The 72,089-nt window shown below is 40.0% G+C and overlaps 2 protein-coding genes and 7 non-coding genes across 16 annotated transcripts; 1 reads left to right on the forward strand and 8 right to left on the reverse strand.

Moving 5' to 3' along the window:
* Positions 1-2,021: 2,021 nt before the first annotated feature.
* LOC120569701 lies at positions 2,022-2,235 on the reverse strand. The gene has a single exon (XR_005640949.1). It is a non-coding gene; the product is annotated as a small nucleolar RNA U3 (small nucleolar RNA).
* Positions 2,236-3,071: 836 nt separating this feature from the next.
* LOC120569716 lies at positions 3,072-3,285 on the reverse strand. The gene has a single exon (XR_005640952.1). It is a non-coding gene; the product is annotated as a small nucleolar RNA U3 (small nucleolar RNA).
* Positions 3,286-8,525: 5,240 nt separating this feature from the next.
* LOC120569749 lies at positions 8,526-8,741 on the reverse strand. The gene has a single exon (XR_005640962.1). It is a non-coding gene; the product is annotated as a small nucleolar RNA U3 (small nucleolar RNA).
* Positions 8,742-9,546: 805 nt separating this feature from the next.
* On the reverse strand, positions 9,547-9,762 carry LOC120569696. Its single transcript, XR_005640948.1, has one exon. It is a non-coding gene; the product is annotated as a small nucleolar RNA U3 (small nucleolar RNA).
* Positions 9,763-10,565: 803 nt separating this feature from the next.
* LOC120569645 lies at positions 10,566-10,781 on the reverse strand. The gene has a single exon (XR_005640932.1). It is a non-coding gene; the product is annotated as a small nucleolar RNA U3 (small nucleolar RNA).
* An 822-nt stretch (positions 10,782-11,603) lies between these two features.
* Positions 11,604-11,819, reverse strand: LOC120569647. The gene has a single exon (XR_005640934.1). It is a non-coding gene; the product is annotated as a small nucleolar RNA U3 (small nucleolar RNA).
* A 784-nt stretch (positions 11,820-12,603) lies between these two features.
* Positions 12,604-12,819, reverse strand: LOC120569510. The gene has a single exon (XR_005640880.1). It is a non-coding gene; the product is annotated as a small nucleolar RNA U3 (small nucleolar RNA).
* Positions 12,820-14,099: 1,280 nt separating this feature from the next.
* micu3a (mitochondrial calcium uptake family, member 3a) lies at positions 14,100-44,038 on the reverse strand. Of its 8 annotated transcripts, XM_039805291.1 has the most exons (17): positions 43,713-44,038; positions 39,526-39,673; positions 37,874-37,905; positions 36,942-37,020; positions 34,057-34,104; positions 32,585-32,667; positions 30,989-31,060; positions 29,791-29,832; positions 26,702-26,797; positions 22,675-22,689; positions 21,078-21,172; positions 20,757-20,928; positions 19,536-19,541; positions 18,695-18,803; positions 18,394-18,551; positions 16,478-16,542; positions 14,100-15,658 (listed from the first exon to the last, which is right to left on the reverse strand). In XM_039805291.1, exons 1-17 carry the CDS (start codon positions 43,974-43,976, stop codon positions 15,652-15,654), a joined length of 1,491 nt encoding a protein of 496 aa, XP_039661225.1. In that variant the 5' UTR covers positions 43,977-44,038; the 3' UTR covers positions 14,100-15,651. The 8 variants fall into 8 exon arrangements, with proteins under 8 accessions (XP_039661225.1, XP_039661257.1, XP_039661239.1 ...); XM_039805323.1 differs by lacking the exon at positions 29,791-29,832; XM_039805305.1 differs by lacking the exon at positions 22,675-22,689.
* A 5,719-nt stretch (positions 44,039-49,757) lies between these two features.
* On the forward strand, positions 49,758-53,844 carry LOC120574736 (fibroblast growth factor 20-like). The gene is made up of 3 exons (XM_039825191.1): positions 49,758-51,413; positions 52,340-52,443; positions 52,615-53,844. The coding sequence occupies exons 1-3, from the start codon at positions 51,080-51,082 to the stop codon at positions 52,858-52,860; spliced, it is 684 nt and encodes a 227-aa protein (XP_039681125.1). The 5' UTR covers positions 49,758-51,079; the 3' UTR covers positions 52,861-53,844.
* Positions 53,845-72,089: the final 18,245 nt, after the last annotated feature.

Below are 72,089 nucleotides of genomic sequence, written 5' to 3' on the forward strand. Positions count from 1 at the left end.
GCCTGGACAGCATCCTCCTCTCAGCCACGGTCATCAGTGTGTCCAGCTCCTCCCCCACGACATCACCAGCCCTCCTAATCAGTTTGTTCAGTCTGTTGGTGTCTGCGACCTTCATCCCACTGCCCCAGCATGTGACAGCGAAGAAAATAGCACTGGTCACAACAGACTGATAGAACATCCTCAGCATTGTCCGGCAGATGTTAAAGGACCTCAGCCTCCTCAGGAAAAAGAGTCGACTTGGCCCTTTTTGTAGACAGCCTCGGCGTGTCTAGTCCAGTCCAGTTTATTGTTTAAGTACACCCCCAGGTACTTGTACTCCTCAACAGTGTCCACAGGGACCCCCTGTATGGAAACAGGGGTCCCAGATGATTTTGCCCTCCTCAGATCCACTACAAGCTCCTTTGTTTTTGTCACATTGAGCTGCAGATGGTTAAGCTCACTCCAAGTGACAAAGTTGCCCACAACAGTCCTGTATTCATTCTCATCACCCTTTTCTATGCAGCCAACTATTGCTGAGTCATCAGAAAACTTCTGAAGGTGGCAGGACTCAGTGCAATAGTTGAAGTCCGAGGTGAAGAAGGTGAAGAGGAAGGGAGAGAGGACAGTCCCCTGTGGAGCCCCAGTGTTGCTGACCACCCTGTCAGACACACAGTTCTTTAGGCGTACGTACTGTGGTCTGCCCGTCAGGTAATCAACAATCCAGGACACGATGGGGGCCTCCACCTGCATCGCAGTCATCTTCTCACCCAGTAGAGCCGGACGGATGGTGTTGAAAGCACTGGAGAAGTCAAAGAACATGACTCTCACAGTGCTCGCAGGCTTGTCCAGATGAGTGTAGACTCTGTTCAGCAGGTAGATGATGCTGTCCTCAACTCCCAGGCTGGGCTGGTAGGCAAACTGCAGTGGATCAGTGAAGGGCCTGACCATAGGCCTTAGCTGCTCCAGGACGAGTCTCTCGAAGGTCTTCATGATGTGCGACGTCAGAGCCGCCGGTCTGTAGTCCTGAGGGCCGCTGGGACGCGGCGTCTTTGGCACAGGAACGAGGCAGGACGTCTTCCACAGCACGGGGACCCTCTGTAGGTGCAGTCTAAGGCTGAAGACTAGACTTAGTACTCCACACAGCTGGAGGGCACAGGCTTTAAGCACCCTGGGAAATACACCGTCAGGGCCAGCAGCTTTTCCATTACTGTATTAACAGAATTGTGATGAACAGTACTAGTAAATAAATAGAAGCAGAACTGCAGCAAACTATGTTGCACACTAAATATTAAAACAGAGAATATTGCACAGAATGTGAAGTATTGCACTACACGATGATGAGCCAGCACAGCTCAGCCAATCAGCATGACTCTTACAGCACAGCTGTTATGGTGGGAGTGCACAGACGGGGTGGAGAGGCAGTACTGGGGTAAAGAAAACGCTTGTATGAAAGGTATTTAGTAAGAAATAAGTAAGTAAGTTAGTAAGTAGAAAAAGTAATTAAGTTAGTAAAAAAAGTTACAAAAGTTACACTGACAAAATTTTGTCAAAGTTGTAAATACTGGCAACACAAAAGGCTAATTTCTCTCACTGACTGAAAGAAGTCAGACAAGCTGCATTACATGTAAAGTCCCAGTTTACATTTAAGACACTGTAAACTAAGAAGGAAGATATTTATTGTAATTACAGAACATGTCATACATGAAAGGGAACTAAATGGAGATTAGTGGAGACAGGTCCTGGTGCAGGTAATAAACACACAATTAAACACAATTAAAAATATGACAGTAGAGAAATAAATAAAAAATATATACATAGGCTGTATGCGGCCAAGTGGGCACAAAGTGCAGTACTGCCCTGAGTAATAACAAAAACGAAATTCATATTCAGCAGCAGTTGGTTTAGTTGATAGTAGTAGAAGTGACAATGTAGCATATGGTTTGATAACCATTTTATAACAAATATTGTTATTCTCCATAAGAAAATAATTACAGCATATTGTTCTTAACTAGATGTTGTTTTGCTTAACAGAGATTATGACTTCCACTCTGATCATATCCCCTTCCTCAATGCTCCATGAAGAAGCAAAGGACGATCATCAATGACAGAGAGCATATGAACTGAATCATTTCTCTGTCAGCTTCACGCTCAGAAAAGAATATCACGAGTCAACATCGTAGCTAGCGAAACCAAACACTTTAGAAACACATTTCTCAAGTCAAGTAATATAGAAATAATCCCTGAAAGTATAGTCTTAATAAATGTAAGGGTGAAAAAAAAGGCCATTCACAGGACGATTATTCTCACTCATGGTTCCTCCCTGCCATCACCAAGCTCCTCCACTTGCTGCGTCTCGTCCAGTCATGTGTCATTATGTAAATGAGCCAGCACAGCTCAGCCAATCAGCATGACTCTTACAGCACAGCTGTTATGCTGGGAGTGCACAGACAGGGTAGAGAGGCAGTACTGGGGTAAAGAAAACGCTTGTATAAAAGGTATTTAGTAAGTAATAAGTAAGTAAGTTAATAAGTAGAAAAAGTAATTAAGTTAGTAGTTAAAAGTTACAAAAGTTACACTGACAAAATGTTGTCAAAGTTGTAAATACTGGCAACACAAAAGGCTAATTTCTCTCACTGACTGAAAGAAGTCAGACAGGCTGCATTACATGTAAAGTCCCAATTTACATTTAAGACACTGTAAACTAAGAAGGAAGATATTTATTGTAATTACAGAACATGTCATACATGAAAGGGAACTAAATGGAGATTAGTGGAGACAGGTCCTGGTGCAGATAATAAACACACACAATTAAACACAATTAAAAATATGACAGTAGAGAAATAAAAAAAAATATATACACATACATTTAAAAGGCTGTAAGTGGCCAAGTGGGCACAAAGTGCAGCACTGCCCTGAGTAATATCAAAAACGAAATTCATATTTAGCAGCAGCTGGTTCAGCTGATATCAGTACAAGTGATAATGTAGCCTATGGTTTGATAACCATTTATAAACAAATACGATTATTCTCTAAAAGAATATAATTAAATGTCTTTAACTAGATATTGTTTTTTCCTAACAGAAATTATGACTACCACTCCAATCATACTCCCTTTATCAATGCTCCAGAAAGAAAAAAAGCATGATCATCAATGACAGAAAGCATATGAATTGAATCATTACTCTCAATCAGCTTCCCACTCAGAAAGGAATATCACTTCTTCATCATGGACAGCAAGACTGAACACTTTAGAAAAACATTTCTCAAGCCAAGAACTATAGAAATGATCCCTAAAATCAAAGTCTTAAGAGTTCTATGGCTGGAAAAAATCAAGTCATTCACAGGACGATCATTCTCACTCATGGTTCGTCTTTGCCACCACACAGGACCAAAACGACCGGCTATTGAGTAGTAAACAAAGTATATCCGTAACAAAACCATGTCAACAAAACTTAAGTCTAAACTGTTAAACTTAATTTAATGTTAACTAGTGAGCTGAACTGAACATTAAGACGTGTTTCAGTTTAGTGAGTGGGACTTGGACTACTACAGTCCGATTTCCGATTAAACTCTGAATGATTCAAGACTGTATGGCTGCAGCCTGGAGCGTCCCGTCTCATGCCGTCCCGCCTGGTGCCATCCCCGAGCTTCTACTTTCAAAATAAAAGCTGGCGTCTGGAATAAAATACTTTAAAATACTTTACTACTTTAATACTTTATATTTTTAAAGACACTGATGTGTACCTTAAGGAAAATCACAGAAAGAAACCATCAGTCTGCAACCATAAATTGCTCTAGGTAACATTATAAAATTCGTTAATGTATGGCTAAAATTGTTACTTTAACAGTTTAAACGTTTTTCAATTGATTGCAACAAACCTACCCATAGGCTCAATTTTCGGTGGGGACAGTGGGTACGCGTACCTACCAGATTTCGTCATGAGTCATTTTGTACCCACCACTTTTTTTGAAAACCTCAAGCTCAATTTAGTTTTAAAAAAAAAGTCCATAACACATATAATTCTTCAGCGACAGATGCCAAAAAATCCACAACAATCTCTATCCCCACGTATAGGGCAGGCACAGACACAGCCGCTCTGCTGCTGCGTAGGCTGCACGCTTCTCTGTTCACAACAATGCCTGTTAACGTGAAAAAGCTTAACGTGGTTTAATGTACCTAAACAACGATCAATGATCACCAAATTTCTCATGGCCATATTTGTAATGAACACTTAAGCCTGTCAAAAGAACTAAACCAAAATCCAACGATTATGAGTTAGGCTATCTCACATACATTTTCTTCTTCATTGGCGCCTATGGCGAGGAAAAAGCTTGTACCCTTTCACGTTATGACTTAAAGCCTATGAGAACCGTGGGGAGTCAATCCACAGCCGCTCCGCTGCCCTGCTGAAAATGTGAAGCAGAAACGCCTCAGACGTCATTTAACGTCCATAATAATTGGACTTTGGGTTCGATTTTTGGACAGTTTTCAGTGGTTATGAGGAGCAATATGAGAGAGAAATTTGGTAATCATTGATCATTGTTTACGTAGCCTACATTAAACCACGTTTTTATTCATTAGTAAGCTACAGGACAGCGTCTTTCAAACATGACCTGCGCGAAAGAGAGAGAAAAAAAATTAATGCGTCATTGTACCCACTACCCAGCACTTCTGGAAATGTACTTCCAAATTTGCGTCTCTGTCCCCAACACATTTCAAACCAAACTGACGCCCATAAACTTACCCGTATCTCCATCTGGAAAATTATTCAATTTTGTATTTTTGACCCTCTGAACTTACTGTTGGACAGGCCTCAGGTAACTCATCTTTACGTACCTGTAAACTCAGAAGGGCTGAAAAAGGTGACACATCATCTTTCAGCCGTGCATGCCCATGTCATTACACTGCCTCCACCATGTTTTATAGATGATGTGGTGTGCTTCGAATCAAGAGCCATCCCAAGCCTTCTCCATACGTTTCTCTTCCCATCATTCTGGTACAGGTTTATCTTAGTTTCATCAGTCCAAAGAATGCTGTTCCAGAACTGGGCTGGCTTTTTTAGATGTCTTCTGGCAAAGACTAATCTGGCTTTTCTATTCTTGAGGCTTATGAATGGTTTGCACCTTGTGGTGAACCCTCTGTATTTGCTCTCGTGAAGTCTTTATGGTAGACTTGAATAATGATATGCCTACTTCCTGGAGAGTCTTCTTCACTTCACTAGATGTTGTGAAGGGGTTCTTCTTTACCATGGAAAGGATCCTGTGATCATTAACCACTGCTGTCTTCCGTGGACGTCCGGGCCTTTTTGTATTGCTGAACTCAGCGGTGTGTTCCTTTTTTCTTAGAATGTACCAAACTGTTGATTTGGCCACTCCTAAAGTTTCTGCCATCTCTCTGATAGATTTTTTCTTTTTCTAAGGATGGCCTGCTTTACTTGCACTGAGAGCTCCTTTGACCGCATGTTCTGGATTCGCAGCAACAGCTTCCAAATGAAAATTTGTGTTGTTTCAAGCTAGAGACGCATTCGATTAGCATGAAAACAGATCCCAGAGAACGTTATTAACCAGTAGGTTCATTTTGCGCCGGAATTGTCCTTTTAGACTTGTGGCGTGAACATAGCCTCTGATACAGTGTATCACATACACTCACCTAAAGGATTATTAGGAACACCTATTACATTTTTCATTAATGCAATTATCAAATCAACCAATCACATTACAGCTGCTTCATTGCATTTAGGAGTGTAGTCCAGAGACCTGTACTACAAAGCAAGATCAACATGCCCTGGATCTCTTTCAGTTATCCGGCTTCACCTAACCTAACAACCGCGGTACCACATAAACTGTATCACGACGCTGGTTATCAACTAGTTAAGTCAACTCAGGGTTTCCCAATCCAGCGGGACGCGCGTTCACATAAAAGAGGCGGTGTTTGCACAGCACGACCAATCGCAAATATCTACCAGAGCCGCATATTTTAAACAAGAAGAGCAAACTATAATTCTACATAAATATGAAGAACACAAACACGGTTTTACAGGCAAAATGCAGGAAGGAAAGCTGGCAAAAAAAGCAGACACTGTTTTACGTAAATCACAACGCTTATCCTATCAATATCACTTCCAGTGGTGTAGTCTACGTGATAGTAAGCTCCAGGATTTCTATATAGGCTAACCACTTAAAAATGCCCAATGACACGTAACAACATAGGCTACTTTCCATTATATTTTTGATACATTTTGAATTGTCATCCGTGCTTTTTTCTTAACATCTATAGGCTGATTAAAGGTATTTTTTACCGTATATTGGTGCATTAAAGTGTATCGGAATGCAGACAATGAAGTCGTTGAGCTTCCCTCGGGGAGGACACCCAGGCCCCCCCACTACGATATGCCCCCCTTCTCCCCCAAAGGCAGATTCTGGCCAATATACAGTACAGTACACCCACTATAATATCCTACATTAGACTACACTGGTCACTTCCCCATCAGTCAGGCACAAGATCTGACCATAATTACACTTTTGCTTTCCATGAACTGTCGTTGCTTTAGCTATTTATTTCAGTTGAAAACCTGGCAGTGGTAAGCGATCATGAGAGAAAATTAAAAAAATATCAAAACATAATTCTAACCGATGTGCGTATTGGCAACACACGGCTGAAGAAGCCGACAAATAGCCTATGTAATTCACTCCTCTTAAAATCTATATCTTTCATAAAGATACCGATCAGTGAATGTTAACGGGGTTGTCGGTCTCTAAATGTTTTAACTTTTATGAGCGCACCTCTCTCTCTCTTTCTCTCTCTCTCTCTCTCTCTCTCTGCACCGAGCTCCGCCTGATCTTCTAAGAACGGTGACGCCGTTATCAATCGAGTATTGATTGGTCAGTAGGCGGTGCTTTAACACCGGTTGAGTCTCGATTTCTGTTGAGACATTCAGATGGTAGAGTCAGAATTTGGCGTAAACAGAATGAGAGCATGGATCCATCATGCCTTGTTACCACTGAGCAGGCTGGTGGTGGTGGGGGTGTAATGGTGTGGGGGATCCCTTTCGCCCTCAGAACTGCCTTAATTCTTTGTGTCATTGATTCAACAAGGTGCTGGAAGCATTCTTTAGAAATGTTGGCCCATATTGATAGGATAGGGTCAAACACAGTATTAGTATGGTGTTCCTAATAATCCTTTAGGTGAATGCATGTGTTACGTTGCACATTATGGCAAAGGGCCGGGGACATAGGCTACAGCTTGACATACGTTTCCCCAATATGTGCCAATAAAAGAAAATAGAAATACATGAACACATTCAGATTTAAAAAGCAATAATTGCATGAAAACAGGTTGTTGATGAGTCTCGAAGCTCGAGTCTGAAGTCTTTTGGGACGAGTCGCAAGTCAAGTCTGAAGTCTTTTAGGCCGAGTCCGAGTCAAGTCTGAAGTCAGCTGTTTGTGCGACTTAATTGTGACTCAAGTCCACGTCTCAGACTCGAGTCCCCATCTCTGGCTAGTGCACACACTTAATAGGCTCTGTAAAGTTCAGCTAACGCATACTAGCATTAGAGCTTGGTGGGCTGTAAACACAGAGTATAAACACAGTCTAATGGTCGGCATTTAACTAGTGATGGTCAAATGAAGCTTCGCGAACCACTGTCTTTACTTTCTGAGCTCACTAGATGGCGCTCTCTGTTCAACAAAGGGTTGAAAACACACTGAATTGCCATTGCTTTAACCTTTTTACTTGAACAGAGAGCGCCATCTAGTGAGCTCAGAAAGTAAAGACAGTGGTTCGCAAAGCTAGTGTAGTGTGTTAAGTATTCCATCTGTAATCAAGTGTCCTGCATATTGTCCAATCTGTACCAATGTATCCCGGTGGTACACAAGTGTGGTAGTTTGAATGCACATAATTTTTGTAAACGTTTTCTGCTGAGAAGCCAGTTTAGCATAGCTTCAAGATGGCTGACCCTCGTTTTGCTTCGGCAATTTTCGTGTATAGACGACAGTCCAACCCCCTATGGGCGGGTTGAAAACATGCGGAAGTAGCTCCTACTACTGGCTGTAGTCCATTGCCTCTGGGCAAGAATGCCTCTGATGACAGAAAACAATGATTTTTGCATCATCAGAGGCTTTTTTCCAGACCCACAATACAGAGATCTCTCGTCTCAGGGTGACATTGAGGGAGGGAAGCACGGTCATTCGAAAATACTACAGGGTTTCTACTGATACAAAGCTTAATGCTAAATCTGTGAATTATCCCTTTAAGTTTAATTACTAATGTTAACTATAATTTCAGTTAGCAATAATTAGCCTGTGCCTTACATATACCTTTCGCTCGATTCGGAATGATTGAGATTTCTCTTGGCACAGCTACCAGAAGACATACAACTTTTGGTTGCTCACGTCTGCAAGCCTAATTGGAAGTTGCACAGTAATGCTCAGCTCTCACAGTAAAAGTGCTTCTGCTATACTTCACTGGTCTCAGTCCAGAGCAATGAGATATTTTGTTCTACTCTTCCAACTGTCTATGGGTTAAACTTACTTTTAACATACAAGCAACCACTCTGATCATATTCCCTTCCTCAATGCTCCATGAAGAAGCAAAGAACGATCATCAATGACAAACAGTATATGAACTGAATCATTACTCTCTGTCAGCTTCACGCTCAGAAAGGAAAATCACGACTCATCATCGTAGGTAGCGAGACCAAACACTTTAGAAACACATTTCTCAAGTCAAGAACTATAGAAATGATCCCTGAAAGTATAGTCTTAATAAATGTAGGGGTGAAAAAAAGAGGCCATTCACAGGACGATTATTCTCACTCATGGTTCCTCCCTGCCATCAACAAGCTCCTCCACTTGCTGCGTCTCGTCCAGTCATGTGTCAGTATGTAAATGAGCCAGCACAGCTCAGCCAATCAGCATGACTCTTACAGCACAGCTGTTATGCTGGGAGTGCACAGACGGGGTAGAGAGGCAGTCCTGGGGTAGAGAAAACACTTGTATGAAAGGTATTTAGTAAGTAATAAGTAAGTAAGTTAGTAAGTAGAAAAAGTAATTAAGTTAGTAGTTAAAAGTTACACTGACAAAATTTTGTCAAAGTTGTAAATACTGGCAACACAAAAGGCTAATTTCTCTCACTGACTGAAAGAAGTCAGACAAGCTGCATTACATGTAAAGTCCCAGTTTACATTTAAGACAATGTAAACTAAGAAGGAAGATATTTATTGTAATTACAGAACATGTCATACATGAAAGGGAACTAAATGGAGATTAGTGTAGACAGGTGCTGGTGCAGGTAATAAACACACAATTAAAAATATGACAGTAGACAAATAAATAAAAAATATATACATAGGCTGTATGCGGCCAAGTGGGCACAAAGTGCAGTACTGCCCTGAGTAATAACAAAAACGAAATTCATATTCAGCAGCAGTTGGTTTAGTTGATAGTAGTAGAAGTGACAATGTGGCATATGGTTTGATAACCAATTTCTAACAAATATTATTCTCCAAAAGAAAATAATTACAGTATAATGCTTTTAACTAGGTGTTCTTCTTAACAGAGATTATGACTACCACTCTGATCATATCCCCTTCCTCCATGCTCCATGAAGAAGCAAAGAACGATCATCAATGACAGAGAGCATATGAACTGAATCATTTCTCTCTGTCAGCTTCACGCTCAGAAAAGAATATCACGACTCATCATCGTAGTAAGCGAGACCAAACACTTTAGAAACACATTTCTCAAGTCAAGAACTATAGAAATGATCCCTGAAAGTATAGTCTTAACGAATGTAAGGGTGAAAAAAAGAGGCCATTCACAGGACGATTATTCTCACTCATGGTTCCTCCCTGCCATCAACAAGCTCCACTTGCTGCGTCTCGTCCAGTCATGTGTCATTATGTAAATGAGCCAGCACAGCTCAGCCAATCAGCATGACTCTTACAGCACAGCTGTTAAGCCGGAGAGTGCACAGACAGGGTAGAGAGGCAGTACTGGGGTAAAGAAAACGCTTGTATAAAAGGTCTTTAGTAAGTAATAAGTAAGTAAGTTAATAAGTAGAAAAAGTAACAGAAGTTACACTGACTAAATTTTGTCAAAGTTCTAAATACTCGCAACACAAAAGGCTAATGTCTCTCACTGACTGAAAGAAGTCAGACAAGCTGCATTACATGTAAAGTCCCAGTTTACATTTAAGACACTGTAAACTAAGAAGGAAGATATTTATTGTAATTACAGAACATGTCATACATGAAAGGGAACTAAATGGAGATTAGTGGAGACAGGTCCTGGTGCAGGTAATAAACACACAATTAAACTCAAATACAAATATGACAGTAGAGAAATAAATAAAAAATATATACATAGGCTGTATGCGGCCAAGTGGGCACAAAGTGCAGTACTGCCCTGAGTAATAACAAAAACGAAATTCATATTCAGCAGCAGTTGGTTTAGTTGATAGTAGTAGAAGTGACAATGTAGCATATGGTTTGATAACCAATTTCTAACAAATATTATTCTCCAAAAGAAAATAATTACAGAGTAATGCTCTTAACTAGATGTTGTTTTGCTTAACAGAGATTATGACTACCACTCTGATCATATCCCCTTCCTCAATGCTCCATGAAGAAGCAAAGAACGATCATCAATGACAGAGAGCATATGAACTGAATCATTACTCTCTGTCAGCTTCACGCTCAGAAAAGAATATCACGACTCATCATCGTAGTTAGCGAGACCAAACACTTTAGAAACACATTTCTCAAGTCAAGAACTATAGAAATGATCCCTGAAAGTATAGTCTTAATAAATGTAGGGGTGAAAAAAAGAGGCCATTCACAGGACGATTATTCTCACTCATGGTTCCTCCCTGCCATCAACAAGCTCCTCCACTTGCTGCGTCTCGTCCAGTCATGTGTCAGTATGTAAATGAGCCAGCACAGCTCAGCCAATCAGCATGACTCTTACAGCACAGCTGTTATGCTGGGAGTGCACAGACGGGGTAGAGAGGCAGTACTGGGGTAGAGAAAACACTTGTATGAAAGGTATTTAGTAAGTAATAAGTAAGTAAGTAAGTTAGTAAGTAGAAAAAGTAATTAAGTTAGTAGTTAAAAGTTACACTGACAAAATTTTGTCAAAGTTGTAAATACTGGCAACACAAAAGGCTAATTTCTCTCACTGACTGAAAGAAGTCAGACAAGCTGCATTACATGTAAAGTCCCAGTTTACATTTAAGACAATGTAAACTAAGAAGGAAGATATTTATTGTAATTACAGAACATGTCATACATGAAAGGGAACTAAATGGAGATTAGTGGAGACAGGTCCTGGTGCAGGTAATAAACACACAATTAAACTCAAATACAAATATGACAGTAGATAAATAAATAAAAAATATATACATAGGCTGTATGCGGCCAAGTGGGCACAAAGTGCAGTACTGCCCTGAGTAATAACAAAAACGAAATTCATATTCAGCAGCAGTTGGTTTAGTTGATAGTAGTAGAAGTGACAATGTAGCATATGGTTTGATAACCAATTTCTAACAAATATTATTCTCCAAAAGAAAATAATTACAGAGTAATGCTCTTAACTAGATGTTGTTTTGCTTAACAGAGATTATGACTACCACTCTGATCATATCCCCTTCCTCAATGCTCCTTGAAGAAGCAAAGAACGAACATCAATGACAGAGAGCATATGAACTGAATCATTACTCTCTGTCAGCTTCACGCTCAGAAAAGAATATCACGACTCATCATTGTAGTAAGCGAGACCAAACACTTTGGAAACACATTTCTCAAGTCAAGAACTATAGAAATGATCCCTGAAAGTATAGTCTTAATAAATGTAGGGGTGAAAAAAAGAGCCCATTCACTGGACGATTATTCTCACTCATGGTTCCTCCCTGCCATCAACAAGCTCCTCCACTTGCTGCGTCTCGTCCAGTCATGTGTCATTATGTAAATGAGCCAGCACAGCTCAGCCAATCAGCATGACTCTTACAGCACAGCTGTTATGCTGGGAGTGCACAGACGGGGTAGAGAGGCAGTACTGGGGTAAAGAAAACGCTTGTATAAAAGGTCTTTAGTAAGTAATAAGTAAGTAAGTTAATAAGTAGAAAAAGTAACAGAAGTTACACTGACTAATTTTGTCAAAGTTCTAAATACTCGCAACACAACAGGCTAATTTCTCTCACTGACTGAAAGAAGTCAGACAGGCTGCATTACATGTAAAGTCCCAGTTTACATTTAAGACACTGTAAAATAAGGATAAGGATATTTATTGTAATTACAGAACATGTCATACATGAAAGGGAACTAAATGGAGAACACAGGTCCTGGTGCAGGTAATAAACCCATCCAATTAAACTAAAACTTAAATTAAAAATATGACAGTAGAGAAATACAATATACACACACATTTAAAAGGCTGCAAGTGGCCAAGTGGGTGCAGTACTGCCTTGAGTAATACAAAAATATCACATTTAGTAGTAGTTGGTTCAGTTGATAGCAGTAGAAGTGATAATGTAGTCCTCAGGTGGACAATCATTTAGTAACAAATTCTCTGCAAAACATAACTGAAAGTTAAACCTAAACACTTAATTTTGTAACATAGCTTACGACTACCACTCTGATCATACTCCCTTCCTCAATGCTCCACGAAGAAGCAAAGAACGATCATCAATGACAGAGAGCATATGAACTGAATCATTACTCTCTGTCAGCTTCACGCTCAGAAAGGAATATCACGACTCATCATCGTGGGTAGCGAGACCAAACACTTTAGAAACACATTTCTCAAGTCAAGAACTATAGAAATGATCCCTGAAAGTATAGTCTTAACAATTCTGCGGCTGAAAAAATCAAGTCATTCACAGGACGATCATTCTCACTCATGGTTCGTCTTTGCCGTCACACAGGACCAAAACGACCGGCTGTTGAGTAGTAAACAAAGTATAACCGTAAAAAAAACCATGTCAATAAAATGTAACTGTTAATAAAGCTGTTGATTTAATGGTAAAGTCCAATTCAATAAAACCCACAATGCTTTGCGAATTGAGTCACAGACGTCCGTGCATTTTCTATAATTGTTGATTTATTAAAGAAATGTACGAGGTAAAAACTTTACAACTGACCGGGCTGTTTGGAGAATAAACAACGGGACGACAGAGACGACGCGTAACGTATTAAAAGTAGTGAAGTTTGGGTTTACACGAGATAGTCGACAAGCAAAACGGTGCGTTGTTTGTAATGTTCCTGACAGAAACCTGGCAAAGAAATAGAGTTCCGCTTACAACCGCTACGCCAGATCATTTTTACCGTTCTTGTAACATACCGCTCCCGCTTTTTTTCTGTTTAACCAGCAGTTGCTTTCCTGCGGCATATAAGGGCAGCATTTCATTAGGTAACGTAATAACTTCATGTACCCAAAACTGTTAGAAACATTGGAAAATACCATAGACTGCATAAGGAAAATACACTATCACCAAGATGGACAGGACGTTATTAAGTTGTAAAGGTTATAAATTATGACAACTAACAACACATTTCGAACTTTCTAGAAAAGCTGATTATTTACTTACACGTTAAGTTAACGTTACCACAGGTCTCAACCTAAATACCGAGGCCAGGTGAGATTACGTTAATTTCTTTTGCTTCTGTAGCTAGTTCGATAAACTACAAATAAGATTAAGCAAACACAAATAAAATGGGAAGAAGGCAACATAGTCACGTTAGTAAACGACTGACAGCCCTACCTATTTACAGTAATGTCTGTACCATAGACTATTAATATTAATACGGTCTGGTCTGTAGCCTACATAATGCATTAACCGCCAACGTTAGCCAACTTAGTTAGCATGTTCACCCTCAGTGCTTCAAATGTCCCACAACCTCCTCGATCTCTGTCAACTAACCTTTTCTTGACGCCTCATTAGTGGCATTGTAACATCCAACTTACGATATAGTTCGCAACTGTGGGGCTGCAGCATACATGTTTTATCTCCCATGAATGTTTCAGTTTTAACGCAAAAATCAGGGGTAGCATGTCCGTTTTCTTCAATTAAAAAGTGGTTGCGTTTCGTTGCGCATGCTCAGTGAATACCACGGATTTCGCATACATGTATTCTTAAAATAGTTTATTCATGCATGAACATTAATCCACCAGGTCCACTGAGGTGACAAATACATTAATTATTGCAACATGATGAGAATAATTTACATTATGAGGAATAACTTTACATTTTCTTCATGTCTAGAGTTCCTTAATTTCGATATATTCAAAATATATTCCATATACCACACCAAGACATTCAAAAATCGTATTAAATGATTTATAATATATTACAACATTAGATATTGGGTGATGAATCACAGATAGTAGGCTATGCCTACATATAGTGCAATCAATGCACATGTTTTGCAGTTCGGTTACTGTTAAAAGCTCCATAGTGCTAAATTATTTGCTGAATATGTGACATTTTTCGGATGACAAAGGGAATGGAAAGAAGGCACCTATGTGGACATCTATGTCATATATAGACATATATATTGCCATCATACATGCAACTAAGACACTAAACAGGTTCAAGACATGTCAAATATTGAAATTACAATACAATTACTAGATTACAAAATCCCATCCAATGTCAAATCTAGGTCAAATAAATCGGTGCTGTAGTTATATTAGGATAATATAGTGTCCTTACTGTAGCAATAGTGTTTATATAAGTGCAAAGCATCACATCAACTAGCTAGATGAGATCAAACAAAATGTAAGTAAAAAAAGACAGATAATTAAACAGAGGTGAAGACAATACATACTAACAACACGTTCATTCATTCCCACGATTTCAGTCTTAGGCTATATATTAACTAACATTACTGTTATTCATTGTACATGGATAACGTTATCATTATCAAACATTTTTTTGTTTTTTAAATACTGTTGTGCTCTTTAAGTTGTTACAGTTTGTAGTGCAGCAGTTCAGCTAATTATTCTTACCTAAAAAGGAATATATACTGTGTGTGTATATATATAGTTTTAATTAGTAATGGAAAAAATGTCGTTCATTAAGTGAAAATATAATTTGGTTGGTCGAACTTTAAACATGCTGTAACTTGCTTAGTTATAGCTATATACTATTGTTATAAAATGTTTTTTTATAGCTTTTAAAAAAGGTAGATTTATCCAAAATAGAAATAATCATTAGTTGCAGTTCCACTGACTGTTGAGGAGGTGCCATGCTTGGAGATTAAAGTCATAGTCTAATCTTCTTTATGTACACTGTAAATCGCAATGTACTTTGGCATCAGATCAAGACGACTGGGAAAACAGGACCAAAACAGGAGATGTGTTGCTCATTATCATCATACAGTGATACAGAGTGTCAGTAAGCTGTGTGCAGGCATGCTTGTAGTTATTGTAGTTGCTTTGGAAGTTGAATGGAGATCTGCCCTTAAAAACACAATGTTAACCCACGCCACTGGCTATAAAAGTCAGAGCTCAAGTTTTACTTTATGCCGTCATCACACTTTTTCCTTCATGTTTGTTTTCTGCCTTCTTTCTCCCTCCTCCTCTACGGCTTCTCTGTGTACCTCTTCCAGAGCTGGTGCACTTGTCTTCTGGCCCCAGAGCGAACACAGGCGGAGAAGGAGGTGTGGTGTCGGCCCTTCACCTGGTAAACACAGAGCAAAGGGAGGCACAGTCATGCTGGTAGCCAGAAGTCAGTTCTTTTAACTGTGAGTTATACTACAACTACAGTGAAAAGAAAATATTCCAGTCACAAGGAGATAGAAATTCAGGGGTCTATATTTGTATCTCATCCTATTTGATGGACTAAAAGTGCTGAAGTGATGGGAAAACGTTTTCAAAAGCCCAACGATACTTTGCATCATTTTGAGCTGTCCGGACATGATGGATTCTCCAATATGAAGACATTGAGGAACCCACTGTTGCAACTCTGTACACATAGTGGCACACCTTGAACATTTTCCAGTTTACAGGAAGTACAAGTAATGTTTACCGTGAATGTACAATGTGATGAACAAATCTAGACATGGCATGTATTTTTTAACAAAGTGTAGGTAATTATTGAGAAATTTAGCTAGCAAAGTGAAAAATCCATTTTGCATGTAACAGGTCATTTTACTGTTAAGAAGTGGTTACCACCTGACCTAACTCAACTGTACCCATGCTTTAATGCAGTAGGACCAGGCACTGAGTCAAGATTAAGGTTTGCTTGGTGGGTGAGAGATATTAGTGAAGTTTATAGTCATATTGGTAATATTGCTATTGATACATATAATTACAGAACCATATCATATCCCATATCAAGGTCAAATGGTTGAAAGTCAGAGAGGAAAAGTGAGGAGTTTTATTGTGGTTGATGCTATTGTTACTTCCTGTAAATGACAGCTCAAGATATGAAATATAAAAAAATAAAATGATGAAAACAATGAACATCATGAACCAACGTTCTGTTGTTGGTGGTACTTATCTGCCTGCCAGCTCCCTCTTCAGACAGGATTTAAAAGACGTGGCGCGCTCCAGAGATTTATAGCCCTGAGAGGTCAGTGGATAGACATCATGAAAAAGAGGAAAGGAAAAAGAAGGGAAATCACAGGGAGGAAAGGAAGAAATAAAGAGGGGGGGGGGTCATTACAGAGAGGTTGGAATGATGGGCGCACAGATGAGTGTGGCAGAAAGAGAGGAGATTAAGGATGCAAGCAAAGCAAAGAGAGAGGGAGATAAAGACAGAACACTGTTAATAAGCCAAGACTGTGAGTCAGAGATAGCATCCAAAGAAGCCCATAAGGTCATACACATGTAAGGTGTAAGGTATCACTGATGTGCAATGTTAGTGATGTTTGTGGCATATTAGGCAAACTGTAAGCTTGTAACAACCTGACATCTCATTTACAGTATGTGTTTCACTTCTATTGTAAATGAGGCTCTGGACGGTAGTATGATACACAATGCACCACTAGAGGGGAGTGTCTCTCCGTGGGAACAACACTATATAGTTGCTCAAGGTAATTTCCAGTTCAGTTGGAGTTTTTCATCATTTCAAGTAAATTCATTGATGTTGTTACCAGCTTCTTCCTAGAAGCTGTCACCCTACATGGCCAAGATTTAACCCTCACAACCATGTCAATATTACTGTAAGATGTCTCTGAATACCTGTTTAATTGAAATGTTACGTCTTTTATCAGCCTATGTTTAATGAATGCTCATAACCTTCATGTATTGTATGGATCTTATTCTATGCAGTTTAATATTTGCAGATGCCAGTGTACGTGTTACCTATGGTATTTTCAAATTCCTTTTTTCTTGTGACTCCATTTTGGCCACATTATTCATTTCCTGTAATTACTTGAGTTCGTTTGCAAAGGCAGAAGGGCGATAATAGCCTTTGTTGTTTTAAAACCCCTTTACAATGAATGGAAACAACCTTTTCAACAGCAGGCGGTCCAGTTTTTATAGAGACTATTCTTCAACGGGAACACCTGGGTTCGCACCAACAAAGCCCCTTTTTACAAAAACAACTGTAAGATTGCTGCATTCATGCTGTGGTTTCCCCTGTTCAAATTATTCACTCCTGTCCAAATAATGTTTGGAAAAGACTCAGTTGTTATTTGTTTGCTCCTTGCTCTTCTGTTCCAAACAAATTCCTCAGAATAAAATACGCCACTGTCCGCTGTAACAGGAGTGCTCACTGCATGTAGTATTGTGACCTATCAGTTAATATCAGTTTAAGTGTACGCTATATTTTCACCGCTTTACCCTTTCCTTTTCAACCCAGCCGCACTATATCCCTCTGAAGTTCTTGTTATATAGCCTTTACTCTGGCTCACAAAAGGTATCCTTTTGTCTCCACAGTGATCAGCATTTCGTTTGCGTTTTTTTTTCTTTTCTTGTATTTGTTGTCTCTTCCATAACCCGCTGAAAGTCTGACCCAAACCGCTGATCTGCGGCGTCTATGGTAATACAATGCATTGTACAGTTGCGCTTCTGGGTAGGGATATGGAAGTTTTACAGTTAAGAAAATGTAGTGTCAAAGGAGAGACCTGTCTGACAGCAAGGTAAAGCAGTGAAATATTCTAAATACAGCATACTCAAACAGATATTGTTTGTTTCAGCATTTTGACAGCTTACTCTAAGTTAATACAGTAAATCTCAATCATCTCCATGTATGACTGCTCTAGCAGACCTTGACCCCTAGCCTCTGTGCGGGGATCAAAAAAGTCTCACTCGTCTTCATGTCCTTCTTGCCGTGACTGGCTGTCATTTTATCTCCTCTTAGTCTCTTTAAAGTGGAGTCGTGTTATTTGAACCACAGATAGCCTGATGAGATAAAGCCTGAGAGCATTTTTTCCTCAACTCTTTCTGTTCCTTTCACACAGAGTTCCTCACCCTGCCTCCCCTGTGCAGACGATCCTTCATTATTCCAATGAACTCCTTGTAGGAGAGCTGGTCATCATGATCCACGTCAAAGATCTTGAAGATGGTGTGTACAAGGTGACGTGTCAGCTTCAGCCCAGTGGCCACATACACCGCTCGTGCGAACTCATCTGGAAGGAGAGAGAGTAAAAAACAATTCTGATCATTTTGGTCACTTTTTGTACACTAAGCTAGAAGAAAAAAAACACACCACCTGTGTGTGTTAGCAGAGACCCTGGTGCCTTAGCCACAGCTGCCACTGTGCTCTTCCTACCTTGTCCAATGGAGCGAGAAGCAAAATTGTACATCTGCATGGCAATGGCAAAGTCCTCGAGGTTGTTGAGAAACTGGAAGAATGATCTGAACTCATCAAAGGTGATTCCCTGAAATACCAGAAAAAAAAAGAAACATGTGAACCAGCCCGGAAAATGATTTCAGGGAGAAGTATTGACGAAATATTGATGAAAATGTCATTTTCTGGAGAAAAAAAAAAGAAGCTTGAAAATGAGAGTAATGAGTGTTTCAGCACAGACTGCCATCCAAAGGGACTTTGACAGACGTGCATACAGCATTCAATGAGGCACATTCACTCTGTTGTCTGAAACATTACTTAACCAAACTAAAAGAAAACAGCTGACCATAACTCACATTATCAACCAATAACAGAGATTTCATGAAATAGTCCTGTTAATGACATAAAAGGTCATTAATGACAGGATTGTGTGTGCATGATATGGACATTTCCAAACCTTCTTGCAGTGTTTCATAACCCTAAAGTAGTTGCATACATTACAGTAATAATGCTGAAGCCATTCAACAAGTAGCAGTAACCGCCCCCATGCTCTTTGCTGCGAAACAAGATCAAACTTATGGCGGCTAGATTAATAACAAACAGTATACATAAAAAAAAACTGCGTTAATTGAAACAAATAAGGAAATGCAGTCCTTTCAGGTTGACATTAAAAGATGCAGATTAAAATACACAGATAAATAGAAGAACACACTAGGTAGCCGTGTATCTTCCCTTATATGGAGAAACAAAGAAGTAACTAAATAGCAGGATAAACTGACAGATTGTAACTGCAGGCTGTGTATTGTACGAAGCAGAGACCAACCTCCTGCTTCTTCCACAGCATGGAAAGGAAAGAAGGGAGGGACAGAAATAGAGTTGGATTGCATAAGAACTACATGCAAATGTAAAGATAGATAGATAGATAGATAGATAGATAGATAGATAGATAGATAGATAGATAGATAGACATTCACATGTATGTGTGTGGTCAAGTGAGGCAGTGGAGCGCTGAAGTGTGGAGAGCCACAACAGCCTCAGGCATAGACAGTGGTGGGAAATTACGGACGCTCTAGATGGCTGGAAGGCGGGAGCACCCATACAGCAGGGAGAAGAAATTAGACAGATAAAGAATGGTAAAAAGAAAGGTATCTGGTATTATCTTAAGAAATACTGGTCAAAACGGTGTAAACATTTGCAGCACCACCATTTAATAATAATTTATACTTTTTTATCAATCCCCAGTGGGGAAATTACAATTTGACACTTCTATACATGCACAAATGGAGAGATGTCAGAGTGAGGAGGCTGCGACTGCTGGACAGGCACCCTGAGCAGTTTTGTGTGTGTGTGTGTGTGTGTGTGTGTGTGGGGGGTTCGGTGCTTTGCTCAAGAGCACCTTGGCAGTGCCCAGGAGGTGAACTGGCCTCTCGCCAGCTACCCGTCCACACTTCGTACTTTGGTCCGTACGGGGACTTGAACCTGCGACCCTCCGCTTCCCAAACCCAACTCCATATGGACTGAGCTTTCTGGTTATTCTGCAGCTCATTTGTATTTTTTCCCTTACACATGTTTAGTTTGATTTACTAAAGCTAAAGCTGCTGATACTACAGAGATGGACCCTTTTTACTGTAAACTGGTTATCACTTTGACATCTTTATGGGAGCCTAGTACAATGAGCTAGGAAACATAATTAATGCAATGGATGGTTATCATCAACATTTTTAAAACCACAGCATATATTATCATGTTAATTTTGACAGCTATTAAAGCTAATATAGACCAGGACTCTATGACAGGTCGACGACTTCTCCTACTAATTTCGGGTAATTTTTTTTTTGTTGTTGGATAGGGATAGGTGTCTAGTATAGCGGACTAACAGCAACGTTATCCAACATTATCCAACCCAGCAGAAACACAAAGAAATGACCTTGTACAGATGCAGTCAACGTGAACTCAAATGAACTGGGATGAGATATGTAGAGGTTTTGTGTATTTTCAGTCTTTTCGCAGCTTGTGCATACATGTGTGCATGCATGTCCTGTACCTTCTCGTCAGGTATACACTGGCGGACATTCTCCAGGTAGGCACTGATGTTCTCCACATTGGTGAAGCGAAGCAGGATTTTGGCAAAGTCTTCCTCACTGATGGTGGTCATCCCTTTAGAGTAGGTCAGAAACTCAATTTCCAGCACCTCTGTTTGAAGGTTATCCATAAACCTGTGAAACAGCAAGGAATGGGAAAGGAGAAGAAATCTATAAATCAAAGATTAATCAAGAGAAGCATGTTACTCTTTTGTGATTTGGTTATTTTAACATAACATTTTAAGCTGTACTATGTTACGTGTCTATTGTATATTTTTTAGTACCTGTAGAAGTCATCAAATGTGAGCTCTGCCTTCCCTTTCTTCCCAAAGAAATGGACCAACAGGGTGGTGTCAATCGTGATACTCTCATCTGCTCGCTATGAATCATCAGAGAGGGAAGAGCAAGAGAGAGGATCAATGAGTGACGAATCAATAACGGCAGGCGTTGTGATTGTGGGAGAAGTAGTTGGCGGGACGAGTCCATAATCAATACAACATGGCAACCGTTGTGCCAGGCTAGCAGGAAGCAGGTTTCCGCTGCACGTGTGCAGAACGTGCGCCGGATGAGCAACAACAAACTGTCAATCAAACAAATCAGCTCAGACAAACAGTCAGCTGCCATCATGACACCAAACATACCAGTCTAGGCAGCAACAATGTTTAAGTCAAACCTCTTCAATGGGATAAGTATGACTTTGATAAATAACAGGCGGGTTCAGTGCATTGCCTCCACGATGGCACAATTTAACATGTTGCAAACATGTTAACATCACTTTCAAAGCTTTCAGTACGATAAAGGATGTGCAGGAAAAAAAAAAAAACTTGGGTAATGAGGTAAAATGGGCCGAAAGGTTTCGGTCCATTTTATTTCTAACAATCAAGATCATCCTTATCATTGTTTTTTGAGGGCAAAGTAAGGAAATAAAATGAGAGGTATGGAGCTATATTTTCCCATGCTGCCTAGACAGGTGATTAGTGTTGCTGTTGCAGCATGAAACACAGACCACTAACTGGTCTGGTGAAGACACAAGAAGTGCTCAGGTAGCAGAACGAATGAAAAACAGAATGATGCAAATATTCATTGATCATGGGGGTCAGCGAGATTGTAGGGTGAAGGAGGACAAAGTGGGGGAGTATAGCCAACAAGAGGCGAGAGGAAGAGAGAAGAGGAGAGAAAGAAGACATGTGGAAGAACACCACATCCCCATGCACTTCAAATGCAAATGCCACATTGAAACACCCATACACAACCTCGGATCACAAACAACAGCAACACAGAAAGAAACTCACATAAGCACAAATGCAGAAAACATGAGCCGATTCCACCTTTTTCCGTCAATGAATGAGAATCATAGTGTCATATTTGCAACTTTGCGTTGTTTATTTCTTTTGGCAAGTGTGTTTACTGAATGATCTTGGTCATTTGAAACCTATTCAACAGGCTTTAGGATGTTTGTTGTCATGCTATAATCTGTTGTTTCACATTTTCTAAATCCCTTACAAAAGCAAGGTGGCATAAGTAGGATTAATGAGCCTTTAAGAAAACAGTGCCTGAGTATGTATTTCACTGTTTGCCTATGTTTATGCTACCTAACATACAGAAAAAGGTGACTGTGCTTTTGAGCAGTTCCAGAAAAGACGATGCCAAAAGATGCCAGCGTCAGTGCAGAGAGGATGTTAAATGCCCATCTTTTTTCTCTCTCCCTGCCATGCCCAACCCAGCCAACCACCCGTGTCCAATCCACGGCCATGCTGAGGTATATGCAGACATAAGATTGGGTGGAATCTCATGTCCTTCTAAAGAGGAAGAGCATTTATGCCATTTCCATCATCAACATAATTATCATCATCATTGCCACGATGCCATTTGTGGTTCTACCTCGAGAGTAAAATCCTATAATCCGACGTGGGACGAGAAGAAAAATGTCAAACAACATGACACAGGTTTACAAAAGGCAAACTACACAGATTCACGTCTTTGGCAGATGTTGTAGTTGTTGTGTTGTGACATAAACTGTCTATTCGTTCTATCAAAAACAAGCAAATTACTTTAACTGAGGAGCAGGGATAATGATTGAGAGAACACTAAGCATATAGATCAGGGTGAGACCGAAGTAAATACTGCGTTCAAGTTACATTTCAAGGAAATCAGGAGAATATTTTTCTATTAAAACGGTGAAACGGATATCAAAAGTTACTGGCTGTGTTAAGCTGCCATTAGTTTTCTAAAATGTAAAGTATATGATAGGTAAGTGGTTCCTCATTTTGTCGTAAACCTTAAACATACACACGCTTGCTTTTGGGGGAGGATTGTTGGGTCTCGTGTAAATTATAGTGTGGTCTAGAGCTACTCTATCTGTGAAGTGTCCTGAGATAACTTCTGTTATGATTGGACACAATAAATACAATTGAATTTAATTGAACATACCCACAAATCAGGACATATTTCTAAGCCCTGTGTGGATTTCATGCTAACTGTGATATTTATTTTTATATTGTTTCATGTGGATACTTTTTAGAGGCCAGACGAGATAATACTGTGTAGTAAAAATGTTGAAGGTTAGGAACAACTGGGATAGATGATTAGTAAACTAAAAACTCCACTGGCAAAAGTCCATTATGTAAGCATTCAAAGCAGTCTCAGTTGTGGCTACTTAAGGCCACCAATGCACACTAGTAATATTCTCTACAGTGAGATGTAATAGATTAAGCACCAACCAAATCCCGAACAAAATGCCTTGTAGTAGATCCCACTGGCTGATTGAACAGATTCATATTGGTAACTCACAGGATAAAATGTCTTCTGGGAAACAGACATTAAAAGTAAACCCTGTTTTAGAACCACCAGCATTAGTGTGACTCCCAACATTCAGTCTGTTTCCGATTCACTTTGCAGTATGGTCCTTCAGTCTTTGATTAGGAAGACTTCCTTCATATAAACACAGACAAACTGAAACAATTACAGACTTGTCATTTCAGTGTCTTGTTTTCTGTGTCTCACTTATTTGAGGGTCTTTTCATTAAGCCTCTGATTACGGACAAACAGGACAAAAATACTTTTGCTCTTTTATGTTATAACTGACGCATTATGATGTCTTTGTGACACATTAGCTGCTCATACATCTATACAGCATCCAGGTGGTGTGTCTCTGCCTCTCTTCTCTCATTTCACCATATCCCTGATTTTCTTTCCATAATCTTAAGGTTTGTTTTCCTCTTGCAGGGTAAGGAATGCTAGAACAAGAGACAGATAGACTCCTCCTTTTCTAAATGGATTACATGGGACGCATGCGTTATCAGTCGGACCTCGGGTAAGACGTAATGCCAAACTGATCATAACAAGCGTATCATTCCTGGAAGTATGGCAGCACCATTGTGAGCTCATCATCCCCATGAAGACGTAATGGTTACCACACCCACAAGGCATTAGCCAACACCTGGTGTATGCATGTGTCTATTTGTCCATCTGTGTGAGTTTGTGTGTGAGTTTGTGTGTGTGTGTGTGTGTGTGTGTGAGAGAGCTTCAACAGACTTTGATCAGGAAGCTGAAGATAAAAACAGTAATTACTGATGTAAACACTAAATGGTATTCCTCAACCTCCCTATCTGTGAGTAATAGCTTGGAGGAAGAGCTCATTGTTGGTCAGTCAGTCACACCTTTCAAGGGTAAAAACATCTAACCCTCCATACGACCTGTTCCCCCCCCACTTCTTATTTTTATCTTTCATCTTCTCTTTCTTTCCCTCTCTTATCACTTCTTTCCCTCTTATCCTGACCCTGCTCTGATTTCCTTTCTCCTCATACTACCCGTCAGTACCTCCTTCACCTGACAACCATATAGCTGATTCGTTCTTTCATTCCCTCCCTCCTTCTCAGCCTGTCAGTCAGTCCCTCCTTCTCCAGACAAAAGCAAAGTGGTATAATGGTGACTAATCTGTTGAGTAAACACATCTTTCTCTAAATACAACCTGCTTCTTTCTTTTCCCCTAAATGTGTTTCCCGAACTTCTATTCTCCCCACCCACTTTGTTCCTGAACATTTGTTCTCTCTACTGACCTGTATCATCTTCTTTGAGCCTCTCTCACCTGTTTGTTGTCTCTCTGATTTTATCTCTGTCCTTTTTTTTCTTGACCCTCAGGTTTTTCCTTATCTGATCTGGTGTTCGTAAAGATTAGTTACACTCCAGCGTTTTATATCCCTTTAATTTACCCTTTTTTCTTGTATCTGTGTCCCCATGTTTTACTTTTTTAAATTTATTTCATTTAATATTTGTTAATCCCTTAACTTTTAATTGTTTGCCTTTTTTTATTCTCTCCCCCCACCCCATCTGATTCGTCTGTTCTGTCCGTCTGACATCCCGCCAGATGAAAGGCTGCTCGGTGTAAATACAAGGTCAGCCCCATTATGCTCCACTGTCATTATCTCCACCTCAGCTTCCGCTACCACCACAGCACACAGCCTGTCATTAGTCACTTAGCTTGCTAGCATTGTTAGCTGTTAGTAATCATTACCAGCAGCTTCCCCTTGTGTTAGACGTTGCGGAAAGACAATTTGAGTTGCCCATGAAGAAGCCATTGGCTTGCCAAAATGAGAAATTCTGCAGATAGACACAAAAAAATATCTCAACAAATATCAGATGGATTGCAGTTATATTGTATAGATATTCATGTTCCCCATAGGATGAATCTTACTGACTTTGGTGATCCCCAGATTGTTGACATTGTTTTAGCTGTAGACTCCTGTCTTGTTTTTTTTCCAAATTACTTGAATGATTGCATAAATAACATTAAATATGGCTAAATTTAGAGGTAGAAGCTTGAGGGTTGTTTGAATGTATCAATAGCCTGCTAGCCATAGGTAGTTCAGGTCACCATTTGGTTTGAATTGCTGAAGTAGCACTGAAGCAACAGACTACTCAATCCTACTCATAAATTCTATATGATTCAGTATAAGTGTGTGGTGCTATAATGATCAGGGTTGTTGTATGTGCTCTGCAGTAAGCCTTCTTATCATTATACTAGTGTGATTAAATATGTTGTGGTTTAAACCGAGAATGATTTGACACCAAAGCTATGACACTAGCCACAACACAGCACAGATAACAAGGCACAGATACAAATACAAAGTCATAACGCAGAGACCAAGTGACAGACGGCAGGTGAGAAACAGAACAGGTTACCAGAATACGCACATTACAATATATTTTATCTAACTAACTACTATTATTAGATCAATACTGTCACACCAATACAATAGGTACAAATCCATAGAAACAATAATCAACAAGATCTACTATTAAGAAGTTCTTGCCATATGTGTTCATCAGGAATGAAGGGGGAGTGATTCGATGAAATGGGGAAAACACTTCAAACATTTGGAGTCTCAAGTTATGCCAAGAAAATGACTGTAGTAGTTTCTGTACCCTACTTAGGTTTGGAAAACAGTGAGATAGAATTATGGCAGATACAAAGTAATCTAAATTATATATAAAGTAATGTTTAAGAAAGAAAGGTAGAAACAAAGATTACAAGTCAGTCTATGTAAATTATCAGTATCAAGCCAAACCAGAATAAAAGTGTTAGGGTGGTAATAACCTTTTTACAACAAGCCCACATTGACAAATATTTTTGGTTCTTTCTTCTCTTTTAGCCATGAAAAGTATTTAAAAAAAAAAAAATGGTCCACATCAACGTTGAGTAGCATGATTGCTCCAGAAGTTAAAGATTAAGGCCTTCAAAGCTTTTATTTTGAAGGATAAACATTTCTGGTCTTATTCTGGCCAAGCTTGATGCAGCTACATTATTGTGGATCTATGGGGCCAGTTGGAGGATCAACATTAACTACAGAAAACTGAAGAGTGAAGGATGATAATAGAGGGATGACAGAGAACAGTTGGGTCTGTGTACCTCCGCCAGGTCAGAAAAGAGGACTTGACTGGCGCTTCGCCTCAGAACGTCCCAGTAACTCCGCGCCACAAACTCCTGACTGTCTTTTTTTAGCACCTGTAGGAGCGGTCAAGCAGGGCCAGGGTCAGTTCACCTACATCTTAACCGCTTCAGGAAATAAACTTCAGCTTCCAATATTCACTCTATCAAATCTTAATATATACAAACAGATTCATGAAGTGCATCACTACGTTAAATATACAGTACATGCACTGCATATTCATGAATTCATATTTGCTTTAACTGTCACTATATCCTGACAGTACTACACGAATCAAAAAATCTAATTTCTCTGCCTCTTCCTGGGGCTTCGAATGGCATGATAAAAACAGAGCCGAGGAGTCTCTAACGCAGTGTCAATGACAGCTCGTGAACTGCAATCAAACTGTAAAACTAGACAGCGCTGATTACATATAAATCAAGATGCTGTTACTGCATTGTCTATTTCTCGCCTCAGATGTTTTCAGAAACATATTTTGTACTTTTTAGCGTTAAAATCAGAATGTTTGCTCCAGCAGCCAGTAGATGGTGCTTGGTTTTAGCTCAACTTGGTCACAAACATTCTCATTTTACAGCTAAAATGTACACTGAAATATATTGCCAAAAACATTAGAGGCGAGAAATAGGCAATGCAGTAACAGTTTTTAACAGTTTGACCGCAGCTTACGAGCAGTCATTGACAGTGAGTTAGCAACTCCTCAGCTCTGATAGGTTGTTTTCCTTCGGGCACGGTGGAAACTTGTTATAGTGTTGTGTAGTGACAGTTTCAGCAAACATAGCAAAAACTTATTTTTTATAAAACGTACCAACTGAACCTTCAATAAATAGTAAATACTTGATCAAGATAATTCTGATCTTGCGCTCAGTTAACTGCCTAATATGGAAAATCCCATCCATTCTGTTTTGCAAAAAATGGATAAAGCATATTGTAAATTGTAGGCACAAATTATTTGCTAACCCTACATTGATGAAATGCTGTTTATTAGAAAAAAATGGCTAATAAAAGTGGGGAGGAAGAAAGAAAATTTTAATGTTTAGAATTCATGTTCTGTCATCAATTCAATTATAGTAGTAATATCCATTTGTAATGTTTGATTCAACTATAAATTCACCACATCCACTGTAAGCACCAAACATAAAAAACCATTAGTGTCAAACTAAATAGGAATGAAGAGAGGAAGGGTCAGAAAAAACACTCATGGTTAACTGACTCTTGGTTAACGTAACAATAAAAGCTATCTATGAGCAATCTGCTGTAAGACCTTTATATCTAAATTATCTAAGCTACCATTCGTTACTTTGCCTTTCAACAACAAACACATGCAAAATTTGAAAAAATAATAAGCGTAAAAGCTCTGAAGCTAATTCACAATTCTTTCACCTAAAAGCATGTTTTCCTATATTTCCTATGATCGTGAACCAGCTGAACATAAAGTTGTCCAACGCCACAAAAAAGAGCTGCTTCTGTTAAGAGTGTATCCTGCCTTTTTAAAAGACAACCTGACCACCCACCTCGTCTGTCTCTCCAGGGAGAACGCAGCAGCAGCCATTTTAACATGACCCTGCACCGCTCTTAACTTCACAGTGATAATGCAGCTATCCATCACAGCACTGACAGGACAAGGAGTGTGTGTGTGTGTGTGTGTGTGTGAGAGAGGGAGAGACAGAGAAAGAAATAAAGAACGAACATAGTCTGAACAGAGACTACTGGCTGGTAGCGTCCAGGTACTGGACAGTACACATCCTCCTTGAGCCTCCTTTGCTGCACTGTACTCCATCTCAATTAGTAAATATGTATTACCACTCAGGGTGGGCAAACTTCTAAAGTGGTTATCATTGTATCTTAAGTGGAAATTAGGGGCAAAAAATTACCTATTGCAGTGTCAAAATGTCATTATTGTCATTTCTTCAATAAAAATCTCCTGCTCTCTCTGTGAGTAAAACAAAAACCCCAACAGGAACACACACCGTCAGACAAACAGCACGTGTCCAAAAACGGACAGTGTCTGATCGTGTTTAGAGCTTTAGAGGGCCTCAAGTCATCCTAAATCACATCACTCTCTTTTTGTAAGAGTTCATCTCTCCTGACCCCTTAAATATATTACTCCTCTGCTGCCATCCCTCTCTCCATTCATCCTACCCTCTGCCATCATCCCTCGATCAATCACCCAGCTGACCTGACAGATGGACACTATGTCTTGAAGGAAGTCTCTCTCTATCCCACTTATTCTTCCTATCCATTCATCCTTTCAAGGAGTCTACTCTGTATGTTTTACTGACAACAGAGGATCAGGTGGACTGGCTCAGGGTTAAGACTTTTTCAAAGAGCAGGTCAGGACACAAAAGTGGGTGACAGAGGCATTAGACAGAGTCCTCTAAGGATCCCAGTATAATTGACATTTGCACCCAACAAACCTACCAGAGTCCCCAGAATTAAGTAAAATAGTCTGAACAAAACAGAGTGAATTTTAAATGATTTGCCAGATACCCAGCAGGTTGTGAAACTGGTGTTGGATCATGAGATTCATTATTTAGAGAAATTGTCAGTAAAACTCACCTATTACGTGAACCTCTTATATGAACCTATTATATGCTGAATTATCCCTGTTCCCAGATCGCCCGACATCCAATAAATGTATTTGAAAATGTTTCAGAAAACTATTCATTTAATCATATTTCCCATTATTGAGAAATACAAACTTAGCTCAAAATATTCTGTCAATTGAGAAATATTACCACAAAAATAAGGGTAAAAAAGCTTTCTAAAAAAAATAATGACAGATTTTCAGAGGTTCTAGATATTCTGCAATATTGTTCGTAAAAATCTGTCTACCATGAATGCTTAACCTTTTATCATATCCATGTTTAAGTCCCCATTGAAGTTTTGATAATATACTACTTTCTTTTTCAAATAAAACCATGTAGCATGTAGTAACCAGCTGACAGAAACGGCTAGCGCTCTGTTCCTCTGTTCATCCTTATATCAATTTCTTTAACCATTTAAAGAAGAGCAGAAAGCAGACTAAGGGGTTACAGTTTTAGATACATACGCTGTTCATGGGGGCAACCTGATATCCATAGAGCTGCATACTCTAACACACAGAGAGAGACACAAGGAAGAGAAAGAGGACAGAGCATGCAGTCAGAGAGGAGGAGGGAGGAAGAGAGAAGACATGTTAGTACATGCAGAGAGGTTGTGGATACGCTCTGCAGGGGGATGTCATTTTCAACACATCTGTGATTACATTTTTGATTTTACATCTGTTAGTTTAAAAATGATATATCTGCCCATAGTCATATTTTTACATAACACATAACATCAACAAACATTCCTGACAATGCTCCCTTAAAATTTGTTTTTTAAAGAATTGTGACCAAAATTGCCAGTTTATATGTGAAAAAAGAAACTCTTTGTAATCACATCACAGTTTTACCTCTACAAATCTTTGGTATTTCCGTGCTGACATGTCTTGATATTAGCCGACATACTGTATATGCCAGCAGCGATATCTCTGTAAAAAACTCAAACTCACCCAGTCTGACCAATTTATTATTTCTCTCTAATACCACATGCAGGCTTTATATTTTATTAAGTTCAAACCTACTTTACGATTAGCCAATCAAGCCTGCAGATATAAACATAAAAAGCGTAATTCAGTGTAGTAAAGCAAGGTGACCAAAAGTTAAACCAAAGAAGTGTTGAAAAAGGACAAAGTCTTTTAAGAGTGTATCCAATTACACAGTACACAGTAAAAAACAGAAGAGATACCACATTGTCAAAAACGTTTTCTATAAGGCAGCATGCACAAATGTTACATGAAGGGTTTAGCTAACTTTAGTACTTGCTTAAATACAGATGATAATTAACTTTGATGGTGATATGTCATTTTCCATACATCCACAGTTTGACACAGCATTCATCGTGTTGTGTCATCCATTCTACACTCATGGATGTATTAAAATACTCATGGATGTATTCTCATGGATGTATTAAAATGCCATTTTCAAAGGGAAGTAACTTTACAGTAATGTTTTTTTTTTTTACTGTTACATTAACCTCCTGGACATTTTATTTCAAGTTGACCCCACTGATAATAGCAGCATTACTGAAGTCCATAAATAATTAATGGTTGTTTTCACTGTTGGCTGTAGTAAGGGCGATTAGTGAAAGAATCTTATTATCATTACAAATGTGCCTCTCCTCCCACAGACAAACACACCCTCGTCCCACGTTACCAACTTTCTTACCAACTGTGCCGACTTCTCAGCATCTCCTTTTCTCCCTTTCTTCTCATTTTTCTTCCGGAAGATCTCCTGAAGCTGTAATGAGAGAAGGAGGGAGGATCTGGTTCAAAGCCAGATTTAAAACTCTGAAGCTTAAATGTTCGTATGTATGTAACATTCACTGAGTTCACAAAAGTCGCACACTTTTTCATGCTGGCCTATGATGTGATTCAAGAATTGGCCTTTTGACAACACGATTAAGAGTCTTGGTTTTCTAGTTTGGCTTCTGGAGGGACTTGTGGTCGCAAAAATAATAAGGTAAGTCAAAGCTGAATCACATTGGGCAGAAAACTGCAGTTGTATAAGTATGGATCATTTTTCTTAATTGGGAGAATAAGTGGTCATAGCTTTGTATTTTGCTTTCCATGTACTGGCCCAGGAAAACATCATTAACAGCAACTTTTAGTCTATTCACTAAACAATTTTAAATGAATCAATTTGTATTAATTTGAATTGATAATGAAAAGTGTTACCTACAACATTACATCAAACACTGCAGTATCAATTATAAAGGGATATCTCCAGGAATATTTCACAAGTTGTGATCACAAAAGGGCCTGACGTCGTTCATTATGGGTTTATTTGAATTAATATTCCCTTCATTTGATTACAGATGTAATTTTTAGTCAAAGTCTGAAAATCAGAGCCTATCGCTGAACCTTTAATGTGTGAATGTTTTGTTTTTTTCCGGTCCCGCACCTGCCCACTCCCTCCCACAGGATCTTCAACCATTACCACCTCCTCCCGCTGGTATACCATCCCACTCCCACCAGCCTCCACAGGGATTCTGATCACTTCCTGCCTGCAACAGTGTTTTCAATTAAAAATCTGTTGGTCCCATCCCACAAGGAAAGCAAGACACATGTAGCCCTTATAGATTTTTAATCTAAAGAAATGCTATTACAGTTAGGCTACTCATATGTTTCATACGCTGTCTTTAGAAAAAGTAAACAGAAAATCAGCTTTAAAATGTAACAAAAAGGCAGCTTCAGCTTAAGGCAGTGGGATTTAAGGTACATAAACACAACTTTCTAATCGTCCATCCCTGTTTCACTGATAGTCACTTCACACTGACTGTCAACACCTTTAATATCCTAACCTTGACCTTTTGCGATGGGAGAAAAACGTGATGTTAGGGCTGGGCAATATATCGATATCATATCGATATCGTGATATGAGATTAGATATCGTCTTAGATTTTGGATATCGTAATATCTTGATATGACATAAGTGTTGTCTTTTACTGGTTTTAAAGGCTGCATTACAGTAAAGTGATGTACTTTTCTGAACTTACCAGACTGTTCTAGCTGTTTTATTACTTGCCTTTTCCCCCTCTTAGACAGTATGTCCACATTACTGATGATTATTTATCTAAAATCTAAGTGTGAAGATATTTTGTTAAAGCACCAATTGTCAACCCTAGAATATCGCCGCAATATCAGTATCGAGGTATCTGGTCAAGAATATTGTGATATCTGATTTTCTCCCTATCGCCCAGCCCTACGTGATGTTAATAATAACGGTCATGGGATGGATTTTCTATCAGTATCAGAGACTCACCACCAAGAACTCCCTCTTGTCCACCATCTGGTTGCCGTCTGCATCAAACATATTGAAAGCAATCTTGAAGCCAGCATGGGGCTCTGGAGAACAGAGAGGAGAGCATAGGGTGAGTGTATGTGCGTGTGTGTGTGTGTGTGTTAAAGGCAATTCTAAATCCAGAAATAGCATATACAATTAGCAAGTGGCAGATAGGCTAGACAGGAGGGAGATGGGGCAGGTGGATAAATCTATAAGGACTATGAGTTACAGTTAACATCTGACTTTTTCACTCTTGCCATTTCTTAAAAATCAAGTCTACCAAATCAGATAATGTTTGGGTCACTTTATGTCTTTATTCTAGAAATACCAGCATGCATATGTTTGCTACCAGAAAAAAAAACTGAAGACATTTTTGAACAAACCAAGAATTGTTTTCTACTTTACCCTTTGCTGGTCCTTCAACCCAAGTAAGAAGTCCAAGATATCATACACAATAATTTGATATCATTATTGAAACTCATGCAGGTACAACATGTTTGGAACTGAAATGGTGGTGATGGCGCAGTGGATATGACACATACCTTTGGTGTGGGAGACCAGGGTTCAATTTCCACTGTGATACATCAACCAATGTGTCCTTGAGCAAGACACTTAACCCCCAATTGCTCCAGATGCGTGTGACTTCTGATATATAGCAATTGTAAGTCGCTTTGGATAAAAGCGTCAGCTAAATGACATGTAATGTAAAGTAATTTCAGTTATCAAGACCAGTTTCTACAAATGAACCCTTACTGTATCTTCCCATCTGAATTTCCAATTAACATTGATTAAATGCAATCAAACAGCAACAACATAAACCCTTTCCTGATTAATGTGATTAATGGCAGCTCTCTTATTTGATGTGGACACACACTAAGCTAAACTAGACAACCCCTGGGACTTTCTCTAGGAAGAAATGTTGCTGCAATTTTCATTTTATTCAGTTAGATAAGAACATTAAACATTGACACTGTCAATCCGGTGACTGGTCATTTACAGAAGAGAAAAAGCCATTAATTCCTGACTTTGAGGGGAAGAACAGCATACATATTTAACAATTTGGAAGGTGTAATGGGCAGTATATAGTGCAGTAAATTGCTGTTCTCAGAGAGTAACGAGTGCAGTTTCTTTTTTTCAAGGAATAAGCCTCACATTCCTGTCTATATTTAAGTTTTGAAAGGTTATAAGTAGAGGTATTTTTCTTCCTTTCTCTGTCTCTTTCTCAATTTCTTGTCTTACCCCAAGGGGAAGGGGAAAACCACCAGATTTGTGTTATAATAGCCTCTTGTTAAATTCCGGGTGGGCCTGAGTATAATTCATAGCATGTACCTTAGCTAACCTTCTCCCAAAAACAAGCACAGCATACTGCTACAGTAAAGTGAGAGAAAGATTGAATAAATAAGGAGAAAATGAGATGAAGGAGAATGTGTAGAGAGAGTGAATTGACTCACTTGTCAGGATGCAGAGCAGGAACAGGTACTCTGTGTATGAGATGATGCCTAGTAAAGAGACCAAGACAGAGAGTTAAAGAAAAGGTCACATTCACACACACACACACACACACACACACACACACACACACACACACACACACACACACACACATAATCCTTCCTTTGATGAAGATAGCATCTTAAAATGTGTCTTCTGGAGCTTTAGCTGCCAAAAGCCATTGGGCCACACACCGTTTCTTTTTCTACACCCCAAGTGTCCAAAGTAAAGACACTGGCTGGTAGGGGTGTGTGCATGTGTATGTGTCTGTGTTTAGATAAGCAAGTGAAAAATGTTTTAGGAAGTGATCCTTTCTTGCCTCAGGCCCATTTAGGAATCTTTGTAGCTCTCTCTCTCTCTCTCTCTCTCTCTCTCTCTCTCTCTCTCTCTCTCTCTCTCTCTCTCTCTCTCTCTCTCTCTCTCTCTCTCTCTCTCTCTCTCTCTCTCTCTCTCTCTCTCCCTATTTTTCGCTTTCTGTCTGATCGCTCAGATAGTTCAGGGTGACTCGCTTGAGTGTTACGGGAGACTGCTTTCCCATGTATGTGTGTGTACGTGTGTGTAGGTGAACATGACACCAGCTAAAACCAGTGTAAGCCTTGTGTTTTCCTGATGCCTGACTGCTTTGTGTAGAGGAGCTGGTTTGGAACTGAATTATCTTTTCCCCCATGTAGCCTGAGCTGTGTAAAAACCAGGAGATACACTCTGAAACTACTCAAGTTTCTAAAATGCATTCTGCATGTTTATACTCACACCCTTTGTGATATGCTACTGATTAAAAGGGTGGGTACATTAATTCCCAGGTAATTATCATCAGGAGAAAAAACTTTCCAACAAAGTCAATGATCAGTCTAAACAAAATTTTATTTAGTTTGATACTACTATGTTTGCTATTTACATATGTACCTATTATAGCAATTTACTTATATTTGCTTGTGTCTCTACATTTTAAAATGTTATGTTTGTCTAGAAATGGATATAATTATAAGATGATAGTATTTCAAAAATAAAAAATCAGGTTTATTTGTATAAGCCAATATCACAATGTATCAATGGCTTTATGGCCCCATATCCATAACTGTTTCTGACCAAGATAAAGTTTTCTTAAAAAGAAAATATATGGGACTGTTCTAGTAATAAATAATGCTTTTAACACCAGTAAAACATAAACTCATTATAGGTACATTCATACAACTGATATGATTGATGGCTGACAATATGGATTTACATTTACTATGAGCTGTAGTCTGTCATGTAAATGCCCAGAATGCTATGGTATACAAATAATCACCTAACCGTGAACTCATCACATTGCTGAATACATTGGATGTTTCTAAACCAAAGTACTGTGCCAGGTTATTGTGTAACACAAGGCCAACCAATACTGACACGTTGTATAGCCCCCACCCCCAAAAAAACAAAAACACACACACTCAACAATGTTCAAGCAACACTATGCATTCCTTTATCTGACACATAGCTATGTCATTCTCAGAAATCCAAAGCCATCCCAAGGATTTTAACTGTCTCGCTGTCTCGCTCATCATGGCATGAAGAGGAGAACACACACACACACACACACACACACACACACACACTGATAAACAAATCAGTGGTTTAGAGGTAATAAAAACAAATAAGTATACATAGGAGGTATACTGTGTGTGTGTGTGTGTGTGTGTGTGTGTGTGTGTGTGTGTGTGTGTGTGTGTGTGTGTGTGTGTGTGTGTGTGTGTGTGTGTGTGTGGTCTTTGTAATATGCCACCAGCAATTTGAATAGACATGCACTGTATATAACTACAATGTCTCTTTCCTCTTGTGCTCTTTCATTCCTCACTCTACTTAGTCTGTTTTTCTGTAAATACTTGTTCCTTTACAATCCAGCTACTTCTTTGATTTCTCTACGTCTCCCCACTTCTCTCTCTCTCTCTCTCTCTCTCTCTCTCTCTCTCTCTCTCTCTCTCTCTCTCTCTCTCTCTCTCTCTCTCTCTCTCTCTGTATCTCCTTTTTCATTTCCTCTCAGTTTTTTGGTATCTGTTTTTTCTCTCTCTATCTCTCTGATTAAAAAAAGGATGAAGCCAATGCTCCTGGATACTGGTCCCTGAAGCGTAACCATAACACATTAGTTACAAGGTGTAAAACATTATCATGACAGAGAAAGAGAGTGTATGTTATATTTAGCAACTCTGAGTGTGTGTGTGTGTGTGTGTGTGTGTGTGTGTGTGTGTGTGTGTGTGTGTGTGTGTGTGTGTGTGTGTGTGTGTGTGTAGGAAAGGAACAGTGAAGTGGAGAGAACAGGGGGAGGATAGGAGGAGAAGGAGCGGGGGGTTATTTTTAGTTTTTTTCAGCAGGTTGTTTGAGGAAGGACAGCATGGCTTCGAACCCGGATTAGAGACACCTACAGTGACTGACTGACTGACACACACACACACACACACACACACACACACACACACAAGCTCACAAGCGCTATTTAGTCACACATCAGCAGGTAAGCCTGATATTCATACAGACAAGCAAGTGCACTAAAAAGCTGCAAAAATGCTGTTAAATGTATAAAACTGTTTATCACTGACTCCTCATATCACCAGAAAATTTAGGCTGTACATAATTTACAGTGAAATTAGTATATTGAGTATATCTATAAAGCAACTGTAATGGTGAAACAAAACTCCAAATCCTAATCCAGTGACATCCTCTTACCTTGTTATTATCTTACTACTTTGATAACAATTGAATAAGTGTTATTTAGTAGTGTGTGTGTGTTTGTGTGTGTGTGTGTGTGTGTGTATGTGTGTGTGCGTGTGCGTGTGCGTGTGCGTGTGCGTGTGCGTGTATCTTCTCCGACCTCGTTCTCTCAGGTTGCGGAACAGTTTGGAGGATCCTCTCCATACTGGGGGAGTTTCTGACAAAACCTTTTCCAACTCCTGACAAGCGCACAAAAAACACAAAAAAAAAAAAAGTGGCCCACAAAACAAAAAAAAAAAAAAAAAAAAAAAAAACTTAAAATTCAAACCATGACATTAACATAGAAAGAAACAGAGAGGGAGGGTATCATGCCACGGAAAGAGGGAAAGGATTCACAACAAAATTATCCATCTAGACATGTTATTTATTCTAGTATTGTATCTAAAATGCCATTTTCTTGCAATCAAGTGAAAAGGAAGCAAATAACCATTTGAAAACAAGTGTCCATTGGCTGTAAATAGGTAACCTGTGGAGTTTTTGACCTCTATTGGCACTATGGAGGAATGTTTAATTAGCAGGTTTCCTTTTTGCTTGTACCCCGTGCTGTACTAGAATAACCATGTGAATGACACAATACACCTTCCTGTACAGAGCAGTAATGCAAATGTTTACTGCACGTAAGCCACGCTTTCAACTAATAAACAACTGGTGGAGGTAACGCGCAGGGAAGGCAGGGAAGCAAAGCACCTAATTTGTGTTGAATGAATGGATCAGAGGCTGCACATTATATATATTAGTTCAGTTTTTTTTTTTTTTTTCAGGCCACAGCATCCAGTGTAACATGCAGTGTGTAGGTCACTAAAGGCTTCATTCACCTGTTTTTTTCTTTACACGTAGTGACAATGAAATCAATAATGATGTGTTATCATGCACTAATGCTACTATACATGTAGAACCTTTACGTTTACACAAAGAATCTCTTCAACAATCCCGGTAAAATCAGGATTTTAACTTGGCGGTCTGCAACAGATGTAACATGCAACAGATGCCTGCAACAGCAAAAGAAAGACGCATTAAGAGTGTGTCTCCCACCTGTTTGGCCAGGGATCTCCAGGGCCTCTTGTCTGCCAGAGAACGAGACAAAAGAGGAGAGAAGAAGAAGGGAAAGAAGAGAAGAAAGTTTGGGTGGGCTTGGTTAGATAGCATCTGTATGATCTAGAAATGGGTCTTAATGTGCTGGGTACAGTCACAACACACACACAGACAGACACACACACACACACACACTAACACACGCAGACACACTCATTGTATATACACTGTCATCATCACAGGCCCATTTGTACCGTCTAAAGTGCCCCGTGCTTGTCTTTGTAGTATGTGGAATGTCCCCGTAAAAGCACATGCTACTTTTGTTCTGTTTTATACAACAAAGTTCATCTAATTCAACTTCAAAGGGGGTATTAGAGGATGTCGGCGGCTAAGAGGGTATGTGTGGCTGTATCGTATGTCAGTGAGCCAGCGTAGATATAAACACACACATACAGGTGCATAGTTTGCACGCAATACAATCACATGCCCGCTGAAGAAAGGAATGGTAGCTCTTTTGGACGGGTGTTTGTGATAACCTCATCTTTGAAGGGCATTTTTAAACCAGTTGTCACAAAGTAAAACACAAGTTAAGCGTCTGGTTTAGATATTTAACTGGTTAAGAGGAAGGGTAAATGTGAGCAACTGGAATGTGGACAAGTCAAGTGTGTGTGTGTGTGTGTGTGTGTGTGTGTGTCTGACTAACATTAACCTCAGACTAAACAATAGCTGTAAAGCCATCTGCTTTGAGGCTGGCTGGCCAGGGCTAATCTGTTACAACTGGCAGCAGGCTGACAGAAACAGCGCAGACGTGTTGAAAGTGTTTTAAAACTTGGTTTCAGCATAAAATTATTAAAAAGGATATTTTTACACCTGGCACTGACAACCATTTTGGGACATCAATTTTAGATCAGAAATGATCATCAAAAAACACATTCAAATTCAGTTGGTTATCAAAAGCAAATAAAGACACATTTATAATAAAACAGTAAGGCTACAAATATTGAAACTACAGAACTATAACTTAACTTTAATATTTGGATCTGACCAGCACACAAATGGATAATGTAAGATGCTAAAATAGCAGGATGGAACTGTACTGTTTGGGAAAGATACATTTAATGCATGATGTCACAAAAATGTAATCCATCAAAATCTGGATACAGTCCATATATAATCCACATGTTAATGCCATGTGAAAATAGGACACAGTCATAAAAATAACTGTATAGCTTCATCAAATTAAAATGGCTTGGATGCAAATAGAATATGTAATTTCTCTCAAAGTAACAATCTCGAGTGGCCGGTTAGCTCAGTTGGTAGAGCGGGTGCGGATATGCAGAGGTTTATTCCTCGATGCAGAAGGTCCAGGGTTTGAACCTGACCTGTGAATGTCTTCCCCCCTCTCTATCCCCTTTCATATGTCTCTGCTTTCCTATCCAATAAAGACAGAAATGCCTTTCTAGCACTCTTGGGACTTTTTTTAACTGAAGTTCAGAGATACTTTGGGCCAGGAAGGAAAGCATGGTCTCTACACAATATACAAACAGGCCTCTAGTCTGGATACGAACCCCATTCATTTCATTATATTCTGTCCCAGACCAAGAGTTTTGAACCTAAGTGTAAAAGCTCATTTGTGAGTCAGTGAAACATACTTCTTGGTTCGTTCATGGTGACCGACTCGATGAAATTCTGTGGAGTCATGTACAGCTGCCCATCATACTCTACAGAGCTAAACATGCGGAAGCGATGCTCATGGGACGACATGTACACGTCTCCATCCTCAAAGTCAAACAGACGTGCCTGCGGACATAAAACCAACAAAACAAAAGTATTACTGTGTTAGTTTTAGGATATTTCTTCTAATCAAAAGATTTTAAGGTGGTGGGCATCTCAAAAGAGATTACAAAATTACAGCAACAAAACAGTTATTATCAAGGCTGGGGAGCAGGAGACAATGCAATCAAAGGAGTACACTTTAGTTATTTTATTAATGTTACATTACTGACAATATTAACATAAAATTAAGTCCATTATGTGTGTAGGGTGGTCATAATGTCATATTATGTGAAAAGTGCAGGCTATAATAAAAGGTACATGTAAAAATGTACTTCTACAATTTAACCAGCAGATTTAAATAATCCCCATAGGTGTTTAATGTGCCGCAATGATTATAGTTTGAATGTGACTTCCCCATCTGTGAAGAGAAAACTCTCTGGCTTCTCACAAAGACACCCGAATCTAAACTGACTTTGAGCATATATAACGAGGAGTTCCATCTATTCCTGGCATCAACTCTCTCCATTTAGCGCTCTGTGATTATAAACAGTCAGCACCTCTGGCGCAGTACAATAAAAGGAGAACAGGGGCACACACACACGCACGCACACACACACACACACACACACACACACACACACACAACTACGCTGTCACTACTTTCTACTTGATTAGCATCTCTCTCTCTGTAAGAGGCCAGGGATTCAACTTGATTAGCTGCAGTGTAGGAGAGCTGCTACGCCAACAGATTGTGCTGCATGAAGCTGTGTAATTAGCGGAGAGGTTTCCAAATTTAAACCTGTTTGGCCGAAGGCCCCAGCGCACTGAGGTTCCTGCTCAGCTCAGCTAACATGCTAATGAGCACGCATATTCATTCATAAAGCTTTGATGCTGTTTTCCCCAAGGGGGCTTTTGAAGGCATGAATAGGAGATGAGTGCTCGGCTTCATGGGAATGCACTGTAATCAAGTGTAAGAGCACAGACGCCCATGGCTTTGACTCTCACTAATGAATGAAGTTTATAAAGTTTTGCAAAGGCAGCTAGGTTCACATGCCATGCTGCACAACATGATGTAAAAAGCAATGTCAGCTCCTTGGAAACAATATAATTAAATGGCAGTGATTTGAAATGACGTTCATTGTGGTACACTGTGCAGTTATACTGTCATGTAGCCACTACTAAACCCGTTCCTGTCGCCTAGTCTTGTTCTCCTGACTGCATAGCAGATGCTTCCGGTGTTTTCCCCTCAGGCAACCCAGTGTTCTCCATTCACAGCTGCAGCTTTAAGTCCATCTCTTCCTCAGTTTTCTCAGAGTTAAACTGTGCTAACCCTCCCATGTTCCCTCCTGAGATCAAGTTTAATTATTTCAGTTTAGTGAAATTAAAGTACAATCGAGCAAAGGTCCCAGCAGATATCAACCAGCTCGAGTCTCTGGTGTCAGAAATTGATAACACTGTAATCTATTTTTATTTTATCATACAAATACAAAATGGAAGCAGCATTTTTCTCCATTGTGATACAACAAGTATGATGCTGAACTAAATGCCTGAATGATGCCTCTAAAAAAATGTAAGATTAATGCTACAAGTTTTGCCAGCAGTGTTTCACTGTTTCTTTTACTTCTGCTTCACTCTCCTTTCTCCAGGAGTGTTGCAGATGGTTGTGTTTCCCATTTCCCACTGGAGGTATCGTGTGCCCAAGTAAGTTAGGCTATCTAGCCAAATTGTTCCTCAGTCAGTTCTCCTGCATGTCTCTTCATAGGCTCTCCTGCTTCTAAACCGGCTACCCCTCCTTCATCCCAGTGTCCCAACAGACAACTCTTTTATCCCTGGCGGTTTAGAAGATCTAACCTTACACTTACAACCTGCATACTTTACATGATCGATGGCCATTTTTAGCACGTTTTAGATTGATTTACTATCCTCCAACAAACCACTGGTATCAGTTCATTTCAGTAGGCCTACAAAAACCGCTGTTATTTCAATGCGCCAGATACATAATTATTTGATCAGCATTGCATATCTTCGGAAATTAAGTTCTATATTTTTCTCTCATTTTCAAGTTGAAGCTTAAATGAGCTCATTTCCGCCATACAAGCATCAGACCAGACTCAAAATAACTTGATGAGGACATACCTACTGATCATAAAGCAGGTGGTAAATTTTAGAAGGTACTTGTCATGTCAGTGGGGTGATGCTCTACAGTACTTTACTTGAGGGACCACAAAATGGTGGTTATGTAATCAGCAATGGTGCATTCCTAGTAACAACTACAACTTTAAATGACTCTACTTATCCAGAAAATAAGTAAATGTTAGGTGTGCATATTAGGGTTGGGTACCGAAACGCGGTGCCAATAGGGCACCTATTCCTTATTTTGGTGCCTGACTTTTTATTTATTTTTTCAGAAGCATCGCTGCAAGTTACCGTTAGCTAGTAACTGGATTAAACACAATGGTTAAAATGCTGACAGCTAATGTTAAATGGTGTGACTGTATTTCCCTGTAGAGGATTCCAACACCGGGACGTTACAGTCTGCTCCGCAGCTGCCGTTGTCGGAAAAACAACACAGACGGTGCGTTCACTTAAAACAGGTAGCCTCGTGGTGCATTCAAAGTTCCCTTTTCCCATCTGGTGCTTGTTTTTGTCATTTACCAGCAATTTACTGGTGAAATAAGTCATTGTTATAATGTTATTAATCAATCATTTAATTTTGACCATATGGCCTTAGCAATAAACAAGCCGTTCTTTAATGTCGCCAACTGTCATTTTGTGCTCCTTTTTTTTTTTTTTTTTTTTTTTTTTTTTTTTTTTTTTTTTTTTTTTTTTTTTTTTGCCTCCCCCCCTCCTCCTCCTTCCCCGCCCCCCCCCCCCCCCCCCCATTTTTTTTTTTTTTTTCCCCCCACACAACACAAAACACCCCCCCACCACCCCCCCACACAAAAAAAAAACAACACAAAACAAACATGGACACATGGCACATTATGCATACATGCATAAAAGTAGTATGCAAATTTACAGATATCTGGGAACTTTTTTTTTATTTATTTTTTACATTTTATAGGCCTAACAATTCATTTGGCCTATACAATGAACATACTTATAAGGCCTAAGGTGACATCTTCAAATGTATTTTTTTGTCCAACCAACAGTCCAAAGACCAAAAATGGAGCGTTTTTGCTTGAAATCAATTATCTACGATCAATTATCAAAATGTTGCCAATTATTTTTTTGTCAATAAACTAATTGTTTCAGCTCCACTAGGAACTAATCATTAGATAATGGCAGTAGTCAAACTAGGTACAGTAAATGTACTCAAGTACTGTACTCTTTATACTCATTACTTGAGTAGACTATACAACTTACATACACCACTTTATGCCACTTTATGCTACTTTACATATCTACCCCTCTACATTTCATTGGAAATTACTTTTTATTCTAATGCATTTATTTGATAGCTATAGTTAGTTTACAGATTACAGAATTTGTTTTACCTTTAACATTTAAAGGATCTGAAGGATCTGAGTACTTCTCCACCACTGGAAACTGGTTAATTTAAATAGTATCTAGCTGTATGTTAAGTAACTTAACAACGTGTTAGCCTACTCTTGAATTTCAAATGTTGCTGTTGAGCAGTTCAAACAGCTGCCTGACTGACAGTAACATCCTCAACGGGCTGTCATTTCAGCACCAGCTCGAGCGGAGAGCGCCATTCCCGCATCTGCGCGCGCACACCGTCCTGCAGCCAGACAGTGAGCAAACAGTTTCCAGTGGGCGTGCTGGGAATGAATGACACAGTTTATCCGCCCGAGAGGAAATCATATAAACTGCCTCCCACACCATGGCTACAAAACACAAGTAGACCCGTCTAACTGGACCGATGTTGTTTAATTTAAGTGGAAGGAGATTACTTTTCTCTAGTGGACTGTCGTTTTTAATCAACTCCACAGTCCTGCACACCGAGGCCCCTATGTCAACAGTGAGAACACTGTCGCTACGTGTCACTTAAAGCCTTGTTACCGTTACAAACCGCAGCGCCAGTTGAAGTCACCCTCCATACCTTCTCCTTGGCTTCAACGGTCGGGATGGACGGTAGCAAACCGTTGATGCTGTGACTCCCCATCCTCTTCCTGCCACTGCCGCTCGTCATATCGTTGTAGAAGTAAAGCGCCACGGCGCCTCCCGTTGCAAGACACATCCCGAAAGCGAAACACCTCCGTGTTCTTCCTCCACTGGCCGTTTGACCACCAACGAGCTCGTTTCTCGCCGACGACAAGAGGTTTAGCTTGCCGGCCAGCGCTGCCACTCTGCGGAAAGCGGCCATTACTGCTGTTGTAGCTGCTGCTGCTGCCGCTGCTGTGCTGTGCTGCCGTGATTATAACTTTGCGGGCAGCACAAAATTATCGCGAGATGTGCGGGCACTGTTGATGCTGAGGCTGAGAGCAAAGTGCCAGTGGAGAGGAATTGATGCTTCACGAGTGTGAGTGAGTGATTAATTTATTAAAAGCCAGGGGGGTTGATCGGTATCATCGGGGGGACAAAGGCTCATAGTGATTTTTGGCAAGGTATACACCCCTAGTAGAAAAATCACGACAGCAGTGCAGGGGCGGTAGCGAATCACTTTTTTTCAGCTCATGAAGTTACTAACCCCCTAAGATAAATTCCGTTTTTGAAATCTGGTGTATATCTGGTTTAGGCTCATGGTAGGGATATTGTCAATATTCTATGTTGTGGTGCTTGGTATCGTTGGAAAGGGGACCTTTTAGGCTTTCATTTAAGCCCAGTACTGAATCTGTCTGACAATCACAGAGGTCACATGACTTCTTTAAACCAGAAATAACACACATTTTCTCCCAATTTCCGCCTAAACTGTATGCTTTCTTTTATCCCTGGGGCATGACAGAACACCAGGGACACAAAACTCAACAACTTCAATACTCAAGGCACTCTGATGATTCAGAAAATGTACAATATACCCATACTATTTATATGTGAGAGCCTTAAATTAGACGTATGCAGCCAGCACAGGTCTTCAAAATAGAATGGAGCCAATAGAATGGACAAATAGAATACCCTATTAGTCCAGGGCCAAATGGCCTCTTTATTCATGTACAGTTGTAATAAAAAGTAATTGTTTCAATAGTGTTGTCAACATAACACTTGTAAATGGTTTAACAAAATGCTTCTATCATGTATTTTGATATTCAGCCACTTTCAGTTAGAATGTCAGAAAGTAGCTCATGCATGTAATGTTGATGGATTTTGACAAGGTTTTGTCAGTTTTGTGAAAAGATTGTTGGTTCAGTTGACTGGTTATAACAACACTACCAACTATGCCATCTTCAATCAACTTCCAATGAGTTCCAGGGGTATTAAATGTAAGTACAAAATACTTTTTATCTTGTGCTTGTGAATTGATGGGGAATAGACAGAGGGAGATTATACCTATAGTAGGGGTGGGCGATATATATCGTCTACGATAATATTGTCGTTGTTGCGTTAACGATGTGCAAATTGACATTATCGAGTATTTAAATTACTTAGAAAATAACACTTCAAAACACGCATTGGAACGCTACACATTTACTAATGTCAACAAAGATGGCGGCGCGCGATTGTGCAGCGGCTGCTCGCTCTCCTGTCAGTGTATATTTATACAAGTACAGCCACACTGAACTAATCAAGGACTACGATACAACACAGCCGTTACAGGAGCCTTTCAGGCGACTCATAACATCCCGGAGGACCTAGCCAGACCGGACGCTCCATGGATTGTTGTCAGCATCTAGCACGCTGAGCTAGCTACCGGCAGGATCGAGACAAGAACTCCGGCAAGACCAGAGGAGGAGGACTGCATTTTTACAGCATGCATCAGTCAGATCACATCCAACTACTCCTGGTCCTAGCATGCATCAGTCAGATCACATCCAACTACTCCTGATCCCAGCATGCATCAGATCACATCCAACTACTCCTGATCCCTGCATACATCAGATCACATCCAACTACTCCTGATCCCAGCATGCATCAGTCAGATCACATCCAACTACTCCTGGTCCTAGCATGCATCAGTCAGATCACATCCAACTACTCCTGATCACAGCATGCATCAGTTGTCATAGTTGGATGGGATCTGACTGATGTATGCTAGGACCAGGAGTAGTTGGATGTGTACTTAAATGAAAGCCTAAAAGGTCCCCTTTCCAATGATACCAAGCACCATATTATAGAATATTGACAATATCCCTACCATGAGCCTAAACCAGATATACACCAGATTTCAAAAACGGAATTTATCTTAGGGGGTTAGTAACTTCATGAGCTGAAAAAAAAGTGATTCGCTACCGCCCCTGCACTGTTATCATGATTTTTCTAGTACTAGGGGTGTATACCTTGCCAAAAATCACTATGAGCCTTTGTCCCCCCAGATGATACCGATGGCCCAAATTTGGGGCCCTGGCTCATGGACTAAATGTAGTCGAAGATAAACAGCGGCCTCTATTCACCTAGTTTACATGAGTAGAATTTAACAATAAACTGACACGAGACTACACCTTAAATTCAGTAACATGCTATATCTACCCTGTATAGGCTAACCATATAGGCCTAATGACTTTAATTGATAGGCTACATCATATCTAAAGTGTAATTAATCGACTGGAGATCATATTTTACCGCCAGTATTATCAACAGTGGTGGAAGAAGTAACCAGACCTTTTGTTTTATAAAACAATATCAATAGACTCATAGTTTTAAAATAGCCTATAGCCTACTCTGTTATAGCCTAAGTAAAAGATAATAATAATAATAATAAATAATAATAATAATAATAATAACGGCTGTCAGAAATGTAATGGAGTAAAAAGTAAAGTAAATCTATTATCAACCATCTCGGTTTGCATTGGGGAAATTATAAGTGACTAATAATGTCAACATTAGTCACTCTTCACTTTCCATTGATGGTCAGTGTGGTATCAAATTTCCAGTGGGAAGTTCAGGATCAAAGGAGCCAATGGAGAGCAGATATCAAACGAATATCAAAGATGAACTCTTCATTTAAGTTTTTACATGTAAGACTAATGTTAACCTGATGGGGCTTTTCTTATGACTTTGATGCTGAGAGAATAAAGGGGAGAAGTCTTATAGATGGGCCTGTCACCTGTTCACACATGAAGCACGGTGGATCACTATAACCATATGAGTCCCATTTAGCCAAAAGTTGAAAACAGATCAAACAATGACTATCAAACCCTCTTGGTACACATAAACCCTTTAAATGGTTGAATATAGCTATTAAGACCTTCATTTGTTCCTTTGATTTTTAATTTGGTCACAGTCCAAACAAGATTATCAGCCTATTAAAACAATAGGCTCCCTAATTGGTTGACTGATGGAGATGCCTAGCTATATTTAAATAATTCAATTATAATCAGGTTCTAAATTTAAATACAACCAGGCTGAGATAGGAAATGTATAGTAAACATGCACACTTCAATATTTGGTTATTTATCGCAAGTCATATCATCATCACAGTATTGAACAATGTTATCGCAGATTTTCCTATCATGCAAGCTAGTTGGAACATTGTTGGGATGATGTAAGTACAAAACTCAACAAAAACATAGGTCTAGCTGTTTTTAGACATTTTAATGCAGAAAAGTTGCATACCTTTGAAGGATTTCAGTTAACGTACCTGTAGAAACCTGTAATGGTCCTCAAACCTTAATTCTAAGCACTGATTAGTTTGTTGTTAAACGATAGAACAATCTTGTTTATAGATCAAATATTTCTGTCCATCACTGTGACTCCTTAATTCCTATATTAGAATTGGAAAGACACTGTTGCCTATTATGGTGTTGAACAAGACTTGGTCTTGGCTTAGTCTGGACTCAGACATGACTGGACCTGGTCTTAGGACTTGACTTGGAGTTGGTTAAGTTCTTGACTACAGCTCCGATTTCAAGTAGCCTATTTAGGCTACAGAGCTCCAAGCAGAAACACGTTAAGCCCTGCACACCCTCATTTGATAACAGTTTGTCCAATAAGGGAGAAAAGTGCCAGTGGAGAGGAATTGATGCTTCACTGAGTGAGAGTGAGTGATTCATTTCAACAGCAGACAATTATAAACAAGAATGTAGTCGAAGATAAACAGTGGCCTCTATTCACCTAGTTTACAAGAGTAGAATTTAACCAATAAACTTAATTGAGGCTACACATTACATTCAGTAACATGCTATATGGCTAGACCTGTATGACCATATAGGCCTAATGACTTTAGTTGATAGGCTACATCATATCTAAAGTGTAATTAATCGACTGGAGATCATATTTTGCCGTCATATTATCAACAGTGGTGGAAGAAGTAACCAGACCTTTTGTTTTATAAAACAATATCAATAGACTCACAGTTTTAAAATAGACTATAGCCTACTCTGTTATAGCCTAAGTAAAAAAAAAAATAATAATAATAATAATAACAGCTGTCAGATAAATGTAATGGAGTAAAAAGTACTGCATTTCCTCCAAGCAGAAACACATTAGGTCCTGCACAACCCCATTTGATAACAGTTTGTCCAACAAGGAACAAAAGCCTTTGGTTTGGTTGATTTTTGAATCCCAGACCTATCTGGGGACAAGTAGTAAGAGTAAAATCTGATTCTTCTTCTCTATATATTCTTCTGATATAGATTAAATAAAGATTAAGTTAAACCAGTGTACATTTTGATAAGGGCCTCTGAATCCTGCTTTCAAGGACCCTAAGAGTTCACTAGACCCTTGTTTGGAACCCACTTACATTAATAACCTCTAGGCTACTTAGGCCTATTCAGTTATTCCATTATCCAGGCATTCGATTAGGTTGTAATTTGTGTGTGTGTGTGTGTGTGTGTGTGTGTGTGTGTGTGTGTGTGTGTGTGTGTGTGTGTGTGTGTGTGTGTGTGTGTGTGTGTGTGAGAGGGGGGTTATGACCCTGGGGGCCTCATCCTCCTCCTCCTCGATGACTGCTATGGTGGCTATGGTTGGCTTAACTCTAAACCAACAGAAATATATTTTAAAGCAAACCATGTGACCCTGGGAACTTGCACCTTGCGTGGAAATGTGCCATTGTAGTTGACATCTTCATGTGGCCTGATCGATATCCAATGCGTCAGGATCTGATCAGCCTGCGGCGATTCCGATCGACGTCCCCTTTAAAAAGAAGGGATTTTTTTTGTACTGGTCATAAATACTAATGAAGCGAGGGAAAGAGGGAGAAGGACGCATGCCACCACTAACTAAGTGTGTCTGTCTTACAAACCCATGCACACAACCAGTGCATATATCCACACATAACATAGCCTTTAAATAGACGAGCACACCAGCTTTTTTGAAAACCACATATGCCCACAATGTGAATGTCTTCCTGTCATGCTGGAGAAATCGACACGAGTATAAAATGACCTGCGTATAGCGACCACACAAACACCTCTGCACCTTCAACTCATTTATCAACGCAACTCCCAAGGGAGGGGGCAGCTGCGTGCGCGTGTACGTTTGTGTGCGCGACCGCGTGTCTGCGCCAAAATCAATGCCATATTGGATGGAACATGTTCCCCTGTATCACTGCTCAGATGAAACGACAATCTAAATCAAACGTGTTTGACCACAAGCGAAGCAGATCTGAACAAATGATATCGCATGAATGAAGAGTGGTACAAATTTAATATTTTGTTGGAGCTAAAAGTCAAAATTCCATATTTGACAACCATTCCATTTGATCACATTTTACATTGCTCTGATACAAAATAACCCCCAATCTAATCAATATCATGTTTTTTTCTGCAAATAAAGCAAAATAATTTAGTCTGCAATGAGTTCAAGGGTGTTCTTGCATACAGAAGGTGACCAATACACTATTGCAGTTGTTACACAAATATGGCCAATGAAATATGTCCAAAGTTATGATCAATAAAAATGTATGCATAACACACTTAGTTCATTTGCATAAAGAATTAACAGCTTTTGAAGCCCTTCAAGTGTCAAGTGTCGGGGTATTATCTAAGCTTGCAGTTCAAACAGGTATATTCCCCTCTTGTGGTTGTTATTGCCTGATCCCCTTACAAGATCCCTGCACTTTGAAGCCTCTGTCTTTGATTCGTCTTTTAAGACCACAATTAAGGATATATGGGCTCCTACCCTGTTCAAAGCACAGTGGAAAGATCAATGAAGGGATTGACAGTCAAGTGATGTCGTTTGCACAGGTGTGTGTGTGGGTGCGTGTACTTCTGTGTACGTATGTTTGTGTCTGTGCGGGCGCTGTAAACGTGCGGCTGGCTTACATAAAACGGGGGCAATAAATCAACAGTCGAGTGCGAAAATTACGCAAATGGGGGCTTTCCTCTCTCTTTCGCCGCACCTGAGTCATTTCGGAACGGGGGCGTTGGGTTGTAAAGCGTTTAGGGTAGGCTAATGGCAATATCACTTTCATGCTGTTTGACATAGGCTATACACACTCTCTCTATGGCTCACACACAGGTTGCTGCTGAGATGCCCACTCCCCTCTAAAAACATACACTAACACAGTTAAATCTGCAACACTGAATGATATGACTTTACGTATATGAGCTTGAATGAAGCCGTTGTGGTGCTGCAAGGGGAAGCGAGGGGGGAAAGCCTGGCATGCTAATTTTGTATTAGTTTATATTTGCTCTCCAAGTCCCTGCGCTCGACTGAAACTGAACATCAAAGGTGAGACAGAAGAACGGTGAGCAGAGGGATGAAGGGGAGTAGATATGAGCCATAAAGGGAGGAGATCGGGGTGCATTTGCATTATAAGGCAACTCGTGGTGAATCTCCAGGGAGTGTTGCGTTATATAGCCTAGATATTGTGTGCAGTGTACCTACTGGTCTCACTGCGCAACATGCTGCCGCTGGAGTAGCTGATAGAACGGAGAGTACAGCAAAAATACTGTAAAGGCTGAAGTGAATTGAGGAAAGACAGAGAGAGAGAGCGAGAGAGAGAGAGCGAGAGAGAGAGAGAGAGAGAGAAAGAGAGAGAGAGAGAGAGAAACCCTGAAGTGCACCGGAGCAAAGGGGAGTATCCCGAGGTGAGGAGGAGAGAGAGAGGGAGCGGACTGGACTGGAGAGAGGGATAAATAGCAGAAGAAGAGAGGAGAAGAAGAGACACGGGCTTCTGCAACCGAGGATACCTGCACACACCAAGATAACGCGGGAGTTTAATCTCAATTAGATGACAATCTAATTAACGGTGCTGCATGGTGACTGCGCCAAAACGCGCACTCATTTGGGGATTTTCTCCTCTCGTACGTCCAACTTTTCTTTTTCTCCGCTTCATGGACTGACCCTCGCTCGCTGGTTCGTAGTACCGAGGTACTGTGCTCATCACTTGAATCTCCTGTGCTGTAAACCGGATCGGCTGTTTTATCTGTGATGGGGGCAACGGCGGAGGTTGGGAGCTTCGTCAACGGATTTCTGGACAGCTTTGGCACCGCGGGTGCTGCTCCGGCTACCTTTGGCTCTCATTTCGTTCTCACCCCAGCCGGGGCGGTGGACTACAACTCGGTGACCGGACTGATGATGGGGGGACAGGGGCAGCAGCAGGAGCACCTGGTGTCCGCGGAGAGGCTGTCCCGGAGCCTGGCGGACCTCAGCCATCTGAAGGGGATTCTGAGGCGGCGACAGCTCTACTGCAGGACCGGCTTCCACCTGGAGATCCGTTCCGACGGCACCGTGCAGGGCACCAGGAAGGACCACAGCAGATTCGGTACACACCCCTTCACAAATAAATTCATTATAGTAGTAGTAGGCTACTAGTATAATGTGGAATTTCTGCTTTAGGTTCTATTGTATACAGTAGAATGACATGTACCTTTATAGTGGAGGCACTGGAACACACACACACACACACACACACTCAGAGGGAGAGATAGGTTGATAACAGGAGAAAGTTAATTGTTAATGATTGTTAAATGAAAACTATTAATATGACATGATAACAACACTACTCCAGGTTACCAAATGCTATAGTGGCCTGCATGAAGTAGCCCACTGTGAGGGCAGCTGCTGCTACACTGAACTAAGCTTAGATGGGGCATTGCTTTAAAATTAAAATATTTAATGTTTGCACATTTTTACGTCAATTTCCTTTTTAAGATTAGATTGAAAGCTTTTCTTTACGTTCACCAGCTTATCTTCACTTATCAAGATAAACAGCTGCAGCTTACGGCAGATCAAAAGTAGACCTCTAAGAGATTTCTTTTACCGCTGCAGGCTGTAGCACTTCTGGCATTTGATTTATTCCATTTGAGACTTGGGTGTAACCTCATGCCAAAGGCCATTCCAGACACCCAGCCTTGCTTGTCAGAGTCAGCTGGTGTGGACATAGAGTTATTTACTGTACATTTGGTGCAGGTCAATTTTATTCGCACAGTCGACCCTTTTTCAGATATTTTCCATTTTAATTAGGTATCTAAATTATCTCACAAATACATGATCTTGTCGGATATTGTACAAGCAACGTTGAAGCAGCAGTGGAACAAACCTTAGCAGGACTAATGTCATATTGATTCCATTAAAATATGTTTAAAATCATGTTTATGCGTGTTATCAGTGTTAATGAGAATGAATGTGCTTATTGCAAGTCATTTTGAACAAAAGTGTCTGACAAGTGAATGTAATGTGTGTGTGCAGGTATTTTGGAGTTCATCAGTCTAGCTGTGGGACTGGTTAGCATCAGAGGGGTGGACAGTGGCCTCTACCTCGCTATGAACAGCAAGGGAGAACTGTACGGATCGGTGAGTGTGCAAATTATTGAGTACACACTGAACACACACATCCATCTGCACACAGATATACTGTATTTAAACCTACCAATTCTCAACATATTTGATTAGTAACCTGCCAGCAAGTGGAACATTTTGCATCATTAAAATAATATTTTCCTATGCTTGTCTTTCTTTCTGCAGGAGAAGCTGTCGGCAGAATCCGTTTTTAGGGAGCAATTTGAAGAAAACTGGTACAACACCTACTCATCCAACATCTACCGGCATGGAGAAAGAGGTGCATATTACTTTGTTGCTCTGAACAAAGATGGGACATCCCGTGATGGAACAAGGTCGAGGCGACATCAGAGGTTCACTCACTTCCTACCGAGGCCCGTAGACCCAGATAGAGTACCAGAGCTTTACAGGGACATACTGGGCCAGAGCTGAGACTGAAGGGACGTTACCATGACCATGTCTGACCTGAAAAGCAACCCAAATGCACCTAATTCTAACCCCTTCTTGAGGGAGATGGAAGATCTTGTTGATCTGGACAAAACGGGATCATAAAAAGTGCCCTAAATCAACACTCTCCACCGATAGCATGGAGGATGGAAAGAGACTCTCTCTGAACCAGACAGCCGGGGAGTTTGACGGAACACCAGGGATCTTCTGTGGACAATGTAAAGGCCCCATTACAGATACAGACACCTGGGCCCCTAATATTGCTCCTATATTGGCCTATGCAGAGGCCCAGGTTGCCAAACAGATGATTTATGGATTTTGTTTGAATTTCCACTACTTAAATCCCACTACTACATGCTGGTCCAAACTGCATGTTCATGAGGACAAAAGTGTGGGAACTACTAAGTGAGATTAACAACTGGCTGCTAGTGGCTATATTGCTGTGGCTGGTTAGTCTTGTCAATTCCACTGTTTTCAGTTAGTTTATTCAAAACAGTACTGTGGCTGCTAAGTAACTGATTTATTAAAAAATATTAATCCACTGTACAGTGTGGCTGGTTTACACAAAAAGCTAGTTTCATGCACTGGAAATCAGCCATGTCTGTTGTGGGAAACAGATCTGAGAGCTGGGGGAATCACCTTTATCAGACTGACTGTTGAGATGCCATGGGTGGATTCCCTTTGAAACTGCTCCAAAGAGAGATGCTGCTCAGAAAATATGACTTTTCTACAAAGTGCATGAGGAACAAGAGAAGAAGTACGGATGCAATGGATTTTTTAAAAGGACTTCTTCTGTGGTGTCCAGTGGCGGTATACTGCGTGTTCTGTTGGAACTCTAGAGACTCATTCTAGAACCCAGTGAAGGAATTCTGTTGTTTTTCCACTGACTGCCGCCACGACGAGCACGGGACCGACAAAGACACCTTTACAAACCTGTTGACAGATTGTATTCTTATTTATGAGTTTTTCTTTCCTAGGACATATAGTATATTTATTTCATATATTTATTTATTTTGAGAATATATTTTTTGGTATGAGATAAAATAAAAAAAGATATCCAGAACAAGTTATGAGAGATGTTTCTTATTTGTTGTGTCGTCATCATATAAACAACTGCCGTTTTCCGTTCTCACAGTATGATTAAATAGGTATATTCATTATCAGTTTTTCAGACTTTGTGTTCCCAGTGTCAAAAGGCCTTGTGTCATATGGGTCAGTGATAAAGTAATTTCTTTCTAGTAAAAAACAGTGCACTATTGCTATGTGTCTGTTGAACATGTGGATATCTGAGCTGATTTGGTTAACTTGATCTTCTTGTATCTGGAGCTGCTGTAAGAGCAGCAAGTCCTTAACCTTAAAGCTGGCATCCAAAATAATTAAAAATAAAGAGTTCAGGTCCAGGTCGATGCAGCAGAGACAGAGACATTCTGACTTTTAGTCAAGCATCAAAAACACTTGTTAACTTGTTGTTATGTTATGTTAACCCCCTCCTTGCCTGGTAAACCCCCTTAAGTTTCAAACTATACAAGCCTAGTTTGTGTTAAATATTTGTATTTTTCAGGCCTTACTCAAGTACTCAAGCTATGTCTCTTGGGTAAAACATAATACAAGTGTTTTATACAGGCGGAGTTGTACTCTCCAAGTAAATTGACTTTGACATGAAATATCACTGGACTTCTCCTTTAATATACAGTCCATATGGTAAAGTATACACAGCACAAACCTAAACATTGCAACTCTTTAATTGGTGTGGGCTAGTATGCGTTCTTGGACTGAAATGAAGGCAGATGTTGCTACAATGTATTGTATTGTATTGTACAATATATTGTAGCATCATCTAGCTCATGGCTCCTATAATATCCAATAAAAATAGTGCTAGGCTGCATGCTTTGCCTTTTCTCGCCCTACAGCAGCACCAATACCTACCTTTGTTATACTGTGATCTGATCCTTGTAGTCAAGTATATATTCAAGCCACCGCACTACAAATCCTTCTATGTTTTATGTATGTGACATTAAACTTTGAATTTCAGATCAAACTTTTTCAAGCTTCAAGGTTAACACCATTCCTTTAATTCCTTCAAGAATAATAATAATAAAAAAAAAACGAGTTCAGTATCGTCCATTTTTGCATTAATTGTTCTTCTGTGCAGTTTCCAGAATCTTTGGACTGAAAGAATATGTCACACAAAGACAGAAAGGAGAAAGAGAGACATTAGAAAAGCAAGAATGATAGAGAGGTGACAAATGGTCAAGAGTGTGGTTCAACTAAAATAGATAGAGTGATGGGAGTAATGGAGGGAAAAAAATAACATGAAGTCATGCAAGTGAAGAGACACGCGCACTTCCTCTGACAGACACTGCAATTAGACAAGTGACTGTCAGGGCGAGTGCACTGCTACACTCTTTTATCCTCCCCTTCATCATCCCTTTATCTCTCTCTTCATCCGCCTGTCTTGGGTGAGTCAGCCCTTCTTCTTATGACACCAGAGACTGAATTGACCAAATGTCACTCTGACATATGAGAAAGAAAGACAGCTACAGAGACAGAAAAAGGAGTGCTAGGAAATGATGTAGCAAGGCAGAAAAGACATAAAAATACTGGGATAATTGTTGTGCAGCCTATTGAAGGCTGCTCTGTGTGTTGAGTTTTAAAGTCCATTGTTGTCCTTAGAAACAGCAGTTGACAAAACATTCTCACCTGTTCATCTCCTTTGCTGTAATTTTGCATGGAAGGAACTATTGCCGACTTTAAACACCAAAGAAGAAAAAAACTGCCAGATGACACATAGAGAACTTGTATTTCCTTGCTCAGAACCAATAGTGCCCCACTACAGTGGGTAGAGCAGGTGCACATATACTTAGAGGGTTTATGCCTCGACACACAGGTCCAGGGTTTGAATCTGACCTGTGACGATTTCCTGGATGTCTTCCCTCTCTCTCTCTCTCTCCCCTTTCTCACCTATCTGTCCTGTCAATTAAAGGCGGAAAAGCCCCAAAAAATAATCTTTAAAAAAAAACAGCTTCACCTTATGACCTATCCAGAGCTTTCAACGATGTGATCATAACTTCATGATAAAAATGGAAATTTAAACATCTGCAATTCCCTTAAACCTTCCCCTTAACAGTCATTGTCCAATAACAGCTTAGCAACCGTAACTAGGTCTAGCTTTGGATATGTCCACATGTTGAAGCAGTGTGTGGGGCTGTTGTTAGAGTAATATTCAGCAAGGAGTTTGGAGGGTGGTGTCTTTTTGTTGAGCCTGTAGAAACAGAAACACAAGAGTAAAAACTGTATGGAAAGAATTAAACAGCGTGTTTCTCTGCTCTAACATAAACTGAAGATGTAAGCATGTCTACCTAACCTACAGTTGTCATGCAGTGCTCAGTGCGTTCGTCTGAAATTGTTTTATGTCTCCAGCTGCATTTCACATCAAGGAGATGTTGCCATGTTTAGATCAGTGCCAGCATACACGCTCATCAGCTCAGCAACATGTTTCAGATAAGATTACACGGGGCTGCGGTTCACATCTGCCCAGTTGTGCAGGCAAGAGCATGGCTACATTGTGTCTAGTTAGACACGGTTCAGTGTGTGTACATTCCTCTGATAAGGGTATACAGTGTAGGATGAGACGGACAGAACATCAGACAGACAGCGCCTGAGTACCAGCATACGTACACTGACTGAGAGTGTGTGTCAGACACACACAGAAAAACATACACACACACACACACACACACACACACCCACACACAAATCTTAAAACCAGGCAAGAGAGAGAGAGATGTATGACTTGAAGGTTTTGTAGGAAACAGGTGGGTTTCTGAGAGTAAGAATTAGAAAAAAAAACTGCATGTGGGTTCTTACTGTTGCTGGCCTGTCAGGTTACAATCTTCCTTTGAAGTGTGCGTGTGTTTGCAGCGAGGGGGAGGCATGTTTATGTGAGTCAAAGTGACTGCGTAGATTCATGTCAGTACAACTTCTGTGTGTGTGTGTGTGTGTGTGTGTGTGTGTGTGTGTGTTGTGTGTGTGTGTGTGTGTGTGTGTGTGTGTGTGTGTGTGCGCAAGATCTGTGAAGCTGTGTGAAGGTGAGCCAGGGGTTCTCCTGACTAGAGGGCTGTCTGACTGATGTGTGAAGGCTTGTGTGTGTGTGTGTGTGTGTGTGTGTGTGTGTTGTGTGTGTGTGTGTGTGTGTGTGTGTGTGTGTGTGTGTGTGTGTGTGTGTGTGTGTGTGTGTGTGTGCGTGTGTGTGTATTGCCGTACCTCCACCCCCTCTCTTCACTGTATGTCTGTCCTCTGTGGGGTTTTCCATCGACTGGATAGATCTCCACTGTTGGATCCAGGAGGTAATGGTCCATGCAGAGATAACCAGAGCAAAAGAAGTAGGCAAGGGGAAAAAAAACATTATCTTCTCTTTCCCAGTGTGCTGTCCAATAAAGCTCCATAAAAATCACAAATGTCTTCTCATGTTGGTCTCCATGTTTGACAATAAGCAACAAAATTCTCTAACCAAATGGCTACTGCATAAAAGCAACACTAAAAGCAATGTGAAGTTAAAAATGCCAAATAAGACATGGTTGACACTGACAGTAATAACAGCGAGCAATTATCAGCAATTAAATACAATTATCTATTCATTATCATAGAGAATTTTTCTGTTAAAAACAAATCAAAAACTTTTCAGCCGCTGTCCCTTTTGTGTGCGGTGTGTGTGTGTGTGCGTGTGTGTGTGTGTGTGTGTGGGTTTTTTGTTTTTCTCAACAGGCAGGTGTAGAAGTCAGTGATCTCTGCTGGTACGTATCTACATCCACACAGGTGTTCTTCCTGCAGTCGTCAACACACACCCGCACACACACTTAAGACGTGCGCACAGTCTGTCATCACCTCTCTGTGCGTGAGATTAATGGTGCTGCTTGTGTGAATGACTCAGCTGTGGTGAATTCAGACAAAAAGAAGAAAAAAAATGTCCTTTCCAAATTCTTAGACATATTAGACAGCTATGAACTCATCCAACTTTTGACCAACAAATGACTTAACCTCTTCACCTTAAAAGAAACCAACGTTGACTGTTGGCAGGACATGATCCACAGTCTCTTGTGTTCTAAAGTCACATGCGTTGTATGCCAAACCATCTACCTTGTCTACGCGCAGCAGCAGTATAACGTAACACTACTTTTGCTACTGGAAAAGTAAAAAATGTTTCGTTTTTAAGCTGCGCTAATCAATATTTTACATCAACAATGGATCAAATGATATGTGTAATATGAAATGTATTGTGATGTCATTTTGATGAATCACAGAGAATTATCAGCAACTCTGCAGTTCCTGTCAGCTATACAAAATATTTTTATTGTCTTTCAGCTCATTGTTTTGGGGTTTATAGCCATCAACTTTACTGTGTTGGTTTACTTTCAGTGCTCTCGCTCAACTTTGTACTGCTGATGGCATCTCCTTATAGCAAAAAATGCTCTATAAGACCCACTGTATGCTTCCTGCCCAGCCCTAGTCTGGCTCAACAGATGTGCATTGCTGGGATAAAGCCTGACCGTGTGTCTCGCACGTGCTGGATGTCCCTCTACTCTCGCTATTTCCGCTTTCAGGGCTTGGCGCTGCCCAGGACGGTTGTGACTGGTTTAAAAAAAATGCAAACAAGCCAGATTGTTTTTTCCCCTATCCCAGAATAGATAAGCAGTAGGCATACTCTAGCGCTGTCACAGTGCTATGGAGAAAGGTCTGGCAATGCAAGACTGGCCCAGCCATAAATTGCATATAGACAAAGTTAGCAACTACCTGGTAATCATTTTGAATTGAGCAGCTAAAGAGACAAATATTTCCCTCAGTAGTTGGTAGAGAGCAAAACAGGGGGTGAATATTGTACTTCACCAGGTAGACACTTACACAACTAAAATGTTGCTCAGTGTCTGCTGGACGTGTAAATAAACAACTTTTTGCTAACATGTTTCCCTATATTAAAGTTACAATCTCAAAGATCTCCATTTTGTTCTCTTTGCACTTATGGCAATAAGCAGTAATTGCAGGTGTGTTTTTGAAGGCATCGCTCTTTTCTTCGTTTTTTAGGCCACATAACCATTTATTTGCAACGCTAGCAGAGACCAAAATAAACAGCCCGCTGCTTTGTGATTGGTTTAAAGAAATGCCATGTGGAATGCTTTGTGGACTAGCCAGACCTTCCTTCGCGGCACTGTGGAGGAAGGTCTGGCAATGTGAGACTAGTGAGCCATAGGCTCAATCACCATTGTGTTACCTCATTCGGTGATAGATAGTGACTTAAGAGACATCTATTTAACTGAAAATCATCAAGATTATTAATTTAAGGTGATGAGTTAATGTAGTGGTTACATACCATTCCACTGCCCCCAAGTGGCCAGAAAATCAGTTGATGCATGCATTAGCTATAAGAAAGCTTAATAGATGTACTATATTTACTATACTGAATACAAATGTTGCTGACTATTACTTTGACCAGCAAAAGCATAGTTATTATGTAAAGATAATACATTTAGAATAATACAGCTTAAACAGTGTGAAGAAGTTTGCCAAAATAAGTGTTATATTATCTCAGAAAACGCAACAATACACAGTTAAACCACATCACAGGCTAAAGTAAACTAAGTGTACCTGAAGTGCACCTCCACACCCTCCTGCCATTTTCTCTCAGTCTGTTTCAATGAAAGAGTGTTACCTGACATATTGTAGATGAAAGATTCACACCGGTGCACATATTTTCAACCCTGTTATCATCGACAGTTCAGAAGCTGCCGTAGAACATGTTGTTGAGCAGAAGGCACCGTACAGATTCCATGTCGAATACCCATCTAACCACTGTCTTCAGCTCATACCCACAAACCACAAATTACGAACAACATAGAATAAAATTAGCCAGAGAAAGCTAGTTTTTTCAGACCCTCTCAGATTTCTTATTCTTATAACCAAACTACGTTTGTTTTTTAGATAATCATGAAAATCGTGATGTTAGTTTACATCGGGTGTTGCCATTAAGATTTCCATCTGCCCTAAGGTCACAAAACAATGCCAGCACATACAAAAATGATTCCCTTTTAAGTCATGTAAACATATCAACAGGTCATAATTGGTGGTTTCAAGGGGTTTACATGAAATCAGTATTCGTCTGTAACTGCAAACTGTTTCTACCTAACTATAACTTTAATTAATTCAGCTGACTGAATTATGCTCCTGGGTGCCCCGTAATGCACGTTTGCAAGTAAAATGAACAACAAACTCAGCTGAACCTGCAGGTGTGACTGTCTAAGATTTTTTTTTAACCTGTTCAGGAAATGTTCATTGTCATGATGAACTCAAGCAGAATAACCTCTTAAGCTGGCGGAGCTGGAAATCCTCTATAGGGCGGTAAACAACTTAATTAATTTCCTCTTTTTTGTTGTAGCTAATGTGTGGAATCTCCGGGCTTTAATTCCTGAATGTCTGATGATTGAGGAAAGAAAGAAGTCAAGTAAGAAAGAAACATTCAGCCACACATCAGTTTTTTTGTAGGTTTTGTAAGTATTTCAATGTGGGAGAATTGTTCTCACTATTTTAAATCTTAAATTTAAAATAACACTAAAACTTTACAGCCATGTTTGCAGCTTTGTAAGGCACTGCAGTGCATTGAGCTACATGCTAACGTCAGCATGCTAACAGTGGCAATGATAACAAGCTCTTGTTTAGCAGGACTAAAGTTAACCATATTCAGTGTATCAGATTGGTGTGTTAGCATGCTAATACCAATTGTGAAACTTGAAAAAGTGTGAGCATTTAAACCAGATAGTTTGCTCTCTGCTGCTAACATATCTGCATCAAGCTGTTTTAGATTTTGTCTTTTAAATCTTATTGTCATTTACGTTAGCTCACCGGAACTGAAATGGCAACTTGAGTGGAAGTGCACAGACAGAGGTATTGGGAACTGAACTGATAGGAGGGAAAGAAGGGTTTAGAGATCAGACAGCAGAAGACACTTATTCCCCTGTGGTTCTCCACCATTGTGGTGTAAAATCATTTATGTGGCTTATGGCAGACATGTCCGCTCAATGCTATAGATTCACAGACAAATTCACTTTTAAATTCTTAATAGGAGCAGAAACATCTATTAACATGCCAGACGAGGAAGGGTACAGTGAGGGAGAGGGTGACAGAGGGAGTGGTAAAATCTGCCACAGTAAAGACAGAAGGGAAGTTTGAATGATACAGTGAGAGATACAACAAAGAAGAATTAATGCATACATGTGCAATATATATTATACTGTCTTTACGATACAAGACTTGACTTGATTTGTTTCTGGAGGAAATTAATCCTCCACACTGAGTTAGGACTAAATGATATTTTACCTTTGAAGTGATGACAAAAATCCAGATCATAACAAATTAGAGTCATAAAAAGGCAATGCCTTTTGCCTTTGCAAACTTTGGGGGTTACTCTAAGTTGCAGGCAAAGAGGATTAGCAAAAAGGAGCAAACAACAGATTGTACAATATACCAATGCATTCATGACTGATTATTTCAGTCCCAATATTTCAGTGTTGACAACCCCCTAACCCAAACAAGTGAGCAATTTGGGACTCTTGCTCAAGGAGAAAAAGCAGGAAATTGAAAAACAGCTGTATGGTAAAATTCATAGTTGGACAGTAGTATACAAGTCAAGTCAATTTTATTTATAAAGCCCAAAATCTCAAATTTGCCTCAAAACACTTTGCAATCTGTACAGCATACGACACCCTCTGTCCTTAGACTCTCGATTTGAATAAAGAAAATCTTTAAAAAAAACAACCTTTGGGTGCCTGGATGGCTCAGTTGGTAGAGCGGGCGCACATATATAGAGACTGCGGCTACTGTAAAACAGCCTTAAATCCTCGACACAGCGGGCCCGGGTTCAACTCCAACCTGCTGCCCTTTGCTGCATGTCATTCCCCCTCTCTCCCCTTTCATTTCTTCAGCTGTCCTGTCAATAAAGGCCTAAAAATGCCCAAATAAAAGTAATCTAAAAAAAGATGGGAAGAACCACTCTCTGGGTTTTTCATTGTTGATGTCCGTCTGGGCTCATCAACAGCATGAACACTATGATCCACGTTCTTGATCACTGGAGGACATCTAGCAACTGCAAAACAGATTATGCATCACAAACAGTATGAAATAGATATAATGATTACAAATAAATAAATAAAAATCTAATTTACACCTTGAGGGGTCAGAACCCCCCAGGACCCTCCTAAATACTCAGCAGACCCTGAATTCAATAATGACCAAAGCTGTATTTTTATTATCAGCCATGGGTAGTTTAACACAACTCAGCCTCTGGGGGTATACACACAACACACACACACACACACACACACACACACACACACACACACACACACACACACACACACACACAGGGTGGAAGTAATTAAAGCAAGTGGAGCTAAATTGAAGTATATTGAACTCATCTCTCACACTCTCCCGCTCTGTCGATAGATCCCTTGCCAAGTGCTATCGACCGCTGCAAAGACTTCCCTCTGCAAAACCCTTCTCTCAATAGTGTGTGTTAGTGTGTGTGTGTGTGTGTGTGTGTGTGTGTGTGTGTGTGTGTGTGTGTGTGTGTGTGTGTGTATGTGTGTGTCGTGACAGAAAGGGACAGAGGCAGTGAGGACTGGAGAATTTAGAGAGAGGGAGAGACAATAAGTGATGCTCTGTGCAGCAGAATTTGAAAAAAACTAATTAAGGATTGCCTTTCAAGCTATGCTCTCTCTTCCTGTCACCTCATCTTCCCTACTCTCTCTTTCAACCTTCCTGTTTTCTCCTTTCTCTCTAAATCCCTTTATCTCTATCTATCTTGTGGGAGGGGTAATGATTTTAACTAAATGAGAGTCTTGCACTTCCCCACCCCACTAGATTAGCGGATCAATTGAACAGCGTTTCTGTGTTTATCGTGAGGGAGATCCCTGTGTGTGTGTGTGTGTGTGTGTGTGTGTGTGTGTGTGTGTGTGTGTGTGTTTGTTCAGTCCACACAGACTGTATAGTCATCATAAATACCCAATATCCCAGGTGACTCCACACTGCACAGAGGACAAAGCCCTGCTGATGAGAAACGACAAGAAAAAAAAATGACGGCAGACATTTTCCAGAAACAGCAGGGGAGTAGAAAGCTATGGATTTTTACTGAATAATCGGTAGGAATTCTCTACAAGGTCTCGACATGACAAATGTGTGTCAAACACATCAATGGTGGAGGAGAAGAATGCCTTTGCTGCTCTGTTGAAATGCCTTTCCCATCTGCTTGATGTGAATTCAATTGGAGTTGAATTGATTATCTCCTATTTGTGATCAATCCTAAGTGGGTTTGCATCCACTGGCTCAGTCCTTCCACTGTGTGACTGAGCCTCTGCTCCTCGAAAACCATTTTCTCCTCAATTTGCTCACTTTCTCAATCCCTCTCTCTATGTGTTGATGTTGTTGTGTTTGATATGATGGATAAAGTTGAAAGGCTGAACAATAACATCTTGGTGAGCGTTGTTTTGGATTTGATTAGTTGAATGTCCCCTATAGGCAAACAAAGATGGATGGCTAAATAAAAATAAGTCAGCTACATAAATTAGATAAGGTGGTATAAAAAGATTCCTCTGAAAGGTGTCATCACTCTCCAAAAATGACCCTAAACATAACCACTGCATAACTGACATGCAGATATTGTAGAAAGAAGTACTTATTAACATTTTTTATCAATAAACATAATCCAGGACTTCTGACCGGGTGTACCAACAAACTCCTAGTGGTAGACCTGGGTGCATTCACACCTGTACTTAGAGCTGTCTTCTGATTCGCTCACTCAGGACGAATTTTAATGCCAGGTCAACAGTCAGTTGGTGCTGTTTAGCTTCATCACTATTTCATATGTATTTAGATATTAAGTGGCCTTATCGAACAATGAAACCTGAGAGTATTTGGAACGCAGACACACACACACACACACACACACACGTCCATGCATGTTGTGTGCAGATTTCTGTTCAGTGTGGAAGGCCTATCAAAGCATGGTGGTTTCCTCCTGTGAGTGTGACAGGTCTTAAGCCACACACATGAAAGACTGACAGGGAAGTTTTATTACACCTTTTCTGTGTGAATTTGTGTGTGTGTGTGTGTGTGTGTGTGTGTGTGTGTGTGTGTGTGTGTGTGTGTGTGTGTGTGTGTGTGTGTGTGTGTGTGTGTGTGTGTGCGTGTGTGCGTCCGTGCGTGCATGCGTGCGTGCGTGCGTGCGTGCGTGTGTGCGTGTGTGTGTGTGTTACCGTGTTCTCAGCTGGGAGAGGTGTAGACAGTGGTCAGGCTGAAGAGTTGCCAGATTTTTATCTGTTGCTCTTTTATGAAACATGAAGCTGTCAGTGCAAACACAAATGATTAATCCTTACACACATACAACCAGACATGCAGACACAGACAGGGCTCAGCTGGTCAGGAGTTTTGAATATTTCTGGATTAAAGTGTCTGAAAGAATGTAACAATGTAATGCCAAAAATATAGAAGTCAAACAATTGACTTGGTGGAAACCCTTGATCTTTAATCTTAATAATGAAATCATCCCAAAATTAATTTAATAATGGAGGTGGGTTGTCTCATCTGAAGTAAATTCATAAATATTAAAACACTTTTATCAAATAAACATCTTCAGGGACAAAGAGCAGCAAATGCTGTACCCTATATTTAATGATAGTAGCTATTAGCTAGTTTAGGCCATCTACGAACTAAATTGATCACAATACAAGATGATTCTTTGTAATCACATCTGCATAACAATTTATTTGTGGAAAGAAATCCTGAAAAGGTGGATTAACCATTTGACATTATTAAAACAAATCCTCTAGCCCACATTTTACTATTTTGTTTATATGAACACAAAAAAAACAATGGATGGATATATTATGGGCGTTGGTTACAAGGTGGGTTCCAAGATTGCACAACCTTTAACTACAAAAGAAGGATTGCACTAATAAGCTATAGTGTGAATGTACAATGAAATCACTGAATGCACATGTGAACAATACTGATTATGCTATTATTCATTGGGCTTGTTCTTATCAGTCACAGCTACAGTGCGAACACGGGCACAAACACGCACACCGATTGAAGGTATCTGATCATGTCTTGTTTTGTGGTTGTGTCACCTCTGCCTCACTGATGATGTCTCTTTATATCGAGAGAGACATAGACATACAAAGAAACAGAGAGAGATAGAGAGGTGCTGTGATGACAGTATCCATACCTGAGGCGTTCCGACATGTGGAGGTGACAGACAATATTTGGAAAAGCATCTGTGTGTGTGTGTGTGTGTGTGTGTGTGTGGTGCGTGCGTGTGCGCGTGCGTGCGTGCGTGTGTGTGTGTGTGTGTGTGTGTGTGTGTGTGTGTGCACAGGTAGGCTATGGAATGCTTGTCTTATACTGTAGCAGCTGTCCTCGTGAATGAATGCAGACACTATGGCAATAGACATTAAACACTGTAAGAACCATTCAAACACACACATACACACACACACACAAAACCACACACATGTTGTTATCAGAAGATCAGGATATGAGTGATCACTGCCTTCCTAAGCCAGGGAGTTTCCTTTCCTTGCTGTGGCTCTATTAAATGTGTGTGTGTGTGTGTGTGTGTGTGTGTGTGTGTGTGTGTGTGTGTGTGTGTGTGTGTGTGTGTGTGTGTGTGTGTGTGTGTGTTTTTGTTTGTGTGTGTGTGTGTGTGTGTGTGTGTGTGTGTGTGTGTGTGTGTGTGTGTGTGTGTGTGCGTGTGTGTGTGTGTGTGTGTGTGTGTGTGTGTGTACCACTTCCAAGCAGCTTTGACCTGCCAGGAGATAAACAACCTCATCACCTCAGGTTGTTCTTAGATATACCTCAATTACACACTCATGAGCGCAGGCAAGCACATGCACTCACACACTCACTCTCTTTCTCTTCAGAGAAGCAGTGTATCATATTCTTGCTCTTCATTGACTAACCTTGGAAGTGAAAGAAAGTGTGTGTCCACTCAGTCCCTTTTAGCAATTCTGTCACTTGTCATATCACAATATAATGCTGTAAATGACACCGTGCTTCAACATCAAGACTCAGACTTATGAGGGCAAAACCTCTGACCTGCTGACAGGCGAGGCTTGGCAAGACTTGAGACTAAAACACTCGTGTTTTGGAGAAGTCACACAACTTGAATATTAAATATTTCTTCATTACTGTACGTCTATGCATTGGAAGAACAACGTGGCTTACATTCTGACTTGCCTAAATGACTAATAATGGACATGACATTTGAACTGAGAGACTTGAGATGTGACTTGGACATGGCCCAGCAGACTTAAAAGCAGTTCTGGATTTAATGACTAATACTGTGACTTTATTGTTAAGATGTTAAGACAAAAGGTTTCCCATTAAAATTCCTAAGCAACATGACATACTAATACAAAGAAAGTGCAGCTCCAGTTACAATGCAGAAACTATTCACAGCATTAGCCTCATCAATCTGCTCCTATTTACACCCTCTTGCTAGAAGAGAGGCTGAATCCAGGCTGATCCTGCCCAGCTGTGGTGCGTTGACTGTGGACATGTCAGGACGTGTACACCCCCAACCTCCACCAGCCCCCCCCCCCCGAACATTTACGGAACTGGTGATTTATCTGTGTGTGCTTTAATCGCTGACAAGAAACACACGCACTCACACACATGCAGGCACATGCACAGTGACAGGTGGGGTTTGCAGTACATATGTATGTGAGAGAGTAGATTTCAGTCGCTGTGTGTACTGTGTGACAGTGTGCATTTGATTCAGAGTATGTGTGTGTAGCCTATGTGAGTTTGCATGAGTGTGTGCATGAGTTTGTATGTGTCCCTAGATGCTTGAAGTAAGGTGGGCTGGCACATCTATGGTGCCCTTTGAAGGTGTGTTCATGTACACACATATGCAGTATACACACACACACTCACCCACACACACACACGCACACACACACACACGCATGCACACACGCACACACACACACACACACACACACACACACACACACACAAACACTGACCAGCTGTTTCACTCTTCCACTGCACTTTGATGTCTCTACTTTTTCCATAGTATACCTTGCTTCTCTCTCTCTCTGTCTCTGTCTGTCTGTCTCTCTCTCTCTCTCTCTCTCTCTCTCACACACACACACACACACACACACACACACGCATACAAACACACACACACACATTACGAGTTACACCAAAGAATAAGAATCATTTGTGCACGCACTGCACACACACATCTGTCTGTCCGTATGTCAGTCAGGTATGGTAATTACTGTTTAGATTCAGCCCTATGCAGTAGGTATGTGTCTGCACTAAAATGTAACAATGCAGAAATAAACACACCTTTTCTTTCATAAATGTCACTGCTGTTACACGGGGACACACTGGCGCTAAAACGGATCAGTTTCATAATCACTCATGCACAATCTACTTGATAAGCATGCACACACAACCACACGCACACACACACACACACACACACACATTTATGGATTTTTTTGTATTTAACGAAAACACTGAATGCTTTGTAAGAGAGAAAAAAATATCAGCAGCTTCAAATAACATAAAAATGTACAGTAATGGGAGTGCTTTATACAGATTTACCATACCTTGTTGAACTAGAAAAAGCTATTGTAGACTGGTTTTGTCCGAAGGCAATACAATTTGCCCCTCTTAGCTCATCAATTAACACTTCTATTTTATTTGTTCAATCTGTACAAAAACCAAACACATTCCATACTTAATGTAATACACAGACATGTTTTCACCTGGATTTTACATTAATTTTATCTTGTACTGTAACCAGGACACCTCAGAATATGCTTTTGGTAATGAAAATAGAAAATCTTCTGATCATGCTGCAACTGAGACAGAATAAATCAAGAAGTGATGAAACTGCTAAATGATCTTGCTTTACAGTAAATGCATTTGATTTTCACCCAGATTTGTTTTAATTTCCCCCCTGTTTGTATGGATACAGACATTTCTGGACCAATAATAAAGATGTAGTTTCTGTGAAGCATTGCATTCAAAACGGCTGGATGGGAAAAAAGGTGACTGTGTTAATGGTGGAGCCTCAGATTATCAAAAAGCTAAAGTTTTAACCCAACATTTTCCCATGTTGTAATCTTCTTCTCACCATCTTCCCTTCATCTTGAAGCTATTAAGACCTTCTAGTGTTACCTGGCCTGTCTGTGGCCCACCGGGGCCCCAGAGCCCCAGCCTTTGTCCAGGCCGGGGCAGCAGGTGAATAGGATGCCCACGCGAGGGGCCTCTTAGCCCAGATACACCTGATACCTGGCTCACACCCCCACAACGACACTCACCCAACTCTCAAAAGTCCCCACTGGACCCCTAAAGCCCTCAACTCCTCCTCCTCTTGTCTGCCTGCCAGCTGGCTTCTTCACTCACAGACACACACCAAGAATGAAGGATGTCATTGTTGACAGTATTGGCAGCTTTGCCCCCCACTGAGTGTATGTTATGTGTATGTTCTCAGTTCTACCCTCTCTCTTTTTTGTAGTCTATGTGGGCTCTGCCCTGTTGTCTGAGCCTCATATCTGTGTGAACTCTGTGTTCACCTTTGAAGTTCTCTACCATGCATCTCCTCACCCCCTCCGCCCCTCCCCATCTCTCCTCCGCTGCTTTGATTCCCTTTCTTGTTACGGGGAGTTGGCTGATCCACAGATAATGCCACTCAGTCTCTTCTAGGCTACATGTTACTGAGAAAAATCAGCATACATGGTTCAGGTGCAAAGCAAATGGAGAACTTTTTTTTTTATCTTGTGTGTGATCTGCATTTGTTTATTTGTGCATTTACACACGTACACACATGTGAGTACGTAGATAAAGGGCCAAATAAAGGCAAAAATTTAGGATAAAGGTTTTGAAAACTCCTGCACAAGATAAGTGGGTACAAAAGTGAATGGATGGTTTTAAACAGTCCCAGTAACTTTGTTTGCACTGGATCATTGGTGTGCCTTCGCCACAAACTGTCTATTGCTCTAATTTTTTACTGCATGTCACCAATGTGCTGAAATAGCGCAGTTGCTTTGAGGTAGGTGGATTAAAACAGGCCTCACATTTGCATGCTGATGACAGTTTGACTGGGCTGGCTTAAGGACAATACAGTAAAACCTTTTCATTGCTTTTTACAGCGTTCACAAACAGTCGTAACCATCACAGGAGTTACCCACAATGCATCAGTCTTATATTGTGTCTCCATCCTGTTTACTTTTTCTGAACATTCTTGTTGTGGCCTGAACACTGTGCATTTTAGAGGTTATCCAGTGTGAACTAAAGTTGTTGAAATTGAAAAGGTTTGCAGTATATCTGCATACAGTAAAATCATGAACCATGTCATTCTTCAACCAATATAAATACAATCAAAAACCACACTTATCATTTGGTAGCTAGTAGTTATTTTTTCCAGTTGTGGTCAACTTGTGGATGTTTAAATTTCCATTTTTCTGTTCACTTTAAAGGCTTCTCATCCATGTTTGCTTCATTGCAATTAAAAGCTTTTTTCTGGAGCTAAATATCTCAAGTGTTTAGCTGACAGTGTTGTGGTACATTCTGCAGTGTTTTAGTCAATTGGTGGCCATATCATTTCTAGGAAAATTAAAATTTAAGAATAAAAGAAGAAGAAGAAATACCTTTGAGCAACATCGCTGTTTTACTTCATTTGCTGTATTTAAAATTTTTTTTTTAGAAGATCTCTGCACTAACGCCACAATGCTAATGTGAAAGAAGTCCAAAAAAGTCATATATGGAAAAGGTTCTGCCCTCTTAAGCCCAATGTGAATATCTGCTAATAAATCCAAGTCACTAGACATTAATCAGGGAAAACATTTGACAGTTGGGAATCTTAAATCTTTCAATGACATCCGACAGAGCACACCTGCACTTTTTACAGTACACAGGAAATGTAGTTTCCAAGGTAAAAATACATATAAAACACCACAAAAAACAACGCCACAATTGTTTATTATATATATATATATATATATATATATATATATATATATATATATATATATATATATATATATTTATATTTAAACAAATGACAAAACCCTTGTATAAATATGACACGCTTCTGTAGACTCTGGAAGCAAGTGATAATGTATAGACAGTATAGAAGATGTGGTGTGATTGGGAGAGCTGGCATTTCTTTAGAGGTTCAAAATGATTGAATTGGAAAACTTTTCTACATTTTATATAGCAAAACATTCACAAAGAAAGTTTTTTTAAACAGGCAGTGTTTGCAATTTTTATTTTCTCTTGCTCCATAAGGCATTTTGTGAACTTCATTTTATTCTACTTTGTTTCCATTTCTATGTCCTGTAAATGTTTTATTTTTTGACTGATCAGTGTGTGTGTGTGTGTGTGTGTGTGTGTGTGTGTGTGTGTGTGTGTGTGTGTGTGTGTGTGTGTGTGTGTGTGTGTGAATGCATGATTGTATGTGGGAAATGACAAATGGCTTATTTCGATCTCTCAGCTGTTGAGCCCTTAGCCTGTTTATACAAATGACTAGGGCTTTGTCAGCAGAAACAAATGATCTATCAACACACACACACATACACACACACACACACACACACACACACACACACACACAGACAATTGTGCAGCCTGGTCAGTTGTGAGTATGATGGATTGGACCTGAGGTGTGTCTTGTCTCGGTTATTGATAGGCAGGTATTGGAGTGGCAGCATGAAATATTAATAGAGTGAAGCTCAACGCCAGTCTGACTGAGAAGGAGAAAGAGAAGGGCAAAGAAAAAGAGTTTGAAATAATGCAATGACAGTAGCCATTCATATACTGTACGTGTGTCTAATTCCAAATACGTCCGATATCAATGTCAAATTCTTTCTTTTCTCAATGGGAATTCCCTCCATCTTTGATACATTTTATGTGCACAACACACACACACACACTCAAAAATATCTCCCTTTCTCTCTTTCTGTCACAACCCACATCCTGTTGTGGTTCTTTTTCTCTCATCCGCTTTGATATTTGAGAACGTCTGACTTGGACAGACAAAGCACACCTTTGTCTTTGCCACTCTGCATGAAGAGTGTTTGTCATCATTTCTTGCAATCTCTTGTGCATGTGTGTTTGACTGTGTCCAAGTTCTTTCTTCCATAATGATAGCAACACACACACACACACACACACACACACACACTCTCTCTGCATCTAATAGTGGAGGTTTCAACCCTGTTTCAACCCTCTTTGCTGTTTAAAGCGTAATACTAAGAACAAATCCATGGCAAGGTATTGCTGTGTGTGTGTGTGTGTGTGTGTGTGTGTGTGTGTGTGTGTGTGTGTGTGTGTGTGTATTGACGCAGCACTGCAGAACAATCTATACTAATGATTTCCCATAGACACCTCAAGTTGATCTGGGAACCAGGGAGGATGGGAGGGAAATAAGTCAAAAGAGACGATTAAATGAAGAGATGGAAGGAAGGAAAAGGCAGCACAGGGATGGAGGAATGGAGGATTTACCAGTAACGTACAATACAACTTTAATGACAATCTGGCACCACTTATTGTAGTTAAAAGCCATTAATAGGAGCAACGTTTGAGTTGCAAGGTTGTGAAAAATCTCTCTTGCTGGTGAATCATTAATAATAACGTCAATAACAAACTGCTAATGAGTTTCTCACTTACCAATAAGCCATCAGCAAAAGTTAGTAAGTCATCTGTTATTATGCATGTTAATAAGTCATGTGGTAAACGTTAATACATTTTTGTGATAAATTGTTTGTGGCCCCGATGCCCTGTAACTAAAAGAAGTGATTTCTTAATTGTTAATATAGCTACAATTTATAATCAAAGAAAGTGGTACCAAGCCATCGCCTAGTTATGTCCGTGAGCTCTGACTTGAAGCTGTAGTTCATTGCTGTAGCTTTTGCAAGTTTGGCAATAATTATACAATATAGCTGATGAAGAGCTAATTTGGGCTCAAAACACTTAAAATAATAAAATGAAAAAATATTAAAGGAACCATTTTACAGTGTTGCAAGTTCTTGGGAAACAGAAATCACTGTAAAGTTGTTGGACTCTGTATAGTGCTAAAACAGTCTCATAAGTATTTGCAACTCATGAAACACAATGCACAAAGTGATTTGTATTCATGTGTTTTGCACACT

The sequence above is a fragment of the Perca fluviatilis genome, chromosome 1, assembly GCF_010015445.1.
Source record: "Perca fluviatilis chromosome 1, GENO_Pfluv_1.0, whole genome shotgun sequence".
Classification (NCBI taxonomy): domain Eukaryota; kingdom Metazoa; phylum Chordata; class Actinopteri; order Perciformes; family Percidae; genus Perca; species Perca fluviatilis.

Bases quoted from the DNA above. Each gene is read 5' to 3' on its own strand.
- micu3a (XM_039805291.1), bottom strand. From the start codon at position 43,976: ATGGCCGCTTTCCGCAGAGTGGCAGCGCTGGCCGGCAAGCTAAACCTC. The intron at 37,021-37,873 runs GTGGGAGACACA...TGCGCTTGTCAG, and splicing joins GGAGATCCCTGGCCAAACAG to GAGTTGGAAAAGGTTTTGTC. The intron at 16,543-18,393 runs GTGAGGAACTCT...CTGACCTCTCAG, and splicing joins GTCTGCACAGGGGAGGCAGG to GGCTATAAATCTCTGGAGCG.
- LOC120574736 (XM_039825191.1), top strand. From the start codon at position 51,080: ATGGGGGCAACGGCGGAGGTTGGGAGCTTCGTCAACGGATTTCTGGAC. The intron at 51,414-52,339 runs GTACACACCCCT...GTGTGTGTGCAG, and splicing joins GAAGGACCACAGCAGATTCG to GTATTTTGGAGTTCATCAGT. The intron at 52,444-52,614 runs GTGAGTGTGCAA...TTCTTTCTGCAG, and splicing joins AGGGAGAACTGTACGGATCG to GAGAAGCTGTCGGCAGAATC.